The sequence below is a fragment of the Nicotiana sylvestris genome, chromosome 12 (assembly GCF_000393655.2).
Source record: "Nicotiana sylvestris chromosome 12, ASM39365v2, whole genome shotgun sequence".
NCBI classification, from domain to species: domain Eukaryota; kingdom Viridiplantae; phylum Streptophyta; class Magnoliopsida; order Solanales; family Solanaceae; genus Nicotiana; species Nicotiana sylvestris.
The window spans coordinates 165,088,481-165,160,569 of NC_091068.1; the positions used below are offsets into that span (position 1 = coordinate 165,088,481).

A 72,089-nucleotide genomic window follows, 5' to 3' on the forward strand; every position below is an offset into this window, starting at 1 on the left:
TAAGGTTGTTATGGGCCCTCGACTCTGTTCTCTTTAGAAATCCAATAGCTTGTGATGTGAGGTATTGATGTACAAGTCCAAGTTCCGTGTCAATAAGTCTACAACTTGCCCTGAATGTTTGTCTAGGCAAAATTCTAAGTGTAGCTCGACTTGAGAAATGATTATAGGCTCTTCTTGATCCAAATTGAAAACTTGAAAGCATTCATATCCCACCAAATATGATATCCTTAGTCAACCCCGTTGAGCCATAGCCCTTGTTCTTTCAATAATCATGATACATGCCTTTATCCGTTCTAAAATGACCCTCTCTTGGCACCCGATCTTTCCTTAGCACAATTGGCAAAATCATAAGTTTGGGGGGGGAGGGAAGAGGAATGCAAAAGTGATAAAAGGTACAAAATGAAGAAAAGGGAAGGCAAAATAAAAAGAAAAAGAAAGAAAAGACAAAAAGTCAAAAAGAAAGTGAACAATGTAGAAAAAAAAGGGATTCAATAAAAGCAATGATGAAAGGCTTGGATTGATTATAAAGGAGAAAAATGATTATCATGAACAAGAAAGAGTGACAGTGTGTCTATCTAGTCCCCTAAGGAAGAAGAAAATGTCTCAAAGAGTCAAGAAAGTGTGAGCCGAAATGAAAAAATGAAGTGCTTAAGGAATGATGAAATCTACATAGGCCGATATATCCTACCTTAAACCAAAATCCTTCATTACATTCCTGCAAAATCCCTATATAATTTCGAATTGAGTGAGCTTACATTAGTGGTGATTCATATGAGGGTCAAGCTTATGGTACTTAGAGCCAAACTTGTGACATTCCCTTGAGAGAGATGAGTGTATTTTTCCACAATCTTTGTTCTGAGTGCTATAATCTAAAGTGAGATTTGCTTATGGAGAGCAGAGGAGAAAGAGTTTGGGTTCCACGGAGACCTACGTAGTATAACGAGCTTCCTTGATGAGTTAAGTCAACTCTTAAAGCTCTTGTGTCGCACTAGAGCCATGGTGATAAAAAGTTTGTATGTTATTGATAATACATTGGTATTAAGGGTAATTGTTAGTCCCAATTGATGCTTGCTGAAGTCACCTTAGAACAGCTGAAATTCTTCTTTCTTTTACCTTGTGGAGGTGAGAATTACTTTATTTGCTTGAGTACAAGCAAAAGCTTAAGTTTGGGGGAGTTGATAACTATGAATTCTAGCCTATCTTATGCTCTCTTTTGCTTAGGTTTTGGATAAAAATGTGTAAAAGTATTCCCGAAAACTGACTTAGTGTGCTTGTTTGAAGGGTTTGGTCAAAATGAAGCAAGAAAGTCATAACCAACTCATAAAGGATTTAAACCTGCATAAGTTCAAAGCTGAGACAAAAGCGCTGACAGCGAAGGAAAAGAGCGACAATGGAAGGTGTATCGCTGAGGCGGCCATAAATACGCTGACAACGAAATTGAGATTCAGATAAGGCAATTTTGGGCACAACAGATACCACTGACCCCAGTGAAATAGTGCGGCAGCAGAATACTTGATGCGGCCACGGTGTTAAATCTGTTGAGGTCAAATTAAAGATTTAGAGGCTTGAAAATTTGAGCTTAAATAAAAAGCGCGATCTGCAGACATTTTACGCGGCCGTGATCGAAGACAACATTGAGACGGTCTGTTTTACGGGCCTAGCAAAATCAAGCCCAACCCCAGTTTAAAATGGAAGAAACGCGGTCCGCGCTTGCTTTTGTGCAGCTGTGAAAGTTCAAGCGCTGTGGCGCTCAGTATTGTGCTGACAGCGGAATCTCCGTAGGGGTAATTTTGTCCAGTAATTTCAGTTGTATATAAATAGAACTTTTTTAGATTTTTAGTTATCTTTTGTACCGAGGAGCTCGTGAACAGCCATATTTTACTACTTTGAGTAATTTTAGAGTAACTTTAGCTTATATTCTTAGATTTTAATGTTGCAATCAACTTTTATGGCTTATATTTCATCTTCATCTTTGATTTCTACCTTTATTATGAGTAGCTAAATCCATTAGATAGGGTTGTGACCCAACCCTAGTGTGGGTATATAATGGGTCTTCTATTTTAGGGTTTAATTATTTATGGATTAGTGATATTTAGCTTGATTCATGCTTTAATTGTAGTATTGGTGGTTGCAAACATTGATTCATGCCTTTATGACTTAGACTCTTCTTGAGAAAGAGGGACTAAGTCTAGAAAATTAGGCTAATAAGGAATTAGGGTGCACTCAAGAGATTGATAGCCCCAATTAAAGGGTTAAACCTAGAGATAGTAATACCCGACTTGAGCTAATTTTGCTTGTATTGTTTGAACAACCAATTGGGCTTAAGAAAGCCAATTAGGGCAAAGTCACTCAAAATACCGAGAGGTATAGAGTGAGTAATTATGTGTAAAGGTTATATCACGACCCCAAATATAACAAGCTTGTCCTAAATTTTAGATCCCATTAGATACTCGCCTAGGTATAAGTCACTTCCCTAGTGCTTTTTTATCACTTGAGAAAACTTTACAAAAATATTGTACTTAGTTTATTTTCAACAATCAATAGTATTGAAAGTAGAAGAGTAACAAATCCAAACATGTTTAGAAGTACAATTAAGAGAAACACATATAGCTAGATTAGATAGAAATCCAACTCCAAACCAATATTAACTCCCTATGAAAATCGATCCCGACCCTTCAGGTAAAAGCTGCATCGACCACTCCTCACCATTATATAGTGGTGTAGTGTTGGAGCCGATCAAGCACCTGTTGCCTCACCAGGAGGCTTTTTGTGCGGTTGCTTGTCATTATCTCTTTCTTGTTTCTTGGAAGTTTTGCTCGTTGCCGTCATTATGACACCTATGTTCCTGGTTGCATTGGAGTTGAGGCAGTGGTGGTGCGATGGGGGAGTTGCGGTGAGGGTGGTGTTTAAGTTGAGAGGGAAAGGAAAGAATGGGGAAATTGGGGCATTTCAAGTATTTAAAACACTTACCTATTCACACTGATGGGGACGCGACGCGTCCCAATTGGTTTTCCTCACTTTAGACGGATGCGCTGGTTGGCGCTTTAGGTAGACTTCACTGTCTCAAACACTTTCGCCCTTAAATTCTGGCACTGAGGGGAATGTGACGCATCCACTCTATTTTCCCATGCCTGGAGTCTTTTTTTTGGAATAATTACAACAAAAATTACTCCTACAAGATAAAACATATTAAGGAACTCCTAAAAAATCAAAAATATAAAAACGAAAGGGAAAATTTAGTAAATTATGAAAGCAAAATAAAAATCTTGGGTTGCCTCCCAAGAAGTGATTGATTTACCATTGTGGCACGACGATACCACTCCTCAAGCATCCTTCAGTGCAATTGAGGACTTGTGACGATCCACGTCACCACCCCAATAATGCTTGATTCTTTGCCCATTGATCGAGAACGTCCTCTCAGAATTTGGCACTCTTAACTTTATAGCCTTGTATGGTGTCACACATACTATTTTAAAAGGTCCAGACCATCTTGACTTTAATTTTCCAGGAAAAAACTTCAACCTGGATGCGTATAACAATACCAACTGGTCCAACACGAAATGGAGATGCTTGATGTGCTTGTTATGCCACCATTTGGTCTTTTCTTTGTATAGCTTGGAGTTCTCATATACATTCATCCTGAATTCATCTAGATCATTGAGTTGGAGCAATATCTTCTCACCCGCCAACTCCATATCCATATTGAGCATTTTGACGGCCCAAAATGCCTTATGTTCTAGCTCAACTGGAAGGTGACATGCTTTGCCATAGATCAACTTGTAAGGCGAGGTACCAATAGGTATCTTATATGTAGTCCTATACGCCTATAGAGCGTCATCCAACCTTGCAGCCCAATTTTTCCTACTTGCACTGACCGTTTTCTCCAATTTGCTTTATTTCTCTGTTCAATACCTCCGCTTGCCCACTTGTCTGAGGGTGATATGCGGTGGCAACTTTGTGCTTGACCCCGTATTTAGCTAGAAGGTTGTTCAAAAGTCTATAGCAAAAATGTGTACCTTCATCACTTATCAGAGCTCAAGGAGTTCCGAAACGTGTAAAAATGTTCTTCTTGACAAAATTAGCCACCACCTTCGCATCATTAGTAGGTAAAACAATGGCCTCCACCCACTTAGACGGCTAGTCCATTGCTAACAAGATGTATTTGTTCCCTCTAGACAATGGGAATGGTCCCATCAAATCGATCCCTCAAACATCAAAACTCTCCACCTTAATAATGTTCGTAAGCGGCATCTTATTTTTCTAGTGATTGTTCCAGTTTTCTGACATCGATCACACTTCTTCACAAATGAATGGACATCTTTAAACATAGTTGCCAATAGAATCATGCCTGTAGAACTTTTGCAGCTGCTCTATCACCACAATAATGTCCCTCATAAGGTGATGAGTGACAATCATACAAAACATGTTCCATCTCCTTCTCTGGAATGCATATCCTCATCAGGTATTCAGCACATTGCCGATACAAGAATGACTCATCCCAGAAATAATAATTTATGTCATGTAGGAATCGCTTCCTCCCTTCAGGTGGCATTTCTGGAGGAAGTAATCTGCTTACTATGAAATTTACATAATTCGCATACCATGGTGGCGGATCATATGTGACTGCAAAGAGTTTCTCATCTGGGAATGTCTCCTTAATCACCCTTCCTTTTTCCATATGCTCATGATTTTCTAGCCTTGACAAGTCGTTAGCCACCTGATTCTCTATGCCCTTATGATCACGATTTCCAAGTCAAATTCCTGCAAAAGAAGTGCCCATCTAATCAGTCTCTACTTAGCATCTTTTTTTAGATTAAATACCTGATCGCCACATGATTCGTGTACACGATCACATACGTTCCTACGATCAAAACTTGTCAAAAGCATAGACAACTGCCAACAATTCTTTTCCATCGTGGTGTAATTGAGTTGTGCATCAGTTAGGGTCTTGCTAGCATAGTAAATTGAATGAAACAATTTGTTCTTCCTCTATCCAAGCACAACCCCAATTGCTACATTACTCGCATTACACATCAACTCAAAGGGCAGACTCCAGTCAGGTGCGATAATGATTGGCACATAAACCAACTTCAATATCAGATCCCAAATGCCTTTACACAGGTATCACCAAACTTGAATGAGGAATCCTTATTCAAGGAATCCTTTTCTAGCAACATGCATAAGGGATTAGCAATTTTTAAAAAATCTTTAATGAAACGTTTATAAAAACCTGCATGTCCCAAGAAGTTGCGGATGCCCTTAATAGAGATGGGTAGTGGTAGTTTTTCCACTGCCTCCACCTTGGCCTTGTTGACTTCAATTCTTTGCTTGGACACTCGATGTCCCAATACAATACCTTCTTGAACCATAAAATGACACTTCTCCCAATTAAGCATCAGGTTAGTTTCCTCACATCGTACTAGCACCAACTCCAAGTTCTTCAGACAATTATCATAGGACGATCTGAAGACTGAAAAATCATCCATGAACATCTCCATGAATTTCTCCACCGTGTTGGTAAAGATGGCCATCATACACCTTTGAAAAGCCTTCGGTGCATTGCATAACCCGAATGACATCCTTTTAAAGGCGAAGGTGCCATAGGGGCAAGTAAATATAGTCTTTTCCTGATCTTCTGGTACTATCACTATCTGGTTGTAACCAGAGTAACCATCAGAGAAAGCAATAATATTCATGCGCGGCTAGCATGTCCAACATCTGATCAATGAAAAGGAGAGGGGAATGGTCCTTTCGCGTAGCCTTGTTGAGTTTGCTATAATCAATGCATCCCCTCCAGCCCGTCACCGTTCTGGTAGGTATCAACTCATTTTGCTCATTTGCCACAATTGTCATGCCTCCCCTTTTTTGGCACGCACTGCACAAAACTCACCCAATTGATGTCACAAATAGGCAATATGATCCTAGCATCCAACTATTTGATAATCTCCTTTTTTACTACCTCCTTCATAATAAGATTCAATCGTCTCTGCTACTCCACAGTAAGTCTGTATCCATCCTCCAGGAATATTTTATGCATGCAAAATGACGGACTAATTCCATTGATATTGGCAATAGTCCAACCAATAGCCCCTTTCTGTTTAATCAGAACCCGCAACAACTTGTCCTCTTGCAAATGTGATAATGAAGATGCGATGATCACATGTAAGGATTCTGAAACACCTAAGTAAGCGTATCATAAATGAGAAGGTAAGGCTTGAGCTCCAATTTTGGAGTCTCCTCAATAGATGGCTTAGGTGGTGTTAATGTCAATGGCATGTCCATTTCCTCAAATCTCTTCAACCCGTTAACATACTGACATGTCATGTTCAAAACTTGTACAATTTCTTCCACCAGCTCATCATCCTTTTCTTCTCATCAGTTAAAGCTCTTCCTAGAGGATCTTTAGATACCAAGTATGGTGTTGTGCCTGCCAATTCATCATCCACAATTGTGATCATTGCCAAATCTTCATAGTGTGCTGGCAATTTAAGTGCTCGGTATACAATGAATACCTCCACCTTTTCACCCACTCTCATGGTCATTTGTACTTCATATACATTAATAATTGCGCGTCCCGTGGCTAGAAATTATCATCCCAAAATAAATGGGACTTCCTGATCAGGCTCGTAATCCAAGATGACAAAATAAACTGGGAATATAAATGTGCCCGCTTGGACCAGCACAACTTGAATGACGCCCTCGGGGCTGGCTAATGATCTATCTGCCAATTGCAATACCATCGTAATTGGTTAAGGAACTCCCAACCCTATCTGTCGAAACACAAACAACGATATCAGATTTATGCTCGCCCCAAGATTACACAATACTCGCCCAACCACATGTTTCTTAATTGAAATTTGAATTGTGAAGCTTCCTGGGTCCTTCAATTTAGGAGGCAACTTATTCTGAATTCTGGAACTACACTCCTTAGTGAGTGCTACAGGTTTGAACTCATTTATCTTGTGCTTGTTTGCCATAATTTCTTTGATGTACTTTGCATACTTTGGCACTTCTTGCAAAATGTCCACCAACAGGATGTTAATCTGCACCTGTTTCAAAATATCAAGGAACTTCTTGTATGCAACATTATCCTTCACTTTTTGCAATCTCTGAGGAAATGGAGGTGGTGTCTTCGCAAAAATTGGTTGTGGTTGCTTTGCCATGACCTCTTCAATTGGCTTCTCTAGTTCCTTTGCATTTTCTGATTTGACTTTTGTGGTGGGCTATTTTTCACTAAACGTCACTTAATTTCTCTTCGTCGAGGGAACTTCTTCTAATTCTGTCCTATTCTTAAATAATATAACATTAATAGGAGCCTTAGGATTAGCCTCAGTGTCGCTTGGTAATGCTCTAGCTAGTTTGGTGTTTTGGGTACTAGCAAGTTGCCCCATCTGTCGCTCTAAATTTCAAATAACAGTAGCTTGATTTTGATTATCAACCAAAATCTTATTGAGAATCTCCTCAATATTACCCATCGGATTCGCGGACTGATTTGCTTGTGGTGGAAGAAACCGTTGATATTGACCTTGTGGTTTGAACTGATTCTGAGCATCCTGATTTCCACCCCAGGAGAAATTTGGGTGGTTTCTCCTATTTGGATTATAAATATTACCATATTGAGTTTGATTAGCTTGGCCTCTATTAGCATTACCCACAAAGTAAACTGACTCTAGATTTGCTGGACATGCCTCGCTAGTATGGCCCTCGCTGCATACTTTGCAGAACATCTACACTTGTTGTACTGGTTGAACCTGTTGCATTGGTGGGAACTGTTGTTGGTTCTGAACCACATTCATCTTGCTAATTTGATTTGATAAAGATGCTACATGCGCAAATAGTGTTGATACAACATCCAATTCAAGTACCCCAATAACTTTATGGCTTGTGTGTCTGCCTGCTTCCCCTTTCCAATCTGGGTTGCTTTTGAAAAACTTGTTCAACATCTGTAGGTCTCATCAAAGCTCTTTTCCAATACTTGACCACCAGCTACTGCATCTACCACTATTTTTATTTCAGGGTGTAGACCTTCAATAAAAGTATGAGCTAGTACCTCATTGGTTTAGTTATGGTGTGGACAGTCACTTAGTAGCCCCTTGAATCGCTCCCAGACTATATAAAGTGATTCACCTTCTCTCTGTTTGAAAGAAAATATCTTCCTTCTTATCTTTGCAGTTTTACCATAAGAAAAGAACCTAGCCAAGAATTTGCGAACCAGATCCACGATGCAATAGAGTCAGCTGGCTCAGACTTATTGGCCTCTTCCAACAAAGAAAAAAGGGAACAATGTGAGCATGACATAATCATATGTCACCCCATTAGTGATTTAGGTATCACTAATCTCCAGAAAATTCAGAATATGTTGTTAGGGTTCCTCGTGTGGTAGTCCCATGAACTGTCCACTTGCATGAAGTAGCTGGATCATGATCTGTTTAAGATCGAAAGGCCTAGTGATCCTAGGCTTAACGATACTTAAGGTGACATTAGCAATGATGGGCATAACTGCCTCTTATACCGCCAATGGATGTTCACCCGCCATTTTAACAGGAAGTGGAATGAGTGCGTGTAGATTATTTACTTCCTGAGCTTCTCTCAACCTTCTGCGAAATGCTCTATCAGGTTCTGGGTCAAAATTCTGTAGTCTATCCTGGCTTCTAACCCGTCACATTCAAGCAAAGTACCTGAGATAACAAACCAAGCCAAAAAGAATATTAAAAACTTAACTCGATGAGTAATAAAAGCATAATCTAGTAAACAATTAATTTCTAAGTCCCCCAAAACGACACTAGAAACTTGTTGCCCTAAAATCACACACGCAAGTATACGCAGTCAATCAAGTAATAAAGAGTGAGTAGAGTATCGTTCCCACGAGTATTTGTAATCAATTATCAACTAAATCAAGCGAATTCTAATTTATTAAGTCAAGAACAATTTCAAAGGATTTTTGTTTGATTAATTGTACTAACTACAATTGCGATTAAAAGGAAAACTAATTAATTACCACACTTGGCACGAAGATTTTAATTCAATGAAAAATAAGATTCCAGGGTCATGGTTAAGTAACAATCATGTTCAATTCTTCAATCAAATCGACTTATTAATTTAGCTAGGTTATTAACCTACAAGGACAATAATACTTGTAGAAATTTGACATCTTCTACTCGCCTATTCAATTTATTCTAAACCGTATATTTCTATGAGATTAGAGATAAAAGAACGCATTCATGATTTCTTGCACAATTGGCTAAGCATGGAAAATAGGTATATTTCTATCCGTATTCGCAAATCAATTCCCCAATGACTAGGTTCAAGATCGCGCTCTATTCAATCTTATTGCAATCAAGAATTACCTCTTTCAAGTTCAACTCAAGATTCATATATAGTATTTCACTGTTAGCTAAGCAGTAAAATAATTGAACTCAGGATATGAATAAACAACCCAATATGATAAATTAACTCGTCAAATCAATATTCGAATATCAACATTCATGTAAAATCATAACCCCAGAATAAACGAGTTTAGCCACTCATAATCATGGTAGTAATCTCAATTAACTCCCAAGAATACATAAAAATCTATAAAAGAAGGGAAAAGTAAGAACTCAAGACGAATTCTGTGGTTTCCATACTCTATGATGACTTTGCTTCCCAATGTGTTGGATGATCTAAAAGAGGCGTTTTTGACTTATATATTGCATACAAAAGTCGTGGGCCAAAGTTTTCCTTTTCCTTTTCCAACTCAACTTCAGGGATTGATGTTGAGTTGGAAGCTTCAAGTCTGCCTCAGCTTGAACTTTTCAGCATAAGATACTGGGGTGTATGCTTCGCGTCCACCCTTTGTTCCCTCATCCTTGCTGCGCCCAGGTGTGGATGCTAAGGTGGATGCCTTCTCCCAACTTCACTGCTAAGGATGAACAAAATGGCCTTTTTTTAGCATCCAACCTCTTCTCCTATACATAGGCGGACCCAGGATTTGAGCATGACGGGGGCACCACTGTATATGCTAATCACCAGCGATAAAATTTGGCGTGCAACTCTTTGAAAATTAATGATTATGATGACTTATCATCCAAGTATTAACAAAAAGAAGTTCTAAAGAAAAAGAAAGCACTAAACGGGGGAGAGAGAGTGTTCTTCGGAAAGGGCGTTCAAACTTAAAATTATCAAAGACTTACTAGAGAAATTAAGATTAAGAGTATGTTTATACTAAAAGAATTGAAAAAGAGTCTCAAACTCTTAGTTTCTCTTGCCCATTCAAAGTGATTGTTAAAGAAGATTGTGGCAGAAGATTTGTTAAAGCAATTTGAGGCTTTCAATTTTAAGGAAGGAATTTGCAAAAAAGAAAAAAATTAATTAAGTTGACTATTTTGTATTAGTACTAAACTATAATTGAATTTTAAAAAAAGAAGCAGATAAAAGAACAAAATAAAGCAATTTGTTATTAAATAAAACTTACATTGTATTTAACAACAATAACAAACCCAGTATAATTTCATGATAAGTGGAGTCTGGGGAGGGTACGATGTACGCAGACCTTACCTCTACCTTCAAGAAAACAGAGAGGTTATTTCCGGAAGACCCCCGACTTAGGAAAAATAAAAATACTTCAAGAATTAGAAGCCAAAATTAGAGGTGTACGACAACAATGTCTAATTAATAACAACTTAACTGATGAACCACAACTAAGTTCAAGAAATAAGTTCCAACTAGGCAATCAAATGATTACTAAACGGTTATATTGAGCAGCATATATGATAGTTCAATTTTTGTACAAAGAGCAAACAAAGAGCAAGATTTCAGATGGATAACTTTGGCTTATCACTAAGAACAAAATAACCTCAGTCTACAATCTAATGTGCAATGAAACTTTGCTGAAGTAGAATCAACGGGAATATATTAGAAAATGCAGTTCCAGCCAGGATGATCACATAACCCTTATACTTTGTTCTCAATTTGTATGTGGTTTACTTGCACCTGGAACAGACCACATTAAGGACAAAGAGTGCGACCAAATATCAGAACTATCATAGTAACAGGCAGAGAATAACAAAAGGATACATGAGATTTATTGCCAAAGCAACAAAATGGTAAGTGCAAAGGGATGAAGGGTGGAGGAAGAGCAATATACAGAAACACAAGCATATGAAATTAGAAATACCACTCGGAATAAATGAACTTACAATGAAGCACGTAATTGAAAATTTTGTTGCTTAAAAGCATCATAAGTCTCAATTCCATCCGCCCATAATTTTTTCAAATCATCAACCAAAGGTTGGAGATACACATCTATATCCATACCAGGGCTTTTTGGGCCAGGAATAAGCAAGGATAATAAAATATTAGACTGTTTCATGCATAGCCATGGGAGAAGATTATACGGAATCAAGAATACTGGCCACATACTGTAGGCATTACTCATGGAACCAAAAGGATTAAAACCATCTGAAGCAAGTCCAAGTCTTACATTACGTGGATCTGATGCAAAATCCAAATGGTTCTCATCAAAAGTTTTCCATGTCAGTGAGTCAGCTGGATGCCTTAATACTCCATCATCAACTCGCTTATCTTTATGCCATCTCATATCTTCTGCGGTTCGTTTAGTCATAAACAATCGTTGTAATCTTGGGATCAAAGGAAAGTATCTAAGAATTTTCCTAGGAATTCCTTTCTTTCTCTTATTCAATTTACTTGAAGCAACCTCATTGTCATCTTCTCCTCCTTTCCGTACTATCCATCTTTTCTCACCACATTTAGGACATTGCTCAAGATCCGCATATTCCTTTCTATATAAGATGCAATTATTAACACAAGCATCTATTTTCACATAATCCAGACCCAAATCTTTAATAATCTTTTGAACTTCATAAATAGAACTAGGGAGCACATGTCCTTTGGGAAAGGCATCACTTAATAGTTTTAACAAAGAGTCTAATGAAGTATTACTCCAACCATGCAAGCACTTCATTTGAAAAAGACGCATTACAAAAGAGAGCTTCGAGAACTTTTCACAATCTGGATGTAACTTCTGCTCTGCATCCTTTAACAACCGATAAAAACTCTTAGCTTCTGCATTAGGTTCTTCATATCTAGACTCAGCCGACTCATCAGACGGATCATGAGTTATATTATCTATAGGAACACCGTGATACATGTCATGCAACATCTCGAAAGTGGCATCATCATCATTTCCTAAATCTGAATTTGCACTAGAATTTATTTCATCATCTGAAGATGAATCTGACTCACCATGATGAATCCACCTATTATATGTTGGATCTATACCCCACCTAAGTAAATCTATTTTCACTTCTTCTCGTGTTTTCCTACGCACATGGTTACAGTTAGTGCACGAACATTGAATTCTTAAACCAATATTAGGATTTGAAAATGCAAAGTTTAAAAATTGTTCCACGCCATTCAAGTATTCTGGTAATGCCCTATTCCTAAGAAGTATCCAACTTTTATCCATCATATAATAACCTACAAATTATAAAATATTAACTGTCCCTCAATTTTTTGCTGTCAATTTAGCAAAAAAATAAATAAGGAAAAGGTCAGAGAAGGACTGTATACTAAAATACAGTAAAAATAACAGCATATAAATTGAACGAACAGTGATACAAGCGAAGGAACACACTATAGATAAATAGTAATCAGCAAGACTCACCAGACTTTGTAGACGAGAAATAACGAAGCAAAGAATAGACCAGAACCAATTGCTCAGAGATGTAGAATAATAAAGGAGAAAACCTTGCTAGAATGGTAACTGAAATAGGCTAAGGATTAAGGAAAAGATAATTAAAAGGAAGAAACTGGTTTGCCGCTTTTCTTTGGGCGGAAAGTTGAAAAATACTAAGCTAAATCTTAGGCCACTAATCAAACATGTTGAGAAAATTAAGGCGTGAACAGAACTTGTTGAGACAATTAAGGGTTCTACCAAATATAAATTATTGCTAATTTATTATATTTTAAAACAACTATGTTTTCAAATAAAATATGGCAGCAACAAAAAACTTACCCAAAGCAACTAAAATAGTGGGCTAAAAATCCGGAAAAAGTGATTAACAAGAGAAAATTTTGGCGCGTTTGATTTTGGCGGAAAACTGGAAAATAATTAGCTAAGTTTTAGGCCACAACCCACCTATTTTGTAGGCAAAAATAAAGTGTATTGCCAACAATACAAATTTACTGTTGCCAATATCAAAGCAAAATCTCATTAATTTATTTTAAGTCATATTTACATCTGCAACTTATGAGGAAATCAGAGAACTAAATTTCAGCTGCTATTCCAGAAAAATTGATGAAAAACGTACCTTTTTGCAGCGAGCGGGGTCAATGTTTATATCGAAGCTCCTTTTCTTTCAATTTTTGCCAAAATCTTCCTCTAGTTCTCTTCAAAAATTTCAAATTCATGGCTGATGAATTAGCTGGATTCGTCTTTGACAAAAAAGAATTTTGAAAGAGTAATGGTGTCATCGAATTGGAGAATGTTGGGGACTAGTCTTTGAAGCAGAGAGCAATTGACATTACAATTACAAAAAGAAACAGAGAGCAATTTGAGAACGGTGTCAAAGATAGAATTCTTGGTAGCTCCGTCAGTGTAGGTGGCCAAAATGAAAGGGCAATGCTATTACACGTAGCAAATTAAAATGTGAAGGAATTGGATAAAGCCAAGTACACAGTACAATTAGCATTGCTTTTGGTACAACTCTTCAATGCAGTGGTTGGTAACAATGAACCAGACGTTGCTAAAAGTTATACGATAAATAGCAACAATTTTTTAAAGTTGTTGTCACTTATTACATTAAGCCAACAACACTGTGATTTTTGCAAAAAATTGCTCCCTGTTATAAATATATTATATTATGGATGTTCATTTAGTACTCTGTTGTAAATAATCTTCCTGAAGAAGTTTATCCATATGGGACTCCACCGTAAATATGTTTATCTATTTAGTACTATATTGGAAATAAGCTTCCTGAAGAAGCTTATCACTTCGGTACCCGGTTATGGATAAACATTACCCTAGGTAGAAGATTATCCATACTGGGTATAATAAGTTTATCCATTCAGTACTCCGTTATGGATAAATATTGCTCTCAGTAGAAGATTATCCACAGCAGCTTGCGTAGCAGCTTACACAACAGCTTGCGTAGCAACTTGTAGTAGCAGCTTACACAGCAGCTTGTAGTAGCAGCTTACACAGCAGCTTGTAGTAGCAGCTTACACAGCAGCTTGCATAGCAGCTTCCTTTCTTCTATAAATAGAAGAGATTTCAGTTCATTATGTACATCAGTTTGAGTTCGAATAATATATCAGTTTCTCTCTATACTTGTCTTTACTTTACAGTTTTTATTTTATAACACGTTATCAGCACGAGACTCTGACATCTCGAGTAAATACTTTGAAAGTATTAGAGGTAAGAACTTTCTTTTCCTAAATAATGTCAAATCTTTCTAAACTTGAATTTGTAGCCCTGGATATATCGGGCAAAAGCTACATGTCTTGGGTGCTTGATGCTGAAATTCATCTTGATGCGATGGGTCTGGCAGACACCATCAAGGATAAAAATCAGGCATCAAACCAAGACCGTGCCAAAGCAATGATATTCCTACGCCATCACCTTGATGAGGGCCTGAAAATGGAATATCTCACTATTAAAGATCCAGTCATACTGTGGAATAATTTGAAAGATAGATATGACCACCTGAAGATGGTCGTTCTTCCACAGGCACGTTATGATTGGACTCATCTAAGGCTACAAGATTTTAAATCTATCAGTGAGTATAATTCTGCTATGTTCAGAATTATTTCCCAATTAAAATTATGTGGTGATAATATTACTGATCATGATATGTTGGAGAAAACTTTCACCACTTTTCATGCCTCGAATATGCTCCTGCAGCAGCAATATCGAGAGATGGGATTTAAAAAGTATTCTGAACTTATCTCACATCTTCTTATAGCAGAGCAACATAATGGGCTATTAATGAAAAATCATGAAAGCCGGCCTATTGGTTCTTGTCCATTCCCTGAAGTGAATGAGACGAACTTCCACCAAGCTAAACGTGGAAGAGGTCGTGGCCCCAGTCGTGGTCATGGTCATGGTCGGGGAAGAAACCCCAATCATGGTAATAATAATGCACCAAAAAAGCCTCCTCACCACCAGCAGTGGAAAAGGAAGGAACAAAAGCATGAAGCGGTGCAAGCGCCAAATGCAGAAAATGCATGCTATAGATGTGGAGGAAAAGGGCACTGGTCACGTACTTGTCGTACGCCAAAGCACCTGGTTGAGCTTTATCAAGCCTCCCTGAAGAAGACAGAGAAAAATGCTGAAGCAAATTTTATTTCTGAAGATAATTTAGACTTCATGCATTTGGATGTAGCTGATTACTTTGCACTCCCAGAAGGAGAAATAAGTCATGTAATCGGTAGTGAATCTGTAGAAATGTAAATATTTTAATTTTTGTTGTTTGTAATAGATAGTATGGTTATGTAATTGTTGTACATAAATAAAAGGTTATGCTTTGATAATGATGTTTACTATAATATATTTTATTTATGTTATTTTGAAGAATATGGATAACCCTCAAATTATGTTTGGATCAAAGACAAATCATGAAGATATGTGTGTTATTGATAGTGGAACAACTCATGCCATATTCAACGATCAGAAATACTTTTCTTATTTGCATAAGGAAAAAACAAATGTTTCAACAATTTCTGGTAATATAAGTTTGATTGAAGGCTCCGGAAGAGCCATAATATTTCTGTCTAAGGGAACAAAACTTATTATAGACAATGCATTGTTCTCCTCCAAGTCCCGAAGAAACTTGTTGAGTTTTATAGATATCCGCCGAAATGGGTATCATGTAGAGACAATAGATGAAATGAACAGGGAATATCTTTGTATTACAAAGAATATTTCTGGCCAGAAATGCATTGTAGAAAAGTTACCAACTTTATCTTCTGGCTTATACTATTCAAAAATTAGTACAATTGAAGCACACTCTATCGTAAACCAGAAGTTTACGGATTCAAATACTTTTGTGCTTTGGCATGACCTTTTGGGCCATCCCGGATCAATAATGATGAGATGAATTACTAAAAATTCGAGTGGGCATCCATTAAAGAACTTGAAGTTTCTTACAAATGACGAATTTTCTTGTAATGCTTGTTATCAAGGAAAAATGATCACTAGACCATCACCAATGAAGGTTGGTATTGAATCCCCTGCCTTTTTAGAGCGTATACATGGGGATATATGTGGACCTATTCACCCACCAAGTGGGTTGTTTAGATATTTTATGGTCCTAATAGATGCATCTTCAAGATGGTCTCATGTGTGCCTACTATCATCTCGCAACCTGGCGTTTGCAAAGCTATTAGCCCAAATAATTCGATTAAGGGCACAATTCCCAGATTATCCTATAAAGGCTATTCGCCTTGATAATGCTGGAGAATTCTCATCTCAAGCTTTTGATGATTATTGTTTATCCGTTGGGATAAAAGTTGAACATCCTGTAGCTTATGTTCATACTCAAAATGGCCTTGCAGAGTCATTTATTAAACGCTTGCAATTGATAGCAAGACCACTACTTATGAAAACAAAATTGCCCACTACTGTTTGGGGCCATGCTATCTTGCATGCAGCATCACTTATCCGTCTTAGACCGACATTATAATAAATATTCTCCGTCACAATTAGTTTTTGGTCATGAACCAAATATTGCCCATCTACGAATTTTCGGATGTGCTGTATATGTGCCAGTAGCACCACCACAACGTAGTAAGATGGGACCACAGAGAAGGATAGGAATATATGTTGGGTTTGAATCACCCTCTATTATTCGCTATCTTGAACCATTGACAGGAGATTTATTTACTGCTCGATTTGCAGATTGTCGGTTTGATGAAACAAATTTTCCACAATTAGGGGGAGAGAAAAAGGAAATCAAAAGAGAAATTGTGTGGAAAATTTCATCATTATCTCACTTTGATCCCCGTACCCCTATATGTAATCAGGAGGTCCAGAAGATCATCCATTTACAGAATATAGCAAATCAAATGCCAGACGCATTTACTGATTTGAAAAGGATAACTAAGTCACATATCCCAGCAGAGAATGTGCCTATCCGAATTGATGTCCCAGTAGGACCATCTACTAGCATGAGAGCTAGTGAACCTAAAGCACGCCTGAAGCGTGGTAGGCCTTTGGGTTCTAAGGATCGAAATCCTCGAAAAAGAAAATCGACAAATGATCAAAACGATACTATGAAGGGATCCCCTGAAGAGACCCAAAATCTGATTAGTTCTGAGATTCCTGAAGAAATCAATGAACCTGAAGCTCATGTGAGTGAGGAACTTTTAATAAGTTCGAACGGTGATGGGATTAATTTAAATCGATTTGAAATAGTGGTGGATAATATTTTTGCATATAATGTTGCACTTAATATTATGCAAGATAGTGAGGATCTTGAACCTCGATCTGTCGAAGAATGTCGACAAAGATCTGATTGGCCAAAATGGCAAGAGGCAATTCAATCGGAATTGAAGTCACTTGCTAAAAGAGAGGTCTTTGGACCAGTAGTCCAAACACCTGCTGGTATAAAACCAGTTGGTCATAAATGGGTTTTTGTGCGAAAAAGGAATGATAAAAATGAAGTTGAAAGATACAAAGCTCGCCTTGTTGCACAAGGATTCTCACAACGACCTGGAGTCGATTTTGATGAAACATATTCACCTGTTATGGATGCCATAACATTTCGATATCTCATCAGTTTAGCACTACATGAAAAGCTTGAAATACATCTAATGGATGTAGTTACAGCTTATCTGTACGGTTCACTTGATAATGAAATTTATATGAAAATTCCTGAAGGATTTAAAATGCCTGAAGCAAAATCTCAGGAAATGTATTCAATCAGATTACAAAGATCTTTGTACGGTTTAAAGCAATCTGGGCGCATGTGGTATAATCGCCTTAGTGAATATTTGCTGAAAGAAGGTTACATAAATGATGTTATTTGTCCATGTATTTTTATAAAGAAAATGGCATCAGAATTTGTTATACTTGCTGTTTATGTTGATGACATAAATCTTGTTGGAACTCCAGAAGAGCTTCAAAAGGCAATTGAATATCTTAAGAAAGAATTTGAGATGAAAGATCTTGGAAAGACAAAACTTTGTCTTGGTCTGCAAATTGAATATTTAGCAGATGGGATCTTTATCCATCAATCTGCCTATACAGAAAGGGTCTTAAAACGCTTTTACATGGACAAAGCGCACCCATTGAGTACACCAATGGTTGTTCGATCACTTGAAGTGAATAAGAATTTGTTCCGACCTCCAGAAGAGGACGAGGAACTCCTTGGTCCCGAAATACTCTATCTCAGTGCAATTGGTGCACTAATGTATGTTGCTAATGCTACAAGGCCTGACATAGCATTTTCTGTTAATTTACTAGCAAGATATAGTTCTTCTCCTACACGGAGACATTGGAACGGGATTAAGCATATATTGCGATATTTAAAGGGAACTCTTGATATGGGTTTGTTTTATGCTAACAAAGATAGTGCAGACCTTGTTGGTTATGCAGATGCAGGTTATTTATCTGATCCCCATAAAGCTCGATCTCAAACCGGCTACGTATTTACATATGGAGGTACTATCATATCATGGCGCTCCACAAAGCAATCTATTGTTGCTACTTCTTCAAATCACGCTGAGATAATAGCTATTCATGAAGCAAGTAGGGAATGCGTATGGTTGAGATCAATAATTCATTTTATTCGAGAAAAATGTGGTTTGGAATGTGAGAAAAGACCCACAATTTTATACGAAGACAATGCTGCATGCATAGCCCAATTGAAGGGAGGATTTATAAAAGGAGATAGAACGAAGCACATTTCACCAAAATTATTCTACACACACGATCTTCAGAAAAGTGGTGACATTGATGTGCAACAAATCCGTTCAAGTAATAATCCAGCAGATTTATTCACTAAATCTTTGCCAACTTCAACTTTTGAGAAGATGGTATACAAGATTGGAATGCGGAGACTCAAATATTTGAAACAAGGTTTTCATCAGGGGGAGTAAAATACGCGATGCACTCTTTTTCCCTTACTAAGGTTTTTTCCCATGGGGTTTTCCTTATAAGGTTTTTAATGAGGCACCTAGCAATGCGTCTTACTAAATATGTGTACTCTTTTTCCTTCACTGGGATTTTTTCCCACGTGGTTTTTCCTAGTAAGGTTTTAATGAGGCACATTATCTTTTAATGAACATCCAAGGGGGAGTGTTATAAATATATTATATTATGGATGTTCATTTAGTACTCCGTTGTAAATAAGCTTCCTGAAGAAGCTTATCCATATGGGACTCCACCGTAAATATGTTTATCTATTTAGTACTATATTGGAAATAAGCTTCCTGAAGAAGCTTATCACTTCGGTACCCAGTTATGGATAAACATTACCCTAGGTAGAAGATTATCCATACCGGGTATAATAAGCTTATCCATTCAGTACTCCGTTATGGATAAATATTGCTCTCAGTAGAAGATTATCCATATCTGGTACTGTAGCAACTTACACAGCAGCTTGCGTAGCAGCTTACACAGCAGCTTGTAGTAGCAGCTTACACAGCAGATTGTAGTAGCAGCTTACACAGCAACTTGTAGTAGCAGCTTACACATCAGCTTCCTTTCTTCTATAAATAGAAGAGATTTCAGTTCATTATGTACATCAGTTTGAGTTCGAATAATATATCAGTTTCTCTCTATACTTGTCTTTACTTTACAGTCTTTATTTTATAACATTGCCATTTTTTTAAATTTAAAATTAATTATCTAAATAATAGAATATAGCAACAATATCATAATATTTGCTAACAAGAAAAATTTTGTTGTTAAAAATAATATGATTTAGCAACAACTTTATGAGGCTGTTGCTATTTGTTTATTTTTGCCAACAATACTATAGGTGTTACTAAAAAATTGTTGCAAATTCCATACTTTCTTGTAGTGATAAGAATAACATGCAACCAAAAATAAATCTATGCTTTAAGCCTCTTACGAGATTGAGGTACACTCCAGATAATCTTCGCCATTGCGATTTATGCACAATTCGTAACTACTGTTTCTGCACAAATTGATAACTACTGCTCTAAACATTCTTAAATACTATTACCATTATTATTTGCCTAATGAATAACGAACGAAGTTATTTATCTGAAGACTGCTATTATCTTTTTTGGTGACGAAGTTCGACAACATCTCTCAATGAAGGTTATAGTTTACTCATATAGTTTTTCCATCTTCTCTACACTTTTGTGTGTTCTGTTTGAAGTGACGTAGGCACTTAACATTGCTACAATATTGTAATGATCAGGAAAAAAATACAACGGCATAATTATGATGGCCATGAACTGAATTTACCAATTTTATTGTACTATTGTCTTCTCGCCATTATCCAAGTCCTCCTCTCCCCCTCCAAAAGACATGTTTACCTGGAGCTAGGGGCGAAGGCACACTCGGGTTAGAGTGGTCAACTGACCACCTTTGTTGGAAAATTACATTGTTTATATTGGTAAAATATTAGATTTTAGAGGTACATAACATGTATTGAACACTCTTTGTCGGATTATTGTTTTACTTATTTCAAGTATGAACACCCTTAAGAAAATTTCTGGCTTCGCCACTGCCTGGAGCAAGTCAGTTTTATTATAATCTGTAATGTATATAGAGAGAGAGGAACATACACTCGGTTACATGGCATTTCCAATTAGCAGAAAATGCATTTTCTACCCCTCTATAGTTTTTTGCCTTTTATTTTACTGACGAACTCTATTTTAAAAGGCGGAATTGGGACCCGCCCGGGGCTCGCTCTAGAGTGGAGCACTCGTAAAACGCCCCTGGGCTTATGTGTGGGGCTTAGTTCCGTGAGACTTACGCCTCGGCCATCGAGGCTTACGCCCCGGACATGCCCAATGCCCAGCGTACTGGATTCGCCTAATAGAACTTTATGCAATTGTATGTAACTAACCTTGTAAATCCTCAAATTTTCTTAATAAATCATTTGACTATTCAAAATTACTTGTTTCTTAATCATAAATCATTAAGTTGAGAGTATTTTATGTCATAATTAAAATAAAAATTATTCCACGCTATCTACTAAAACTGCTATGATAGTTAAATATAAATAAATCTTTCATTTAAAAAGCATTTATTTATTAGCTTTCATCAGACAAGAGGGGTTGTTCTGATGGTAAGCAACCTCCACTTCCAACCAAGAGGTTGTGAGTTCGAGTCTACCCAAGAGCAAGGTGGGAAGTTCTTGGAGGGAATAGATGCCGATGGTCTATTTGGAAACAGCCTCTCTACCCTAGGGTAGGGGTAAGGTCTGCGTACACACTATCCTCCCCAGACCCCACTAAGTGAGATTATACTGGGTTGTTGTTGTTATGTCTTTACTATATAATAGTCTATAAATTTTTTTATAATTATTTTTCTAAATATTATTTTTTCCCGTTTACGAGATACAATGCTTATTAATTTAATAACTCAGCATTAGCTAGTAACTATTTACAAATAATTAATTATCATGGTATTGTATGGTGAATTATGTCACTTTATTAACTTGTTGAGACTTAAAAATAAATGATGCTAGAGAATCAAGTTTAAATTGTGATATTTTTATATAAATTCTCTTTCAAATAGAAAGCATATTAAATAAAAAGGAGTATTTTAAGAAAAATATCAAATTATAATATCGAAATTCTTTCAAGATTCATTACTCCTTAAGAGATACATATAAGATTTCGTATCGAATACACTATTTTTGATATTTGAGTTGTAACGACGTTATAACTAATTTGCATAATATGATATATGTCATACTTTTCGTATTATTCATAGTTGAATTTTAATTTATAAATATTTTAAATAGATTATTTGTTATAATTTTGTGATTTTGACGTAATATCTATAATTATCTTTACTTCATACTATTTTAAAATTCTTGAAATTAGTAAAATTTAAAGATCAATGGGACTTACGCCTCATGTCTCAAGGCTTATGCCTCGCCTCATCAGAGGTAAAACGCCTCGCCTTTTAAAACATTGCTGACGAACAACATATCTTTCTACATAATACTAACAAACCGATTCAGATACCCAGCCGTCTCTTCCCACACTGATTCTTTACTCCCTATTTTCATGCACATACACATCAGTTTATTCCCATAATGATTCTTTAATCTCTTTCCATATCCTTCCAAATACTTCATACTCTTTCATCTCTCTTTTTACACTATTTCTCTCTACTTTTGCCGAATTTCTCTATACTCCACCCTCTCTACCTTCTTTTTCCTGTTCTTTTTCCCCCAAAGTTTAAATTTCGTTCACTCCCTGCTAATCTATATATTCTTTTATACATTTGTGTGCTATTGTGTATCACATTGTAGATTACTAATCCCAGTCTTCAATGCAAAAACAAAATTATTGAACGACATATCTATATGTGCAATATACTTTACTACTCATTTGATTGAAATGTTTATCAAAAAGCCGACTGCATACTTTTACCAACAACTGATTGCAGATTTTAATTTTTTTGGCCTTTTGTTAATTGCAGAAAAATAAATATTGGCATAAGAAACAAGGGCGCATTCCTTTTCAGGCAAGTTTCTATTACTATATACATTCTTCCTTACTTTTAAGATTTGAATTTTCTAAATATCTTTTAGCCTTCATATCTTTACATTCTTTCTACTATTTCACCAATTGAGAAAGGACGAGTGAGAGTGAAAAACAGAAGAAGACATGTTGATATCTTTTTCTCTTTGTCTTGCTAAAGTTCTTTTCTCTAAATCTTTTAAGACCTTAAAGGTAATCACTTCTATAAAGAGAGATTGTAATTGTTTCACAATATATGACTTTATTACCAACTTGATCTTCTTTAGAGAAAGAAAAAAAAGGGGAATTGTAAGATGAAAGATTGCCCATTGTGTTGCAATTTTTTTGTTTTCTTGCTGATGCTTATTTTTTTTCTTCTCCATATGTTTTCTACTTTCAGGGATTTTAAAATGAACTCAAAAGTGGAGAATATGAATTACTAAAGACAAGAGAAATGGATATTTGGTGCTTTTCATTTGAGAAATTCACCGGAAGATATGACTTTTCAGATTAATGGTAGATTCTAGAGTAGCATTCCTTGAATTGGAGTTTTTACCTTCGTCCTTTTGAAAATAAATAAATAAAAGAACTTTTCAATAGCCTTTTTAACGGCTAAGATTGAGAAGGATGATAATGTTATTGATGGTTGTTACCACAAACGTTTGTAGTTGTAGCAAAGACTTACCTTACTGTCAGAGGCGGATCCAGAATTGAAACTCTATGGGTTCAAGTGTTAAGGTATTTAGCATTAAATCTATTATATTTGTTAAGTTATGAGTTAATGTCTACTATCTATTGCAATTTTAGTGACGTTATACACATAAATTTATAATTCTCTTCGAAAGTTATGGGTCCAATTGAATCCATAACTAAAGTGGTACATCCTCCCCAGCTTACTGTCAAAACGATTGATGGCGATGATTTACTTGGTTGTTCGAATGACTTAATTCTAGATGTGGTATTTTGTTCCAACATATCGTGATTCTCAATATATTGATATGATTTCCTTAATCAAGATTCCAGCAGCCATAAGTCAAGTTGTTATTAACTTTAATATCTTATTTGTTCTGTGTCTCTTCTAGGCACATGATGTCTAAGTAGGGGTTGAATCCGTTGTTCCCAATGGAGGATATTGAAGTAATGGGCATTTGAAATGGCAGTCTACAGAAGTTATTTTCTCTTTCAAGCCTCATGACTTTAAAGGATTCTCCTTTCGTTTCTTAAAGCATTTGCAGGGTGATGATATGCAACTTTTATGAGTTTGAAATAGATTTTTACTTTTTCCTTGTGCAGGGAGAAAATAAGGTATAGAAACAAAGGGAAATCTTTTTTGCTGCAAGATGCTGGTTAGCTCTCTGCCTAGCAACAACATTTGTTGATCATCGTGCCCTTGAAGATATATTGGAATTTCAATCATCACCTTTCATTTTTCATTCTTAACTGCTCCTCTTTTTAATCAATATTATTGCAGTATCAAATCATAGTCACTCTATTTTTTCTTTGTACCAGTGAGTCGATGTGGATTAATATAGAAAGTTGTCCTCAACTTTTAGTTAGAGGATGAAGATGAACTTCCTAAGGTGGACATTCAATTGAGCCTCTTTACAAGTTAAATCTTTAGTGACACAATCTTGCGGGAAGACATCCTCTTCAAGAAATGGTTCTGTTCTTAAAAATTTTCATGAAAATATCTTTTTGTCTGGGAATAGAAAGAGTAGGAGATGAGTAAGAGGACTAAGAAATTTGGAAACTCCTTAAGAATAGTCAGATTTGACATAGATGATGAAGACTTCAGTAAGAGCCGGAGATACCTCAAAGTGAAATGTTTAACTCTTCAGTGATCACATAATAATAGTTTCACATTCTTTGAAATAGTTAAAAATAATTCTTTGAAATAGTTAAAAAAAATTAACTTTAGATTCTTGATGCTCCTTTCTTCTTTTTATGTGACTACAAAAGCTGAGTTCTTTGTGTGAACTTTAAATTCTTGATGTTTGAAGGGTAACACAACTAAATGTGCAATTCATTGGTATCAAAGAAAAAGAGAGAATTTACGTATATAATGCAATTTACTCGGAGCTCTATTTTATAAAAAATATTGATTTTGTAATATACCACATATAATTAATTTTTATGCATATATACTTAAAAATTATCTATTCTATCTCAACTAAATCTATAAAAAAATTATTTTTAAATATACATTGCTGCTATTTATAACGGCGCTGTATTGGAAAAAAACAGAGTTTATATTAAAGATGGTGGGGCATGACACGTGGATTAATTAAATGGTCAAAGCGCAACAATTGACTAGGAGGCACGGATGGAGACAGCCACGGGAAGAAGAATTTAAATAGGCACGAGACGACGTATAGATACGAGTCTCGTACCAATTTAAATTATTTACAGCCAACGGATTAGAAGGCATTGAAGACAAAGATCTGATGACAGAAAGGAGTCCAAATTCATTATTAAATACTTGATACGTTACAAAATTGGTATTTAATAGGAATGATTGTATAACGGCTTATTTAATGTCATTTATTACTCATAATTATATCATTAAAGCTGAGGCTTCATTCCTTTACCTAGAATTATCTATAAAAGGAAGAAGTATCATCATTTGTAAGGACACGGAATACTATTGAGAATTCATTGAAATACACTACTATTTGCTTTTTTACCATCATTCTCAAAAGTATTTTATTTTGTCTCCTGATTATCAGTAACCCGAATTTCTTTTTAGCTTTGATCAAAGATTCAGATTTTTGGTTAAACAAATTGGTTCCGTTACCGGAAATCTGATAATCTTTTCTTTTAAACTATATCTTATCTGTATTGTTTATCGTCACCATGTCAAACAACAACACCAACAACAACAGTAATAACACATTGGGAAACCATGAGAATCAAATACATCAAAATCAAGATGACGTGGTTCCCTCTCCTCTAAATTCACCACGTCAATCTCGTGAAGGCACTCCTGTTACTGAATCCCGTGCTGATCAACAAGAGCAATCTGAACATTTTGAAGGAGTTACAACTGAAGCTTTGCAAAAGCTAATTGATGCACAGGTCGGCAAAGCTCTTCAGGCACTTGTTAGTCGATTGCCTGCTGCGCCACCCACACCAACTCCTAATAATAATACATTGGAGAATCCTCGTTCTGGTCTTGATAATTCTGGAAACGGAGCAACCCCCAGTGAACCACAGGAAGGGGGACCAGGTAATTTAAATAATTCGTATTTGCAAAATTTAGTACTAACCTTGCAGAAACAGCTTAAGGAACAAAATGAGCGTATTGAACAAATCCCTGGAGTTCCGCCTATAATAAAAGGAGTAGACATGGACAAATACTCACAACAACCATGGAAGCCTAGTGCTGCTCCCCTTCCAGTTCCGAAAAAGTTCAAAATGCCTGACATCCCGAAATATGATGGTACTACAGACCCACGTGACCACGTGACTGCATTTACAACAGGCGTAAAAGGCAACGACTTGACCAAACAAGAAATTGAATCAGTATTGGTCAAGAAATTTGGAGAAACACTCACCAAGGGTGCATTAACCTGGTATTCTCTTTTATCTGAAAATTCTATTAATTCTTTTGCTTGAGCTTGCAGATTCTTTTATTAAAGCACATTCGGGAGCACAAAAGGTTGAGAAAAGAATGGAAGATATTTTCAAAATCAAACAAGGGGATTCGGAGCTGCTTAGAAACTTTGTTGATAGATTCCAGCGTGAAAGAATGAACTCTACCTCGTGTGCCTGACAATTGGGCTGCTATAGCCTTTGCAAGTAATTTAAATGACAAAAGTTCTGAAGCCACGAGACGACTCAAAGAAAGCCTTCGAGAATTTCCTGCAACCACATGGAATGATGTTTACAACAGGTATAGCACGAAGCTGCGAATTGAAGAAGATACCGTACCTAAACTTCATCATGAAGAAAGGGGCGGTACCCGAAGGTCAGAAACCGAAAAAAGATCAGGTAAAAATAGGTACGATCCATATATGGGACCTGCAGGAAAAGACCCATGGTCGAAACAAGATAGCCAGCAATATGATCAAAAATCGAGGAACCGAGATTCTGGCTCTTCTTCAAAATTCAGGAATGATCGGAACAGACAAGAATCACGAGATGATGACAGGAGTTTAAAGGCACGATTCGAAGGATATAATTTTAATGTCTCTACCTCCGAGCTCGTAACTGTTTTAAGAAGCATGGGAGATAAGGTACGGTGGCCAAAAGAGATGCGGTCAAATCCAAGTAGACGCAATCCTGATCATTGGTGCGAATTTCACAACGATCACGGGCACAAAACTCCAGAATGTAGATTCCTGTAGAGTGAAGTGGATCATTTATTGAAGCAAGGATACCTCACTGAGTTATTTAGTGAGAAAGGAAAACAAGCTTATATGAAAAACAGACAAGAGCCACCACAACCTCCTTCACCCAAGAGGACAGTGAATGTCATAAGCGGGGGAGAAGATATTCACGGTATAACCTACACAGCCTCCAACAAGGTTTCTAAGGTAATGATTACACACGGGAAACGGGTGCGGCAGGTCCTTGAAAATGAAAGTATTTCGTTCGATGACGCAGATACCGAAGGGGTGACAACTCCACATAATGACGCACTGGTAATATCTTTACTTATACATGATACTAATGTAAAACGAGTTTTGATTGATCCAGGGAGTTCTGTAAATATTATATTACTAAGGGTACTACGGAAAATGCAAGCTGAAGACAAAATGATACCCAAGGCGCACACCTTGTCAGGCTTCGACAATTCAAGTGTAGTAACAAAAGGTGAGGTATTTCTAACAACTTTTGTTATGGGTGTTGTGAAGGAAACTAAATTTCAGGTAGTTGATATGGAAATGGCCTACAATATGATCATGGGGAGACCATGGATACACGATATGGATGTTGTCCCATCAACTCTACATCAGGTTATTAAATTCCCATCACCATGGGGAATTTGCCAAATTCGTGGGGATCAACAGATGGCTAGAAGTGTCAATGCTGTAACAAGTACGAGCACCGCAAATAAAGAAAAATAGCAATTACAGGAAACAGTTAAAGGTAAAAAAGATCAAACTTTAACTGAACAGGAAAAGACGGATTTGGACTCAAGACCTGACACAATTCAAGAACCTGAAGAAAATGAAAACATCAAAAAGACAATTGAAGAGCTTGAGGCAGTGATGTTATTTGATCAATGGTCTGAATGGAAGGTTTATGTCGGGGCCAATTTAAGCACGAACATGCGAGGTATGATAATCGAATTTTTAAAAGCTAACTTAGACTGCTTTGCTTGGTCCCGCGCTGATATGACAGGGATACCACCAAATGTGATGACTCACAAACTCAATGAGGACCCTTCTTTCACACCAATAAAGCAAAAGAAACGGAAGCAAGGTGCCTTCAAGAACCAGGTGATTCAGGATGAAGTCCAAAAATTATTAAAAATCGGATCAATCCGTGAGGTAAAATATCCTACTTGGTTAGCTAACACGGTGGTTGTACCCAAGAAAAATGGTAAGTGGCGTGTTTGTGTAGATTATACCGATTTAAATAAAGCCTGTCCAAAAGATTCCTTTCCCTTACCGCATATAGACCAACTAATTGATGCAACCGCAGGTCATGAACTTTTAAGTTTTTTAGATGCATACTCGGGATATAATCAAATTAAAATGGATCCTGGTGATGAAGAAAAAACTTCTTTCATCACAGACAGGGGGACTTACTGTTATAAAGTAATGCCCTTTGGCCTCAAAAATGCTGGGGCAACCTATCAAAGGTTGGTCACCAAAATGTTCCAAGAACATTTAGGGAAAACAATGGAGGTATATATAGACGATATGCTCGTCAAAACCCAGCAATCTCATGATCATATTTCTCATCTATCTGTTACTTTTGAAATTTTGCGAAAATTTAATATGAAACTCAACCCAGAAAAATGTGCATTTGGAGTTGCATCAGGTAAGTTTTTGGGTTTTCTTGTTTCTAATCGTGGTATTGAAGTGAATCCTTCTCAGATCAAAGCAATAGAAGAAATCCCGGATATACTTACTAATAAAAAGGAAGTACAAAGATTAACGGGAAGAATTGCAGCTTTGGGGAGATTTATTTCCAAATCCTCAGAAAGGTGTTTTAAGTTTTTCTCTGCACTTAAAAAGCAAGATCATTTTGAATGGAATGAAGATTGTCAACAAGCCCTTAGAAATTTGAAAGCTTATTTGTCAAAACCACCGTTGTTGGCAAAACCGAAGGTGGGGGAAAAACTTCTCATTTATCTGGCCGTATCTGAAGTCGCAGTAAGTGCTGTTTTAGTCCGCGAGGACCAAGGTAAACAATCTCCTATTTATTATGTAAGTAAGTCCTTATTGGAAGTTGAGACACGATACCCACAGCTAGAAAAATTAGCATTAGCTTTGATCATGGCATCTAGAAAATTAAGACCTTATTTTCAATGTCATCCCATTGTTGTAGTTACTGCTTTTCCGCTTCAAAATATTTTACATAAATACGAACTTTCAGGAAGATTAGCAAAATGGGCTATAGAACTAAGTGAATATGAAGTTATTTATCAACCTAGGACCGCTATAAAGTCTCAAGTACTAGCTGATTTCGTGGCTGATTTTAGCCAGGGGATGCATTTAGAAGCAGAAAAAGAATTACTAGTTTTTAATGGTGCGAACCCGGGGACTTGGGTTTTATTCACTGACGGTTCATCTAATGTAAAAGGGGCAGGCCTAGGAATAGTCCTCGTACCACCTGCGGGTGAGACCATTAGACAGGCTATAAAATGTCATTCTATAACTAACAATGAAGCAGAGTATGAGGCTGTAATTGCAGGTTTAGAATTGGCACGAGAACTCGGCATAACACAGATTATAATCAAGAGTGATTCTCAACTCGTGGTTAATCAGATGCTGGGGACTTATACAGCCAGAGAGTCACGAATGCAAGAATACCTCGCAAAGGTACGGGAGTTAATAAAGCAATTCCAAACTTGGAAAGTAGTGCAGATCCCAAGAGATGAGAATGTAGAGGCAGATGCTTTAGCAAACCTTGCATCCGCAGCAGACGTGGCAAACAATACAGATGCTTCAGTCATACATCTATTTCATTCCGTTCTTGAATCTAATAAAAAAGAGGTAAATTTTAATCATCTAACATGGGATTGGAGAAACGAAATTGTTGCCTTTTTAAAGCACGGTACCGTGCCTAATGACAAAGGAAAGGCTCACGCGCTTCGCAAAAAAGCTGCACGATATTGTTTATATCAAGGAAATCTTTATCGAAAGATGTTCGGCGGACCACTAGCAAGGTGTCTCGGACCCTCTCAAACCGAATATGTCATGAGAGAAGTACATGAAGGACATTGTGGGAATCACGCAGGAGGACGGTCACTGGTAAGAACGTTAATTCGCACAGGATATTATTGGCCTAAGATGGAAGAAGAGGCAACCAGTTTCGTGTCCAAATGTGATAAATGTCAAAGGTACGGCAATAATATGCACAGACCAGCTGAGTTACTACATCCTGTTTTAGCCCCTTGGCCCTTTATGAAATGGGGAATGGATATCGTAGGTCCACTTCCACAAGCAAAAGGTCAGGTAAAATTTCTACTTGTACTTACAGATTATTTCACTAAATGGGTAGAAGCAGGGGCATTTAAACAGGTACGAGAAAAAGAAGTTAAAGACTTCATATGGCGAAATATAATATGCCGCTTTGGAGTACCAAAGGAGATCGTGTGTGACAATGGACCACAATTCATTGGAGCTCAAATCACAGAATTTCTTCGAAGTTGGCAGATCAAAAGAATAACGTCTACGCCATATCATCCAGTAGGGAATGGACAAGCAGAATCTACTAACAAAGTCATTATCAATAACTTGAAAAAGAGGTTACAAGATTCAAAAGGTAATTGGCCTGAGGTGTTACCTGGAGTATTATGGGCTTATCGTACAACGACCAAAACAGGCACTGGAGAAACACCATTTTCAATGGTTTATGGTACGGAAGCCTTAATTCCAGTTGAAATAGGTGAGCCAAGCACACGATACGATCAGGAAACGGAGGAATCTAATAATGAAGAGATGCGGGTTAGCCTAGATTTACTTGTAGAGAGAAGAGAAGCTGCTTTGATAAGGATGGCAGCACAAAAGCAAGTAATAGAACGATATTACAATAGGAAAGCACGCCTCAGATTTTTCAAAATTGGGGACTTCGTGCTTAAGAAGGTGTTCCAATCTGCAAAGGCTGCTAACTCAGGAAAGTTAAGTCCAACATGGGAAGGACCGTACAAAGTCCGTGGCATTGCGGGAAAAGGAGCATACCATTTGGAGACAATGGATGGTAAAGTGTTACCCTCACATTGGAATGCTGTCCACTTAAAAAGATATTACTTTTGAGAAAGTACCTACGGTCAGGTATCATCATGTTAAAATTTCTCTCTTGGTTTATTAATATTTTACTAACGATTTTAGATGCTAGGCAAAATATCCTAACTCGTGCCAAATGATGAGTCACAACCTGCAAGGCAAAATGGAGTATTCTTAAATTCCTAGCCCAGGGTTACAATTAATCTGATGGAAATACACACGAGTTAGGCGGTCTTCATCTACAATCGCACCTTCGGGTCCCGCATATGTTTCTGTTTCAGGAAAAAGGGCCAAAGTAAAAGAAATAAACAAGTGCTCGAGGCTTCATACTTTACCGCTCAAACACTTGGGGGACTACAATACTGTACACAGATACGTGTAGAAATGCAAATACGAATATCGAACGATAGAAGTCAAGTGTTGAGAAAAAATTATGAAGTCTTCAGCATTCATGAGAACAACAGAGTCATCTCTCAAACTCATAAACAAAGTCACCTCTCAAACCCTTCTTAATATGTAAAGATAGGGTCATGACTATGTACTGAAACAGGTTATGAAGAAAAACCTTGTTTATTTTATGTTATGTACAAATCTGTTACAAGAAAAACAGTTACGAGAAAGTTGTAGATGTATTGTAATACATGTAACAGTCAAACACTTGTTAAAAGTTTATGAATAAAAACTTGCCAAAGTTGTTTCATACAAAACGTGTGTTTTCCTATTTCTTTCATCGTATTATAACACCATTATGAAGTTGAGACGTCTTCTTCATTAAGTGTCGATAAAATAAAAGGGCCCTCTTTTATAAGCCTCATGTTGATATTCCATGAGAAGAATCGTAAAGCATTTTAAAAGGATAAAAATGCTAAGCTATTCCATGAGTCCTAGATAAATAGGCAAGAATAGAATATGCAGAAGTACCGATAAAACTTTTTTTTAAAAAAACTAAGTACAAACTTAGTCAACTAAGCATTTGTTTTTTTTTTTTTTACAAATGCCCCATTATGTTAACTGGAGACTTTATCAAAAGATCCTTTACAGCAATTTCATTTTTAGCTAGTCACTGAAGGGTTTGGAGCATCAGAAGTTTCACCCTCGGAAGGAGGAATTGTAATCCCAATTGTTGCAGTAGTCACTTCTTCATTTAAAAGTTCTTCTGTTCCAGGAACTTCAAGTGCAGAGGAAGGAGTATCAGTAGACTGTTGGCTTTTCTCGATGGTATCTACGACTTTGGCCAGTTCAGACTACAAGTCAAAACCTTCTTGAGCAGCTTCCGTCAAAGCATCACGACGAGATTTCAGGAAAGCCCAACTCACCTCTATGTTGAAGTTTTCCTCCAGCAGTCCATATTCCTTTTCCCACATAGCAAGATCGTTTTTTAAGATTTGGTGCTCAGCTAAATGGGAATCAAGGGAAGCTTCAAGAGAGGCATGAGAACTCTTCAAGGCATGAATCTCATCAGAAGAGGTCTGTAAGTCAGCCTGAGCTTGAGTCAAGCTTTGCACTAACTCTCCTGTATACTCTTCCTTCTTAGCCAAAAGTGCCTTCAGCTCCCTAATTTCTTCACTAGCCTTGGATAATTGTTCTGACAAAGAGCATTCCAAAAGCTCTTTGTCTCTTTTCAATTGGCTTGAAGAAGTTTTGGCAGTTGCCAGTTCAGAAGTTAAACCACGGTTTTGCTGCTCCAGGAAATTTTTATTTTCTTGCAACTCCTCTATGGTCCCTTGGGCATTCTCAAACTGTTCCTTCCAATTGGTTGCTTCAAGCTGGGCTCCCCTAGCTATTTCTTCGGCCTGGTGGACAGTCTTTTCAGACTCACGGGCTTTTCTTTCCAGAAGGGAAATTCTTCCCATTAATTCTGTGTCAATAAGGTTAGCCTACAGAGACAACTCATAGAAATAAGAGATTGAAGATAATTAAAAAAAACTTGTTGGTAAGAAGAGAAAATACCTTCAAAGTAGAATGAACTATGTCATTCATCAGAGTTAAGCAACTATGGCTCTCCATCTTCTTCTTCTCGATATCTCCAATTAGGGGCTCGAGCCAAACATCGGCTCTACCAGTCTTCCTCAAGAGGCTATGATTGGCAGGAACTTCCAGAGTAACACTTCTCATAGTCATACTTCCACTGCTAGAACCCGTCTCTGTACGATGAACAGAGGGAAGAGGAGCAATGGAAGGAATGGAAGGAGAAGATGAAGAAACAGGAATGGAAGGAGAAGATGTAGAAACCAACGCAGGAGCAGAAGCAGGTGCAGTAGAAACAGCCAAGGGAACGGACATAGGAGCGGTAGAAACTGGCTAAAGAACGGAAGTCGTCAAAGCTGGTAAAGAAATACTTACGGTTGGCAGAGGAATGGAGGAAATAGGAACAAATGAGGAAAGAGAAGCTTCATCAAAAACAGGGTCGAGCTCGCCACTCCCGAAACCACTGTCAAAAAGATGCTGAATTGACTCATTATTATCTTTTGGTTCGGTGTCCTCGTCAGAATGAATCAAAACAGGCTCGGTGGTGGAGGTTCGAGCAGGAGTGTTTTCAATTTCATCATCAATGATTATTCGCCTCCTGACCCTTGGCCTGGTAATTAGGGAGGTACCCTCCTCTTCTTCTTCAGAACTTTCCTTTATAGCTTTCCTTTTTGGCAGCAAGGCTCGAGCCTTATCCAAATCAAGAGCAGCATTCGCAGACATGCGAATGGCCATAGCTACTTCAGCCGTCATTCCTCTAATGCCAAATCCTGATTAAAGGATGGATATACATGATCAAAGTTGAGGAAAAAATGCTTAACATGTAAAAAAACATATAAAAAGGGGGATACCATGTGTTTTGACCTTCCAGTCATGTAAGGAAGAAATTGATTTCCAAGTTCTTTGCTCCCTAGAAGCAATCTTCAAAAGTGAGTCTACCCAACCACGGAAGTTGGGAATAGGTTCCACATCTCCCATGGTTGCTACAAAAAACCAAGAAGAGACAAGGTTAAAAACAAAATTTCTTTTGAAATTCTCAAAAGTAGGTATGGTAAATAAAAGAAACCTACGTTCAAAATTCTACTTCTCAGGGAAGGGAATATTTGTTTCGCCAATCAAGTCCACCGTACGAACAGCGACGTAACGGATATACCATCCACGATCTTTGTCATCTTCAGGATTTACCAAAACTTTTTGCTCCTTGCAGTTAAGGTAAAAACCCCATGGCGTATTAAGTTAGGATGGTACAGATGAATGAGGTGAGAAAAGGTGAAATTGACATTGGCTTTGGAGGATAAATATCTCAAACAAGCCACTGTTCTCCACACTAATGGACCGATTTGGGCCAAACAAATTGTAAAGAAACGACAAAAATCGAGAATAACTGGGTCAATCGGAGGATTAAAACCTAAAGTGAAGGGGTAAGTATAAACAGAAGAATACCCACTTCTAAAAGAGGAAATTCTTTGATTTGGGGAAGGAATTGACATTCGGAGACTATCCTTCCAGTTACAATCTTTTCTTATGGTGGGGATTGTAAGCTCGGTTACTATTGTGGGGTAAGTATCGGCTTTTTCTAAATTTGCAACTTGTTTTTGAAGAGACGTTTTATCACTTTCAAAAGACAAAATCGCTGGGAACTATTTCATCAACTGAGGGTTCTTGAGAAGAATCAAGAATTTCCCTACTTTTAGAAGAAGGGGCCTTTGGGATAGAACTCCTTGAAGAAGAACCAGAGGAGCCGCCTCGAGTAGATTCTAACCCTGTTCGAAGCCTACCTCCTCCGCCTCTTCTGTGTCTAACAGGGGCGTTGGGGAATTGATCTAGAATTGGAACTTTTTTACGGTTAGGGTTTGAAGAAGACATTGTTAAGAAGGAAGTGTGTGCTGAAGATTTGTGAAGAAGACAAAGGAAGAAAAAGTTATGTGTAAAATGGGAACCGTCAACCTTAGAAGTGTAATGATGGAAAGCCTATAATAAAGGCAGCTATCACTTCGTAAATAGTGAGAATGAAGAAGTCTCGAAAAAGGGTGTGAATAGCGGAATCAATTAGAAAATGACACATGGGCATAACATTAAATGGAAAAGACTACTGAGGCGTTAATACTGTCATGAGCATTAATTGTGGCAAAAATTCCTTTTTCATGAAGATCCACTTCCCAATTATTTAATTGATAAATAAATGGAAAGTGGAGGGACTATCTGTATTGGGAAAAAACTGAGTTTATATTAAAGATGATGTGGCATGACACGTGGATTAATTAAATGGTCAAAGCGCAACAATTGACTAGGAGGCACGGATGGAGACAGCCACGGGAAGAAGAATTTAAATAGGCACGAGACGACGTATAGATACGAGTCTCGTACCAATTTAAATTATTTACAGCCAACGGATTAGAAGGCATTGAAGACAAAGATCTGATGACAGAAAGGAGTCCAAATTCATTATTAAATACTTGATACGTTACAAAATTGGTATTTAATAGGAATGATTGTATAACGGCTTATTTAATGTCATTTATTACTCATAATTATATCATTAAAGCTGAGGCTTCATTCCTTTACCTAGAATTATCTATAAAAGGAAGAAGTATCATCATTTGTAAGGACACGGAATACTATTGAGAATTCATTGAAATACACTACTATTTGCTTTTTTACCATCATTATCAAAAGTATTTTATTTTGTCTCCTGATTATCAGTAACCCGAATTTCTTTTTAGCTTTAATCAAAGACTCAGATTTTTGGTTAAATAGGCGCGAAGCGCGGAAAATTCCCTAGTTCTTAACTATTTTAATACATTACTTCAATTTATCACGAACGAATTAACCGAATTGGGTAAAAAAAAAAAATCATTCACATAATTATGGAAAATGGTTTAGCGAGAAGCGCGGGAATGAGAGGAAGTCATTGTAACTGTTTTACCAGTTTTTCAAAAGTGAGAGAGAATTCTTTTGCTAAAAGAAAGATAACTCCCCAGAGACTGGGGACATACAAGGAAGAAAAACAAACAAAAAAAAACCAAAAAAAAAAAGGACAGAGAAGAAGGGGGGGCCTTTTGTCTCTCAAGAATTTATAAGTGAAAGGAATTTTAATTTTCTCTCTGTCTATCTCACGCTCAGCCGTTGCTGTTCGTCTCCCTGAATGCCTCACCAGTATTCAGGGTAATTATTTTCATTATTCATTTCATTTTTAAGGGAATTATTAGTTTTTGTTGTTTTTCTTTAGAATCTGTTAGAAATCTGCTTAGATTGTAAATCTTCTTGATTTTTATGCAAAGATTGAGATTTGTTGCTCTATCATTGTCGTATGTGGTGCAAGAGATGGGGCTGCTCTTCTCTTAACAAGAGATCTCGGGTTCGAGCCCTAGGTATGGAAAAATCCTTTGTAGGGAGCGCTTCCCCCGAATGGGACCCTACGCAGCGCGAATCCGGATATAGTCGGACTCCAATACGGATACTGCCGGGTGGGAAACTCAAAAAAAAAAAAAACACGTTTAATACTCCTCTCTTTCATAGAACAGATGCATGTTAAATGCAAGGGCTCTACTAGAAATTCGCGGAAATCCGTCCAAGAATACTGGTCCAAGTCGGTCGGTATATTAGTAAAACCGACCGATATTGTTCTGCTGGTATAAGCATGGTCGGTAATGCATACCGACCGAAATCTAGTAGTGGGGTGGACTAGATGGGTGTTTTTGTAGTGGTATATAATTGATATAGAAGAGGGAAAAAGATTACTACATTTTCATTGAGTATGATTTTCACATTTTTCCGTAGTTTTCTAAATATGTAAATTTTATTCCAAAACTTTTTGGGAAATTGATGTGGAATTCGCACCAAAAATTAGATATATTGACCCTCAAACTTCAAACCTGTGATTCTTGTTGGGATGGAAAGAGCAAATAGGATGAGGAAAATGGTAGAATTTAAGGGATTTTGATCAAAGTTGATGGTAACATTCTTCTAATAATTTTTTGTAGTCAATTGTGGCGACTATTAAGCGGAGGAGCGAGGGAACCAACAGGATGGTATGTGAAATTCTGTACATTTCAATTTCTCAACCATATCCTATTATTTGTATGTATAGTTGTTCATTCCCAGTATATAATTCATGGGAAATTTCACAGGGTTCAGATATAGCAATGTGGTTATTTGAGTTTTGCAGCCTCCTTTCGCAATTTTTAGGTAAGTCTTTATATTTTCCAAATCATTCCTTATCATTTTCTTTCAAGAATTCAATAGTTAAGTATTGCGAGATCACCTCTTGGTCAATTTCAGAAAGAAAGTTCTTTTGGGATGAAGAAACCTGAAAATGTTGCATTTGTTGGGTATAGGCGAGCCTTTTTCAAGGTTGGGGTCAAGTATAGTGGGATTTCTATTGTTATTGTTTCTGGATTTGCTTTATACGATGCATCAGCTAACCTAGAATATGACCCTTAATAGGAAGGTGTGGAGGTCGAGGATTAAGGTTGTAGGTTACTAGGTAGTTGTGCGGGTTTCCGGACGTTTCCAGTGTAATTAGTTGTCTTGTATTCTAATATTGTAGATTTCTATCTTCATGTTGTTCCTTTTGCCTTGTTTTCTTTTATTTTGTTCTCGTTTTTGCTTGTTGCCACTGCTCTTTTCTCATTTTTCCTCGTGCCGAGGGTCTACTGGAAACATCCTCTCCACATTCACTGTAGGGGTAAGGTCTGCATACTATCTCCCCTCCCCAGACCCTATTTATGGGACTATACTGGGTTTGTTGTTGTTGTTGTTGATGCATTTCTTTACTTTTCTTGCAAGATGTAAATGCATAGTGATTTTGTTCACCATTTTAAATTTTCAGACAATGTGAAGGATGTTCTCAACAAGGAAGACTAACTCTCTAGGATTCACTTATTAAAAGAAGCTCCCTTAGCATGCACTTCTATTGTTGTTTTTACTTGAATGAGATTCTCCAAGATGGCTGTAGCTATCAATCCCCAAAATCACGGGTTCAAGCAATTTGTTCGACCTCCAAGATGTAAGCTTCCATCGTTCTCTCAGCTCGATTACAACATTCTTGAATCAACCCAAACAAACCTTACACATTCACTACATCATGTTGCCTTTGAATTCCCCAATATCCACAAAAGCGTTTCCACACCGTGTTTATCCCTCTTCACGAGATCAGACGAAGATATTGACAATAATCCAAGAATTGAAATCATTGGTGGCCGACGAGCTCCTAAAGTGCATGCTTTAGTTGTTGAGGTTGCCATAGCTATGGCTTCTGGAATCAAACCTGAGTTATTATCAAGTGGCCTAGGTGGTGCTTACCTTTTTCGGGCGACAAATGGTAATGCAATAGCAGTGGCAAAACCAGCTGATGAGGAACCTCTAGCTTTGAATAATCCAAAAGGATTTGCAGGTCGGATGCTAGGCCAACCGGGCATGAAACGCTCCATCAAGATAGGTGAAACTGGTGTTCGTGAATCGGCTGCCTATCTTCTTGATCATGATGGATTTGCTGGTGTTCCTCCAACAACATTAGTCAAGATTTCTCATGTTACATTCAATATAAACGATTTGCAATCTGTTTCTGGTTCGACTTATAAAATTGCCTCGCTTCAACGGTTTATGGAACATGATTGTGATGCAGGAGACTTAGGTGCTTCTGGCTTTTCAGTCGCTTCAATTCATCGTATTGGAATTTTGGATATGCGACTTCTGAATCTTGACAGACATGCTGGAAATATTCTGGTGAAGCAAGGGAAAGAACGCTATGCAGTTGGTTCTGCTGAACTTGTACCTATAGATCATGGACTTTGCTTGCCAGAATCACTTGATGATCCATACTTTGAATGGCTACATTGGCCTCAAGCCTCCATACCATTTTCGGAGTCTGAAATGGAGTATATATGTGATCTTGATCCATTTAAGGATGCAGATTTACTAAGAAATGAACTTCCTTCTATTAGAGAATCATCCATTCGGGTTCTTGTGGTATGCACCATTCTCTTAAAACAAGCTGCAACTTCAGGGCTTTGTCTAGCTCAAATCGGAGAAATGATGACTCGGAAATGTTATGGAGGACAGGAAGAATGGAGTGCATTAGAAAAGATATGTTTCAATGCCAGGGTTAACATGGAGAGTAAAATAAAAGAGGATAATATAAGTGTCGGTGAAGAGAAAGAGAAAAATGGAGTTTTTCAATTTGATGATGAAGATGGTGATAGCTCAAATCAAGAAGATGAGGAAACTGATGGTGAAATCTTGCAGGGATCCGCTTTAAAAGTTAAGCCACCGAAAATTCTAAGGTTTTCATCTGTTAGGTCTATGGGTAGATTGGTTAATTCATCAATGTTTGATTATGAAGAAGAATGTGATTTCCTAAACAACACTTCTCACAATTCAGATACCTTAATAGAGGATGATGGTGTTAAGGAAGATGATATCGACGATGAGGAAGATCATAAAGCTGGTGTCCTGTTGAGGAGCATGAGCTTTGGTACAAAAAATTACAAGAATGATAATGGTGAAGGAATTTCTTTTGGTGAAATGAGTAGTGAACAATGGAGCTTATTCTTAGAGTTTTTTGAGAAGCTTTTGCCTGAGGCTTTTGAGGGCAAAAACTGCATGTGTTTGTCTAAGCAAAGATTGGGATCTTCTTGTGAATTCTGAAGAGAATTCTGGTTTATGAGAAGAGAACCACCTGTGTAATTTCAACCAAGTGTAAATTAGCAGTCAAAGTACTCAAAGGTAGAATTTTAGATAGATCTTAGCATGAATGGCAAAGAGATGGGCAAATTTGCCATCCTTTCCATATTAGTCTTCTTGTTTTTTTCTACTTTCTGCAGGAGTTGTTTTCTACTCCTCTGGAGGAGTTGTCCTCTCTTTTTACATTTTTATTGTTCAAAAAATGCAGCCTCCGAATAGTTTGGGAGTGAGGCGTAATTGTTGTTTGTATTCATTGTTTAAAATATAAAGACTCGAAGAAAAAGAAAGACTAGAGAATTCTATGTTTAACATTATGTTTTTTTTTTATACTGTAAATTGTATTGGATGATGAAAAGTTTCAAATAAATTTTATGCCAAATACAAGCAAGTATTTTTGGCTATGTTATATGGATTCAACTATGGGTATGAATCTAATACATAAGTGCAGATAAGTCACAGTATATTTTATGGTAATTTTTTTATTATTATCTTGATGTTGTTACTGCTTGTTTTCTTATTATTTTGCTGTTGATATTGCTGGTTATTACTGCTTTCCTTTTTTTTTTAATCGGAAACAGTCTCTCTACCCTCAACTACACACTACCCTCCCCAGGCCCCACTCATGGGATTGTTGTTGTTGTTGCATATTTTATGATTCGGAGGTTGGATCTATCACCCAATGCCACTGATGCATATAAATAAAGTGATAAACATATTTTTGTGCTGAACCATCATATACAACCAAAAAGTAGAGTCTGCAAATGACAAAGTAAGAACAAACTGTCATTCACTAGAATCAGTACTAAGGATCATAGATGATGGATTTGGAAGATATTATGAGCAAAAAGGATTATTATACATTTGTTGGTTGTGCTTTTCCCTCCTTATGTTTATGCAAGAGGGATGATACATAACAGTGGCAATGCGTAATCATAGGCCTGTCATCGCTATGACTTTGACCTGAAAATGCATCTTCGCGCTGAATCTTCATGGAAATATTTACAAGAATATAAGGACATATGTTCATCCAAGCATGAAGGATGCCCTTTTGGCATTGCTCTCTATGCAAACTCCTCAAGTTTGTCTCTTTGCCTGGGTGGAATGACGTGGAACTCGTTTTTAGAGGCAAATTTTGTTGTGACAATAAATAATTGTCCTCCTCCGGCTGCTATGGATGTAGTACAAGTAAAAACAGCAGGAGACTCCAGAATTTTGAAGAATGAATCCCTTTAGAAGCTGCAAATGTATAGTACATCAGTGCATCAATTTAACATTAAGGAAAATAATTATAACTAACACAGTGACGAAAACACAAGTATGATTTTGCTTTGTGAATAAAGGCACCAGCTGGTTAAAACTAATATGTTCAAAATCAAAACTGAATGAACATATCTATCATTAGAGAAGAAGAAATCCACTTGCTTTAATTCCCCCTCCTTTTCCAGGACTGGTACAAGGGTGGGAAAAAATTGAAGACTGATGAACTGACATGCAAGTTTATCGGCTTCCCTGTTTGAAAAGCAGACTAGATTATTAAGAAAGTACTCACATGAAGATGGCAAGGGTGAAGCTGAAGTAAATCTGTTAGGAGGCTCTGCAACAGAATTACTCTTTGGCAGAGGCTGAACATGAGCATATACTACATTGGGCAATGGACTTGATGCGGCGAGTCCATGTGGCATCGGAGTTGGAGCATGTATTTGCCGGTGTGGCGATGGAGTAATATGAGGTGCATGGACTGGTGCTCGAGCAGGAACCATATGCGGGCGACCCTTCGCCTTTCTTGGATATCTCCCAAAATGACAAGGAGGCTGGGCCTCAGGACTCTTGGGCTTTGCAGGTGTAGGAGCAGGTGCAAGTACTTTAACAGATGCTGGTGCAGGTACGGGTACAGGTGAAACTTTCCTGCTAATAGATCCACCTTTCTCAACTCTTGGAGCGGGTGATATTGCAGGAGCGAGATTTGAATCTCGATTGTGGTGGTGGTGATGGTGAGGTAGAGGAGCTGGAGAAGGTGACGGGCTACCACTATCACCACCTCGAGAGTGCGGTAGAAAAGAGGACAGGCTAACTTGTTTAACCCTTCCAAATACAGTGTTATTGAGGCCAAGGTTGTCGGAATGAGAACCGATGGTCTGGGACAACTGCTTCAACCTTGACCGGGTGGAATTTATCCCAACTGCATAAAGAACTTTGCACTGAACAATAGTGGGAGGATCTACTGTTGAACCTCTTGTATTTGTCAAGCTGATATACAAGTTCTGCATTGTAAAGAGAAAGAACAAAGAAAAATCAGCATGCTAACACAAAAGATGAGTGCTCTTTATCAAGTAATAAACCACCAAAGATGAATGTTTTTCAAGTAATAAACACGTAATAAAAATAAAAAAGCAGCCAACCAGCGCATAACGAAACCAAGAAATCCTCTACCTTGATCAAGGGGATATTGCATTTAGTGCATGTAGATATAAGATATGAAGAAAAAATATGTTTAAGTATGTCCGTGTTTGAAAGGGTCTTTGTTGGAGAGCAGCAGATTGCAAAATTGAGACATTGGAAAACTTTTGCCTTTTGGATAAAGCAATGCATATATATGGATTTACTGAGCCATATTGACGGTTATAACTAGAACTATAGTTTTAGTGACAACTATTTTCGGTGCTCATGAGATTCGCTGAATCAGTATCAAATTTCAAACGCAAACATAACCAAGGCCCCTCATGATCTTAGTCATGTAGACCTTTTTAGAAGAAATGGTAAACAATGATACTCCTTTCCACATAAGTTAGATAGTTTTGCAAGGACCTCTATTTTTCAAACAAGATCAAGTGAATGATTACCGAGGGACAGCACTATCAGATATATATACATCCTAAAACAACCTTCAGTACAGTCATGATCAGGTATAGTCATGGAAAACCATTAAACTTGAAGCAGAAATATGAAAACGAAGTATAGATAGAGGGGTTTCATAATTTAAACAATCTATAGTGCACCCTCTATATACCATTTTACTTTGATATAATTATTTCCCATTCAAATAACTTCCGGCATGAATTAGGAGATTATACCCATATAACAAATAGAAAATGTTAGATTAAGAAGAAAGGCAGAAGTCGTACTACAATAAATCAGTCATACAAGATAAGAAATACAAAGGCTAAATGTGTAAAGAAAGAAAAATAAGCCAGAGGAAAGTAGAGTTGGAAACAGGACCAGAGGTTACAAAGAACTTGCTTAATAACAAAAACAACTTTAAAAGCATGAATAATAATATCAGAGGAAAGAGAAGATATATAAGTCAATGCAGCTAACAGCAACCATAGTCACAGACCTCATATGATGAAAGATGTAACCCTGATTTGAGCTGGCTTGTTAGTTCATGAAAATTATCTTGAATTTCATCAATTGAGAAGTTCAAGGTGAAGTTGAAAAGAATCTGGACTTGCTGCATGAGGAATCCGCTCTGTTTAGGGCTCACAGTAATCCCTCCTCTGAACTTCAGCACATCAAAGGAAAACGGATCGCCAAACAAAGATGCTGTCAAGTGCAGAGCTGATTGGCCAGTAAGCACAGTTTCAAATTCCGACCTGACTAAACTCAGAGCAGTTAGAGAGACCCTTATATTTTTCACTGCAGAATCAACTGCAAAGACAACCTCCGTTATGTTCGGTCCAGCTATATTTTCTAATGATATTATCTCCACCTGTTAGAAGCAGCAAATCAGTTTGAGAGGGAAGAAATGGCAAAAGAAAATTAAGCTAAGGAAAGGAAGAATAATAGAGATAACCTAGAGAGGGATTATTGGACGTACTTTAGTATTGGAAACACTTATTTCATCAAAAATATCATCTGCAAGTTGCACAATATAATCCTTCACAAAGGGAACTGGCTCAAGCATGAAACTGGCAACTATATCATGACCTGGAAAACGCAGACACGAGCACATCGATGTGAAAAGCTGGAAATATATGCAATGAGCAAAAGATCAATTTCAATCATCTATGAAATAGGTATTTGTTATCAAATATAAGTAGGATAGTTAGATAACTAAGACATTTTACAAGAGAAACAAACCAAAAGTCTTAAAGGCTAAAGCAAATAAAACCAGGTTCACATATCTTAATGCTACACGCAGATGAAGTTTCATTTTTATTTTGATACCTGTTTGATAATTTAATTGTTCAATGGCTAAATGTCTATGTTCCCCAGCATACACTTGTTGCTGGATATCAATAAAATTACCTTGACCTGATCAAACGAAAATGTCCAATGGGTGAATACGCAATCCAGACATTGACTCAAGAAATGAAGATAATTACTGGAGAATTAAAATTGTGAAGATAACACCAATTAGAGAAATCAAATGGGCAGGAGATGTGAGGCATTAGGATGCTACTAAGAGTAAATCACGATTTAGAGCTCCAAGTATACTACTACAAAATTATCAATAGACCATCTTATCAAAGCAAAATTATCAATAGACCAAAAGCTCATCCAGTGACAAGAACATATGCAAACATTAAACAACTAGGCCAAACTTCAATTAAGACATGTCTTCTTCTAGAATTTCCAAAGATTTTGCTCGATGTCCAGCACACAAATGAGAAGGGCAAAACTAATTGTCTGCGACCAATGCATAATAATTTCAGAATACCATCAAAAGGAGCCATTTGAAAAGGGCACCTCTGAAGGTTCAGTTGGGTTGTTTAGCTCAAATAAAGGTAATCAGGCTACGGAAGCAAATGAAGCATCAATTTAGAGAAGAACAAGGCACGACAAATGCTAAGATTTTTTGCTCAACCACCATGAGTTCAATGCGTACACTGAAGCAGTTAAAAGTCAATTCATCGTCACATAATGTTCACCTGATAAAGCATGAGAACACCAAATTCCTCAGAATAGCTACACATCCATTATTTAATTTTTCGTTTCCAATTAAACTGTACATTCTTTTCTAACTGAGACACACTAGGTATCAATTCGGTTGTTATTGACCGTACTGATATATTGCCTCTTTTCGTCTTCTTGAGCCGAGGGTCTTTCGGAAACAGCCTCTCTATCCGTCAGGTAGGGATAAGGTCTGCGTACACACTACCCTCCCCATACCCCACTAGTGGGATTTCACTGGTCGTTGTTGTTGTTGTTGTTGTTGTTGTTCACAATAGGTATCTATTCTGATGCTACAGTCAATATGTCAATATAAGGACCAAAATGCGATCCCCATCTGAACTGTATATCAAGTTAGCAGCAAACAATTTTCCTCTTAATTCCACCTCACTAATTGAAAATTCACTTCATTCAAGTAAACTAGAAGAACCCCAAAAATTAAACATAACAAAAACATTTCCTGAACTAAACCAGAAGCTTATGCTAACCCCTCATAAAATGGTAATTCAGATTTCAAACAAGGTACAAAACCAGATTATAAACTCATAATAACAATCTAACAGAAAATTATACCTTAAAACTTTTTTAATAAGTAAGCGGAAAAGATTTAACCTTTATACTTGTTGTCAAGATCCAGATACCTCAGATCTCCATTCTTGAAAAGTGGCAATAAGAAAATAGCAGAAAGCAAAACTCCCATACCAAGCAGCAATACAAATACACATTTAAAACTCAACAACCCCTTTAACCTACTGCATCCCCTGCACCTATCCTCTGCATATTGGTATGTACTCTGTGCATCCAATGAAGTACCTACTGGTTGCTCTTCTTCTCCCTTCCCCATTGGGAACAGTAATAGCAATGTGAGTTTTCTCTCCTTTTCCTAATCTCCATTTCTAAACAAAGAATTCATGGCTTCTTTTTTTTCCCTGTTCTTGGAGAAAATAAAGAGAGAAAATTCCTTTGAAGAGTGGTAATATATGTGTGTGTGTGTGTGTTTCTTGGGTTAGGGTTAGGATGGAAGTAGGAAGTTGGAAGAGTAAAGTTCACTTACTGCAAAGCAACTGTTCTTAGATAGTGAGAAAAGCAGACAGCTTTTGTTGTTTTGCTAAAATGGCGTATTATCAACTCCACAGTTGTTTTTTGGATGTTGTAATAAACTCACGTAAAAACGGAAAAGATTGAAATACACGGAGTACGTATTTTTTTTAATGAGTTATAACAAGGTATAAGGGTGGTATAAATTTTAATATCATTTTAATACTCGGTTTGGTTAGCAAATCATGTATAAGTTATTCCGGTGTTAATTTTAATATCAGGATAACTTATACCTTATAGAATGTGGGGTAATTAGCACCGGTATAACTTATACCTTCTTCTTAGAAATTATGCAATTGTCATTCTTAATACAACATATCAAACAATGAATAAACAACAATCTCAGCATAACTAATCCCAACATAACTTATCCCAATATAACTTATACAGGCATAACTTATACCGGTATAAATCGTATTCCAACCAAACGACCCCTAAAATGAAGTAAAGTTATGAACACTAACACTGCAAAAAGATTTTACACCAATATTGTAGTTTAACATATAGGGTGAGGTGATTAGGCATGATATGACTCTGCTCCAGCTTATCGAGGACATGACTTTCGATAGAAAGGTGTGAATGTCGAAAATTAGGGTGCTGGGTTGATAGATAGTCTAGAGTTTTGCCTTGTCTTACTAGTAGTAGTAGTACTAGTCGGGTACCTTCCTATTACTAGTCCTTTGTTTCTATACGGTATGTATGTATTAGCAATAGGATTGACAATATTCTTGCAGTTTCATATCCCTGGATCTCTGTCATTATTCGTTGTATTATTTGCTTACACTATCTTATTACATTGCGACACTATCTTATTACATTGATGTTGCTATCTATTGCTCCATTTTTTTTATGTTCTTGAGCCGAGGGTATTTCGGGAACAACCTCTCTACCTTCATAAGTAGGGGTAATGACTGCGTACACACTATCCTCCCCTGTTGTGATTGTAGTTTAACATATGATAATAGGTTATTATTTTTTATTGTATAAATTAATATTTGTCATAAAATTTATCTAATTGTATGCATATTTTTACAATATCAATATGGGAAACTTAAACTTTTTCAAAAAAGGTAAAATTGAGTAACAACTAATCCACAATTTCAAATTTGTTGACCAATAGCAGAAAAAGCAAGTAAATGAACTTTTAGTTTAACCATTATTAACGAGGAGAGAGTTACAAGGGATAAGTGTTTTAAAGTAAATGCCAAGAAAAGCATTCACTTTGCTATACTTAAAATTGGCATTATTATTGGTCTCTAGTATTCAAACGTGGAGCTAGCGTATGGAAAGCATTTTCGGGAGTTTAAGTCTAAATTATACATTCATTTTAAGAAATTCATTTAATATGTATAAATTATTAATTTAAATTTACTAATGAAAAAAAATTAGAACTTGACGCGATCAACAAACTCATACAATGCTAGGACTTGTTACAAGCCAATACGAAAATGAAAGAAAATTACTGAAAGCTGAACTCATGAGCTTTAAATCTTGGCGTCGCCTTTATCAATACTCTCTGTGTTGCTAATATTATTATTAATTTTTTAATACATAATTTTTTATGCGACCATTAAATCACGGGTTCAAACCATGAAATCAACATCAGAACAACCCATTTGAATGTGTCCTTCACCAAATCTTGCATCTATGCAGAATGCTTCGAGCTACGATTTTTACTAACCAAAACACCACAAACATTTCTCACAAAAATAATTTATATACAACACAATTATATATAAAAATGAAAACAAAAATGGAAAAATGGGGGTGGTGGCAAGCGAGGAATGTAGTGACCAAAGGACATGGTTCCATGCCAATGGCACTACCTACAGAACCTGTCAGGGGATAATTGATAAACCGTCGTAAGTCGAAGGAAAACACCAGTGCCCGAGCACCAGCTTCGGACTTGCTCTATCGGCTTAGGGACGAGTCCGAGGGGGAAGAGCCTTTTGCAGCCCGCGAGCCGTCTGTGCTCGAGGAACCGGTGGCATCCGAGAGGGGGAACAATGGAGGCCAATCCCTCTCAAGTTCAGGAGGCCGACGCAGCAGTGTGGGTCGAGAACCCTCAAGACGCTGGTTCTACCCCGCCCGGTGTCATTGACATAATGGGATTGCCTTCGTTGATGAAATCAATGTTTGGTAAAGCTCAAGCAATGAAGGAGCGATCGAATGAGGGGGTCCATGGATCGAACGATCCCCTCCAAAGCTTTTTTGATGGTATGGATTCCACTGCCACGGAGGACACTACCAGATTATGTGACTTAGAAGTCCCGAGGAAAAGTCTATCCTCGGGGGGAGGTGGGTCTAAATCGAGCCCGAGACTGGTCAACCGGTTCCCTGCCCCGAGTGCAGATCCTGGTCGGAAGCAGTTAATTATCATCACTGTTCCGGAGGATGCCCACTTTTCGCACCTATTAGGGTAGCCAGTTACCTTCGGTGGTTGGTAATCGAAGAATAACAGGCAAAAATAAATGAAGTAGATACCCTATGACTGTTCAACGTAGCACAACAAGCGTTGAACCGAGTAAGGTGCTACCAAACCATTTTTATTTTTCAGCTTTGGTTATTGGTGATCTTAATATTTCTTCTCATATTTGCAGGCCTTGGTACTTCACCACGAGACCTTCCTCCGGTACCGAGATAAGCTGAGCCAACTCGAGGTCGAAGTCAAAGAGCTCACTAAGAAGAGAGACATGTACAAACTTCTCAGTGAGAAACATGAAGGAAAGGCTAAGAGACATCAAGTTGAGCTAGACGCTGCTCAGAAAGAACACGCCGACTTGGTGGAATAGGTAAAAGTCTTTGAATTTTGTGACGATGAGCTAGGCATGGTGACTAATAGTCAGAACTAGCAGGTCCAGTAGAAGATTGATCGAACGAGCAGCTCCGGGTCGAGATGAATGTAATCAAGGTTGAGGCAGAAGAGTGGAGAGGAAACTGCCCGGGCGCAATTGGCCTCGGCGAAGGCTCAACTTCAAGTGATGAAGGAAAAGGCTGAGGCATGGTCCTAGAAAATTGAGGAGCTCAAGTCTCAACTGGGCTCGGTTGTTGCCAATCGGGAGACCCTTGCCAAGGAGCTCAAAGCGGCCAAGTTGGCGGCTAAAATAACTAAGGCCGTTGTCGACGAGATGGTAGCCCAGTATAAAGCCAATGCTGAGGCAGCCCAGGACCACTTGAAAGACATTGTTGAGTGTGAGAAGCGGCAGTCGCGAAAAGAGGCCCTCGAAGAGGTTCATGCTCGGGGTTTTGATTTAACGGCCTAGATCGAAAATACTAAGGGGCTCAAGGCCGAGGCTAAGAGGTTGGCTTACCCCGAGGACGAAGAAGACTCTGATGGTCCTGGTGATGAGGCAGATTCCGGTGAGGATCAGGCTACTTAGATGCCTTGTAGATTTTTTTTGTTGAGGCCATTTGGCATTTGTAAAAATCTTTGTCGAGGCCGTTTGCCCTTTGTAAAATCTTGTAATATATATATGCAAGGCTTTTTACCTTCAACAATTTTCAAGCTTTTTTGCTTTTTCTTTTGTAAAGATATCGAATGTCTTAGTACATAATAATTAGGTCTTGTTCGGAGGTCCGAACATGCCTTGTTCCTAATACTATTTTGCTTAAGACTCGGGGGGGGGGGGGGGGCTCAGTACGACCGAAAGCTTTCCCCAAAGTACTTAGAATATTTTAGATTATAATTTACCGAGGGTAGCCTTTTGAACCTATTTAGAAGTTTTGAAGGCCTTATGTTTTGGTTATGGGTCTCGGATGTCTCCAAGCGGTTCTAAGACGACCGTAGCCTTTTGAGTTTGGGTGTTTCCCAATGGGCTTGATACCTCAAGTCATCGGGGCTTACCCAAGACAACTATTCTTGAACAGGGATGGTTGTAGCCTTTTAAGTTCGGGCATTGCCTGATAGGCTTTGTGCCCCCAGGACCCGATATCCTGGGCCGTCCGAGCCTACTTCGGACGACAGTCCCTGAGTGAAGTGGACTTCGGACTTGATGTCTTTAGGGGACCAAATGTAAGAAATAAAATAACAAAAAATTTTAAGGGACCAAATATTTATCCGTAAGGTAGAAACTTCCTTTCATTTGTATGCGTAGTATACAAGGTTATACTTATGTACAAGCCTTGTATCGGGGCTTAGGTGGTCTATGTGGGCACGGTTCTTTTGACCGTTTGTCCCTTATAGTAAATTCTATCGACCGAGCCTAGACTATTCAAGCACAAAGTTTCTTTCCTTGCTAAAATTATTATCCGATGGTGATACACCCCAGTATTAGAGAAGCCTCAGATATTGTTGATGCGATCCTTGGCACCGGTTCATGGTCGGTCTTCAACACTAAGTTAGCACGATCCAATGTTGCCTCGTTAAAAACCTTTCCAGAAAACTCATTTTCGACAAAATCGATCCAAAGGGAAAAGATTGCAACATGTGCTTTCAGGCCTAAAAGTTACATCATTTCTTGAATATCACCTGAAAATGTTCGTCTAACATGTAAATAAAAGAAATGAATGGGATCGTACCTTAGCAGTAGTATCGTTTTAAGTGAGTTATGTTCCAGTTGTTCGATAGTCGCTCACCATTCATTGCTCCGAGTTTGTATGATCCTTTTCTAGTGATCTCGATAATTTGATATGGACCTTTCCAGTTTGGTCCCAATTTCCCTTTGTCGGGTTTCGGGTGCTTAGTGTGACTTTACTTAACACCAAGTCCTCGACATTGAAGTGTCGAAGGTTGGCTCTTCAATTGTAATATCTTTTGATCCGGTTCTTTTAGGCAACCAACCAGATGAGGGCGGCCTAGCGCCTTTCATCTAATAGTCCCAGACTCGTATTTATGGCCTCGTCACTTGACTCTTTGGTCGCATATCGGAATCTGAGACTTGGTTCTCCTACTTCAACCGGTATTAGGGCCTTGGTGTCCTAAACTAACGAGAATGGGGTAGCCCCAGTATTCGACTTAGAGGTCGTCTGATTTGCCCATAGGACTTCGGAAAAGATTTCCTTCCATTTTCCTTTGGCATCGGTCAACCTCTTTTTGAGCTTTTGGAGTATGCTTTTGCTCGTGGACTCCACTTTCCCGTTTCCACTAGGGTGATAGGGCGTCGATAGGTTCCTTTTGATCTTATAATCCTCGAAAAACTTGCTCACTTTGTTGTCGATGAATTGCTTCCCATTGTCACACATGATCTCGGCCGGCATCCCGAACCGACATATTATGTGGTCCTAGATGAAATCAATGACCTCTTTCTGCCTTACTTTCTCAAATGTCTGGGCTTCCACCCATTTAGAAAAATAGTCAGTCATAAACAATATAAATTAAGCCTTACCGGGTGCCCAAGGAAGGGGCCGGCGATGTCCATCCCCCATTTCATGAACGGCCAGGGGGACAGGATTGAATGTAGCAGATCTTCAGGCTGATGAATCATCAGAGCGTGCCTTTGACATCCATCGCATTTTCATACGAACTCCTTCACGTCCTTTTCTATGTCGATCCAGCGGCTCTGATTACTTTTCAAACTAATGATTCGACACCTGAATGGTTTCAGCAAGTGCCTTCGTGCACCTCCCTCAGGACACACTCGGTATCTCCTGATCCTAGACATATTGCAAGTGGGCCATCGAACATTCTCTAGAACAGGGTACCATCCTCGGACAAGCTAAATCGGGCCGCCTTCGTACGTGGAGCCCTCGATTCCTTAGGATTCGAGGGCAGTTTCCCTGTCTTTAGATACTCTATATACTTATTTCTCCAGTCCCAAGTTAGGCTTTTTGAGTTTATCTCGGCATGACCTTCTTCCAATACCAATCTCATGAGCTGTACTACCGCCCTAAGTTGAACTCATCGTCATCGGTCGACGATCCCAAGTTAGCGAGAGCATCAACCTCAATGTTTTGATCCTGAGGCACATGTTGTAGGGTCCACTCCTTGAACCAATGCAATATTACCTGTAAGTTATCTAGATATCTCTGCATTCATTCCTCCCTGACTTCGAACGTCCCATTAACTTGGTTCACCACAAGGAGGGAGTCGTACTTAGCTTTGATCACCTTTGCCCCAAAGCTTTTGGCCAGTTCGAGACATGTAATCATGGCCTCATACTTGGCCTCATTGTTAGTTAATGTTACAATCCTAATAGATTGTCTAACTATATTACCCGATGGTGGCTTCAATACGATGCCAAGTCCAGACCCCTTTGCATTCGAGGCACCATCCATAAAGAGGGTCTAGATTCCCAAGGAAGTCCTCGAGTTCAACAATAATTCTCTTTCAACCTTGGGTATCAGGACCGACATAAAGTCGGCCATGAAGTCTGCCAAAAATTTGGATTTAATGGCGGTTCAGGGTCGATATTCAATATCATACCCGTTGATTTCCTCGACCCATTTAGCCAATCGTCCTAAGAGTTCGGGCTTATGCATTATGTTCCTCAATGGTTAAGTAGTTACAACACATATAGGGTGGCATTGGAAGTATAGTTTTAGCTTCCTAGATGAGCTTAGCAAAGTGAGCGCCAATTTTTCTAGGTGAGGATACCTAGTTTCGGCCTTGCCTAGAGTTCTGCTTATATAATAGATAGGAAATTGTATACCTTATTCCCGGACCAAGACTCCACTTACCCCCATCTCAGATACTGCCAAGTATAGGTACAACTGTTCGCCTGCCTTCGGAGTTTGAAGCAAAGGTGGGCTCGAGAGGTACTATTTAGGTTCCTCCAAGGCTTTTTGACACTTTGGAGTCCATGAGAAGTTATTCTTATTTTTTCAATAGTGAGAAGAATTTATAGCTCTTGTCAGAAGATCTATGAATCGACCCAAGGTGGCTATACGACCGGTTAACCTTTGAACGGCTTTGACGACGTCCACAACAGTTATGTCTTCAATAGCCTTAATCTTATTGGGGTTAATCTCGATCCCTCTGTTGGACACCATAAATCCAAGAAATTTCTCGAACTCGACTTCGAACGTGCATTTCTCCGGGTTCAGCTTCATATTGTATTTCTTCAATATGTTGAAGATTTCCTGCAAATGTTTTAATGATCATCTGCTTACAGGGACTTAACTAATATGTCGTCAATGTAAACGTCCATTTTTTTCCTATTTGTTATTCGAACATCCGATTTACTAGACGTTGGTAAGTGGCACCGACGTTTTTTAGTCTGAATGGCATTACGTTATAGCAGTAGGTACCATACGTAGTAATGAAGGACATTTTTTCCTAATCCCCTTGGGTCCATCCGAATTTGGTTGTACCCGGAATAGGCATCGAGAAAACTGAGGATCTCGTGGTTGGTCGTGGCATCGATCATGCGATCGATGTTGGGTAAAGGGAAGAGTCCTTGGGGCTTGCCTTATTCAAATCTTTATAGTCTACACACGTTCTTAATTTATTCCCTTTTTTAGGGACTACCACTATGTTTGCTAGCAAATTCGGGTATTTAACTTCCTGATTGACCCTATTTTAAAGAGTTTAGATACCTCATCTTTGATGAGTGCATGTTTGACTTCAAATTGAGGTCTCATTTTTTATTTGACTAGATGAAACTTCGAGTCCAAGCTTAGTTTATGAGTGGTTATTTCTAGGGGGATCCCTGTCATATCAAGGTGGGACCAAGCAAAATAATCCACGTTAGCCATAAGGAATTGTTGAGTTTTTTCCTGAGCTCAGGACTTAACCCCGTGCCCATGTATACCTTATGATTGGGCAAGTGCTCGATCAGTACGACTTGCTCCAGCTCCTCGACCGTTGACTTAATGGCATTGGAATAATCAGGGATTATGAATAACCTAGGGACTCCATGTAGACACCTGATTTTTGACCCTCCCCGAGAATTTTTACATTTTTAGCGTGAATATGTGAAATTGGGTCTAATATAGCTATTTTAACTATTTTACTTTATTTCGTCGCAAAAGGAAAAACTTACAAAAATATATATATAAATTTTAGTTTATAAACTTGAAAAAATACAAAAATTGTACTTTATTTTTGTATTTTATATAATTTCGAAAATTACCAAAAATAGTTCTGTTAATGTTTTGTAGTCATTTTAATTTTTAAAAAATACAAAAAATATCACTTTATATTTTATCTTTATATAAAAACGAAAATTACAAAAAAATAGTTTTATTAGTATTTTGTAGCTATTTTAATCTTGAAAAATATTTAAAAAAATAAAATAAATATAGTTTGTTTTAAATATTAGTCTTATTTTTTATAGTTATTTTGCTTACATAATTAGTTGAGCAACGTCGTGTTCTTATTTCTCGGGTCCGGGCAAAAGAATAATATTCGGGTTCAAACTACCCGTTTTTAGGCCTAATTTTCGGACCTAGCCCATAATAATCTGAGTCCACCACACGTGGGGAACACGGACGGAACACCACACACGGGGAACCCCACCACGCGTGGGGGACACAAGTCTTGAACCCCACCACGCGTGGGGCTCATTTTTCTTGGCATTGGGTATCAAATACACAGGCAAACACAGAAGGAAAGGGAACGGACAGACTTTGAAATTTTACGTGCACTGTTCATGCTTCTTATTCCTAAAGAAGAAGAAGAAAAAACCCTAGCAAGACCTACCCCAAAACCAGTCGAAACCCCTACTCCCTCACGTCCAAAACGCCACCACCAAGCGTCCGTCAACCACCAGCTCCCCCCCTCGTTGTCACTGTCCATCAACAACCCACCAGCCAGCGCGCTCCAGGCTCCACCAAAACAACCATCGTCTACCACCATGCTGCCCGCTACCAGCTGAACCAGCACGACCCAGCTTCTATCAAAAAGCAATTGCTGTTGCTTCGTCGCCTTCCCCATGCACAGCCCGATCAACCACCGGCAGTTCACCATTGCGGCTTCACTCTTCTCCAGTCGCGTCGTCACCCTTCCAAATGACCCTCCATAGCTGCTCCTTCCTCAATCCAAAAATCAGCTGCGCTCCACCATTAACACCAAGAAGCAAACTCCTTTCAGCGGGGCCCTCTAAATGTATATATTAAAACACTTAGAATTCGAGGACAGGCCGTTTAGCGAATTTTACGGCCTTCCCCAAATAACAATACGCTAGTTGCATTAGGCACGTCTTTAATAACTTATCTTCAGTAATTCGGGTGCACATTTATGTGACCCAAATCCAAATCTCAACCGAGTCGAGATATGTCAATAACCACGGGTGCATTGATGTAACGTGGTTCGAGATATGTTTTCACGACGTTGAAATTCTCGTAAAAAATAATGATAAAAGCGGTTAAAAGATAAAATTTGCACATAAGTTCATATTTGTATAAAATCAGATTAACCAAGCCGAATATAACAGTTGAGCGACCGTGCTAGAACCACGGAACTCGGGAATGCCTAACACCTTCTCCCGGATTAACAGAATTCCTTATCCGGATTTCTGGTGCGCAGACTGTAATATGGAGTCATTCTTTTCCTCGATTCGGGATTAAAATTGGTGACTTGGGACACCCTAAATCTCCCAAGTGGCGACTCTGAAATAAACAAACACATCCCGTTTCGATTGTCCTTTAATTGGAAAAAACTCCCTTGCACCCTCGCGGGTGCGAAAAAAGGAGGTGTGACAGCTCTGGCGACTCTGCTGGGGACAAACTCTAGAACCACTGGTTTAGGGTTAGAATTCGAGCTTAGAATAATTGTTATATTTGGCTTTATTATCTGATATATATTGCATGTTCTGACATAACATACTAAATGTTGTCTTTTACCGCTTTGATATTATCTGAACTGTATATAAACTGTGCCGAAACCCTTCTCTTCTTACCTCCGGGGAGAAGCTCGCTGGTCGAGGCTCCCTATTCTGTTAGTGTCAATACCTGAAATAAGAAAGAGGACGGATAAGTTACGAAGCCGGATGGCCTTTTGGTTCCCGGTAAGTTGCCCCCTCCTCGACTCGAGTTGTCCGCTCGGGTACACAGTCTAGAACATATACCCAGGTTATAAACCTAGTATAACGAAACCTCATGCCGGATCCCTAGTAGGAACGCTTATTTGCATCACGTTGCATTTGACTTAGGGGACTCAACACAGGGGTTGGGTCCGTCTAGGACAAGCAACCTGAAAATAATGGACCATCTTTTGGCATCCTATGTGCTACATGGTGTATTTGTTCAAGGGTGAATGGGTCATTCGGCGGACCAATGATAGTTGAGGACAAATGGCACTCCTTATCATGCTGATCACGTTAAATAAGAAAGTTGCACGATTTTTTAGATAAGCATGCTATTATGTTAATTAAGCACATGGGGAACATTGTGGAATTGAAGAAGCCTTGGTATTCCACATGTCCCCCACGCTTCATTTTTTGGGAAAAGCACATGGGGAACATTTGTGGAATCCAAGAAGTCTTGGAATCCTCTATGTCCCCCATGCTTCATTTTTGGGAAAAGCACATGGGGACCATTTGCGGAATCCAAGAAGTCTTGGAATTCCCTATGTCCCCCACGCTTCATTTTTGGGAAAAAGCACATGGGGAACATTTGTGGAATCCAAGAAGTCTTGGAATTCCCTATGTCCCCCATGCCACATTTTTGAAAAATAATAATAAATATAAAAAATAAATATATATATATATAAAAAAAACATGAAAATTCAAAAGATTTTGTATGTTGTCATCATTTTCCACAAATTAAAAAAAAATCGTGAAAAGAGGAGAAAATAACAGTGTAGAGATATAGCTACTTATTTTTAGAAAAAAAAAACAATGTCCAAGTAGTATCGAAACTCTGCCGAAATTCTGAAAAAAAAGGAATGTTTTATGTTTTACGTTAGTTAGTTTGTTTGTTATGAACGAAAAATAATAGTTTATTTGTTTGTTGTGAAAAAAAATAGAAAATGGAAAAGGGTCTTCTCAAAAATAGTTTATTTGCCCGAACTACGCGGGTTTGATTCTCACCGGATGTGAGATACGTAGGCAACCCTCATCGGGTCCAACCCCACCTTTTTTGCTAAAATAGCCAATAAATAAATAAATAAATAAAAAATGTCAAAATTTTAATTTTGTCATGAATAAGTCGGGTGATGTTGTTTTGTCAAAAATAGCCGAATGTTCCCCAAAGGGACGCCGGAGGGCTGACTTTGCATAAACAACCACTTTTCGGGTCATGTTTAAGATTTGGTCTAGTGGACCCCCACAGCCTTAAAAATCTTCGTCCCCGAGGCGTTGAAAGGACGTGTTTGCAATGTTGGGTTTTCTATTTTTGAAAAATGATAAAAAGAGTCATAAATAAGTCGGGTGATATTGTTTTTGTCAAAAATAGCTGAATGTTCCCGAAAGGGGCTAACTTTGTATAAACAGCCACCTTGGGTCATTTTTTTTAGGGATTGTGGTCCAGTTGACCCACACAGCCTTAAAATCCTTCGTCCCCGAGGTGTTGAAGGGCTGTGTTTGCAACACCAGGTTTTTATTGTAATTTGAAAAGAAAAAAAAACACAAAGAGTCAGCGGTCAGGTGAATACCGTTTGAATTTTTTGTCATAATAAGTCGAGCCAGCTTCGGCCGCGTCTTAAACTATTCTTGCCGAAATAGCCTTAGAGTATCTTTCAGTTGTCGAAAGGTTATTTTCGTAAAAGAACGGACAGGTTTGTAAAGTGTCATAAAATAATCCTCCTCGGCCTCAAAATTCATGTGAAAGATGGAAGGGGCCACGTTTGCAAAAACAACCATTTGGTTAAAATTAGCAAACGGAGGAAGGAAGTTGGCCATTTGTTTTGGCGTTTGTAAATCTTTTGATTAAAATATGTGGGTTGTTTGATTTTCGAGTTTGTAAGTCATCTTCAAACCCTTGAAACCCGGTCTATTTTAATATGAAAATTGAAAAAAAAATGTTTATTATTGTTTATCTCTTATTGGTCCGAACTACGCAAGGTCTGATTCATGTGGGGTCATGATACGTAGGCAATCTCCATAAGATTCGACCGCCATTAATAAAGAAAAAGAAAATACAAAATAGAATAAAATACAGGGGTTCCCAAAGTACTTCAAAGGGGCAAATAAGCAAGCCGGGATGACGCATGTTGTTTGAAGCAAAGCATGTTAGAAATGGTTAACTGCCTAGGGGCATTGCATCTTCAATGTGTTGTTATCAAATCTGTTAAACTCTAAAAGCTAACAAGTTTGTTGTTTTCCGAATCTCAAACAGTTAGTTGTTAAAGAGTTCTGGCAACACACCCTTACCAAACTAGATCCAAAGGACCGATAACAACAAGCATGACTACTTCAGAGAATAGTACGGAGGAAGAAAGGCCGATGAGCCAGTTGTTAAAGGAAGCGATGAAAAAGATAGAAAGGATGAGACTAGAGATGAATGCAATGCAGCTAGCTCTAGCCAAAGCAAAAAAGAGCCCTGAACCACTGGGGCATATGCCGGAATACCCTCACTCTGGCCCCTCAACTAGCCTCCCGAATCACCGTTGTCTTCAGGATAGAAGCTCCCATGATTCCCAAGCTCCACCACCCCATCAACCTCTCCCAACACCAAATATTCCCACTTCTGTGGGACCCACATCAGCCGCCCTGCAAAGAACGACCAGCGAGCCATTGTTTCAGGCTCCTGATACGCAATACTATCCCTCTGAGCCCACATTTCATGCACCAGAACCCCATACCTACAACCCGCACTTAGAGGTACCGGCAGAGATTGAAAAGCCGGTTAAAATCCCCGAACAAGATGAGGTGACGAGGAAGTTCAAGAGCCTGGAGCAGTCCTTCAGGAACCTGCACGGATTGGGCAACCAGGTCAGCATGGCCTACAAGGATCTATGCCCTTTCCCGGACGTCCAACTCCCGGCTGGGTTCAAGATGCCTAAGTTTGATTTATATGAAGGGCACGGTGATCCCATGGTGCATTTGCGGGGATTCTGTAGCAAAATGAGAGGGGAAGGTGGCAAAGATGAGCTGCTGATAGCTTATTTCGGCCAAAGTCTAAGTGGATCGGCACTAGAATGGTATACCAGGCAGGATTCCAGCAGATGGTACACTTGGGATGATCTGGCGCAGGCTTTCGCAAGTCATTTTCAATACAATCTCAAGATAGTCCCTAACCGTCTCACATTGCTGAGGACTGGAAAGAAGCCTGGGGAAAGTTTTCGTGAGTTTGGTTTCCGCTGGAGAGAACAAGCGGCCAGAGTTGATCCTCCCATGAAAGAGGGAGAAATGGTGGACTACTTCTTGCAAACACTGGATCCAACTTACTTTGGTCACTTGGTGACAACGGTTGGGAAATCCTTCAATGAAGTGGTAAAGATAGGGGTCATGATAGAGGAGGGTCTAAGGTCTGACAAAATCCTAAATTACTCAGCGCTCAAGGCAATGACCCAGGCTATTCAGAGCGGCGCGGGAGGTGCGCTCGAGGTCGCATCAGTCGAAGCAGGTACTGGGTCCAAATTCAGAGGTCCTTCCCCTCACTACTAGCCCAGGCCCAGTCATCCAAATTATCCACACACTCCATACAACCTTCCACAACCCTACTACCCACCATCAGAGCCACTCTTTTCAGCCCATCATGCCCAAGCCTGCCCCCGAGCTCCATATAATCCGCCTCAGTATTATCCTCTGAACAAGGCCCGGTCGCAGGGTCAACCATCAGGTCACCCCCAATGGTGAGAGCCAGCACCACATAATGCATTCTTGCCTTCACAACGCTTTCAAGCACCCAACGACCCTAGAAAACAGGGGCATGGGGGGAAACAAAGGCAAGGAAACAATTTCACGCCAATTGGGGAGTTCTACACAAGTTTGTTTGAAAAGCTAAAGATTTCAGGACTGATTGAGCCGCTCCTTGGCTATACTCCAGATCCATATGCAAAAGGGTTCAATCCTGCTGTACGATGCATGTACCACTCTAATGTCCAAGGACATAGCATTGAAGACTGTCGTTCTTTGAAAAAGGAAATCGAAAGAATGATTCAGGAAGGGGCAATTGTGATCGACGACAGTGACAGGGAGCAGGCGAATCATCTTGAGAACTTGTTGACTGATGTTGATAATACTGAAGTTGGGGATGGTCTTGGCAATGTTGATATAGAGCTCAATGGCTAAAATGCCATGCTTTGCAGTTGGAAGATACTCCATTTTGGGTCAGCCGGAGATGTCGTGCTTGGATAGTTGGAAAGACACTCCATTTTGGGTCAACCGGAGAGGATCTTTGATGGTCTATTTTGTTGTCATTTCCGTTGTTCGGATTATTAGGATTGTAATTCGGATTTGTTTTGTGTCAATATCTTTCCGCTTATCTTTCCGTTTTGTCATAGCGGTTTGTTTAAGTTTTGTCCAAGTTGTTTAGGATTTTATTCCGGTTTGCTTTGTTTTTAAAACCATTTGTTCAGTCCAATGCAAAAAATTCAGTCTTTGATTATTCCCAGTCATCTTTCTGTTTAGTCATTTTATCATTTTTTATTCAACGCCGATTCTAGTGACATGACATGCGCGCACAGTTTGGGCTTAGCATTTAAAGTTAATCATAAAACCTCGAAAAGGTGATCAGACCATTTAAAGGAAATAAGAACGGTTTGAGATTATTCAGAGCCCGAGTCATGTGGAACTGGGGCAAGTGAAACACAAAGAAAAACCGTTAAAAGCAAGATTCGCCAAATTGGCATGAGGGCCGTTCAAGATAATGAGGGTGAGAGTGTCACCCAACGGTGCTTTTGAAATGACAAGGAAAAATAAAATGTTTAACATAATTGTCAAGTCCGGCACCATCGGAAGAGACTATAAATCTATGTTCAAATTGTGTTGTTTGCACTTGGCATGTTTTGAAGACTGGAATGACGAAGGCATTTCGTTCTGCTACCTAAACACTTTATCCTTCGTTAACCCCTTTTGAGCCTTATTGTTTTCTTTCGTACCCCTCGTTCGGAATCAGTAAAAACGACTAGAAAATGCAAGCACATGGCATAAAAAACGAAAAAAAAGAAAAATGAAAGAAGAAAAAAGAAAAAGAAAACAAAAAAAAAACAAAAGAAAGTCGGAATGAAAAGAGGAATTGGGAACTACGTTTGACCTGATTCCTCAAAGAGGATACGTAGGCGCTTCACGGCTCGGTCATAGTTTTGAAAAATGAAAAAAAATCAATTAAAATATCCCCAAGCAAGAAACTGGGGCAAAGGTTGCGGTTGTTGTAAATAAATCTAGTTCCGAAGGTTGTAATTTTTAACCCATAATTTATTTTGAATTTTTGAGCCTTTTATACCCTTTCTTTCTAACCCTATCCAAAACCCACATTACGGTCCAAAGAAAGACCTTCTGATCAGTCTTCAAAAGATGCCAAGTCAGACAAATGAAGAGTCTTACCGGCGAACCTAACATTCTGTTCCACAGCAGAAAGGACTCTAATCTCCAACAGAAAGAGTCATACCGGCAACACTCCAAATCCCCAGCTGGAAAGTGATACAAATGAGAGAGTCTTATTAGTGAAAACCTTCACAGGCACCATAAGGCGATGAAAGCTGAGAGAAAAACCAAAATGAGAGAAGCTTGATAGTGAAAACCTTTCGGGCACTACAAGTCGAATAAGATTGGGAATCAGATGGGGAATCGTCAAGGGAAGGTCTTTAAAGACGATTGACGGCAGAGGATAGGCCACATGTGCATGTCATGATTATTAGAGTCAGTGTCGGCGTTTGATAGGCTTTTATTTATAGTTTATTTTGTTAAAGAGTCATCTTTTTCCTTTGTCTTTTATTCGGTTCCCCTTTTGTTTATCTTTCTCCTTTCATAGAAACATTCCCCAGTAGAGTCTGTTTGATCAGAACCAGTGGGAAATGACTTCAAAATAGGTCATCAGCTTTCCAATTATGCAAGACGAGATCTGACTAGTACACCCAAGTGGTACAAGTCAGGAAGGAACATGCGCAAAACCCATGTCAAGAAGGGTATCCCCATCAAGATGAGATTGATAAAAGGGATGGGCCAGTGTCAGCAATTAATTTCATCCCCAGCAAGTTGTGATAGCATAATGGAACACAAAGCTGGGAAAGGAGAAAGAGGAAACCATCCCCCAACAAGAGTGGCATGACCGCTTACCATGTTTTTAAACTAACAAAATTTTCTTTGATTTAGAAACAGGGAAAATGAACGTTATTGATGGCGGAAAGACAGGCCATAAAGAAAATCATCAAACCGGGGCAGAAAATTTTCTCATTGTGAAAATTTTCTTGAAGGCAGGTACCCATTTGGGGAAAGAGAAAGGTAACACCAGTCTCAAGGGAGCTGTTCTTTGAACCAGTGTTATCCCCAAGCTTTAATAAAGGAAGCTGAATCCCCAGCGGACCGAACAAAAGATTGAAACTTGTGTTTGGAAAGGCAAAGGGCCAGTGTCGCTCCCAGCAGGCTTCAGAAGAGTGGAGCACCAATTTTGAAGGAATGAAATTCCTCAGCAGTGTTATCCCCAACATGTTTTGAGGTAAGACATTTCCAAGTTTTGAGGATATGTCGGGTTCATCCGCCCTCGAATAGGATATGTTGGGTTCATCCGCCCTCAAATAGGATAGTTTGGGTTCATCCTCCCTCAAATAGGATAGTTTGGGTTCATCCGCCCTCGAATAGGATATGACGGGTTCATCCTCCCTCGAATAGGATGTGTTGGGTTCATCCACCCTCAAATAAGATAGTTTGGGTTCATCCGCCCTCGAATAGGATATGTCGGGTTCATCCGCCCTCAAATAGGATAGTTTGGGTTCATCCGCCCTCAAATAGGATGTTATTTTCAAAGTTATTGATGAAGACAGGCGCCCACCTGAATAACGAGAGGAATACATTTCTGTCTTTTCATTTCTGTTCTAGGTCACCCACCAGTATAATGCGGGCATATCATTTTTCATGTCTTTACTATTAGGCTCCCACCTGCATAACAAGGGAATACATTTCATGTCTTTACCAACAGGCGCCCACCTGAATAACGAGAGGAATACTTTTATGTCTTAGTTTAGACAGGCGCCCACCTGAATAACGAGAGGAATACTTTTTGTCTGTGCATTTCATATTTTAGGCGCCCACCTGTATAACAAGGGAATACATTTTGTGTCTTTACCATTAGGCGCCCACCTGTATAACAAGGGAATACATTCCACGTCTTTACCCATAGGAGATGCATTTCCTCCTAAGTTTGTTTTAGTTTCACCCATAGGAGATGCATTTCCTCCTAAGTTTGTCTTTACCCATAGGAGATGTATTTCCTCCTAAAGTTTATTTTTACCAATAGGAGACGCACTTCCTAAGTAAGTTTCACCAACAGGAGACGCACATCCTAAGTAAGTTTCACCAAGAGGAGACGCACATCCTAAGTTAGTTTCACCAACAGGAGACACACATCCTAAGTAAGTTTCACTAAGAGGAGACGCACATCCTAAGTTAGTTTCACCAACAGGAGACGCACATCCTAAGTAAGTTTCACCAACAGGAGACGCACATCCTAAGTAAGTTTCACCAAGAGGAGACGCACATCCTAAGTAAGTTTCACCAACAAGAGACGCACATCCTAAGTAAGTTTCACCAACATGAGACGCACATCCTAAGTAAGTTTCACCAAGAGGAGACACACATCCTAAGTAAGTTTCACCAACAGGAGACGTACATCCTAAGTAAGTTTCACCAACAGAAGACGCACATCCTAAGTTAAGTTTCACCAACAGGAAACGCACATCCTAAGTTAGTTTCACCAACAGGAGACGCACATCCTAAGTAAGTTTCACCAAGAGGAGACGCACATCCTAAGTTAAGTTTCACCAACAGGAGACGCACATCCTAAGTTAGTTTCACCAACAGGAGACGCACTTCCTAAGAATAGTTTCACCAATAGGAGACGTACTTCCTAAGATAAGTTTCACCAAGAGGAGACGCACTTCCTAAGAATAGTTTCACCAATAGGAGCCGCACTTCCTAAGTTAAGTTTCACCAATAGGAGACGCACGTCCTAAGGAGCGCACTTCCTAAGATAAGTTTCACCAAGAGGAGATGCACTTCCTAAGAATAGTTTCACCAAGAGGAGACGCACTTCCTAAGTTAAGTTTCACCAATAGGAGACGCACATCCTAAAGAGACGCACTTCCTAAGAATAGTTTCACCAAGAGGAGACGCACTTCCTAAGAATAGTTTCACCAAGAGTACACGCACTTCCTAAGTTAAGTTTCACCAATAGGAGATGCACATCCTAAGGAGACGCACTTCCTAAGAATAGTTTCACCAAGAGGAGACGCACTTCCTAAGATAAGTTTCACCAAGAGGAGACGCACTTCCTAAGAATAGTTTCACCAATAGGAGACGCACTTCCTAAGTTAAGTTTCGCCAACAGGAGACGCACGTCCTAAGGAGATGCACTTCCTAAGTTAAGTTTCACCAATAGGAGACGCACTTCCTAAGATAGTTTTACCAATAGGAGACGCACTTCCTAAGTTTAGTTTTTTCCAATAGGAGACGCACTTCCTAAGTTTATTGTACCCAATAGGAGACGCACTTCCTTAAGTTTAGTTTTGCCCATAGGAGACGCACTTCCTAAGTTTACTTTTACCCCATAGGAGACGCACTTCCTAAGTCTACTTTTACCCCATAGGTGACGCACTTCCTAAATTAAGATTTCACGCATAGGAGACGCACTTCCTAAATTATTTTCATTCATAGGAGACGCACTTCCTAGTTCAAAATCATTAAGGTTTCACCCATATGAGACGCACTTCCTAAGTTTAATTTCATGCATAGGAAACGCACTTCCTGAATTAAGTTTTTATTATTAGGAGACGCACTTCCTAGTCTGGTTCGCTCAGGTTATACTTTTGCTTTAGGAGACACACTTCCTAGTTCTAGTCACTGAAGTTTTCACCCTTAGGAGACGCACTTCCTAGTTTAGTTCATTCCGATTCGACCATAGGAGACGCACTTCCTAGTTTTAGTCATTGAGATTTTATTTTAGCAGACACATTTGCTAGCAAGAGTTTTTGGTTTTACTCGTAGGATATGCACATCCTAGCCTAGTCTTTAGTTTACTCTCATCATTGCATCAGTAGTGTAAATGAGTTACAATTTTGCTAACGACTCACAAACCTTCCCAGTGCAAACTGGGTTATGAAATTTCAGTTGTGTTGTTTGTTTTGGTTGTCAGGAGCCTGCCTGTAGAGCAGAGGTTGTTGTATGTCGAAGATCGAAGAAGTCAGGAGTCCGCCTGTAGAACAGAGGAACAGTTTTCGAGACCAAGCAGTGACCCACTGGACAGTAGAAGGCTACAGCTAAAATCCCCAGCATTCAACCAAGTTATAAATAGCAGAAGCTCGCCTCAAGAATGCGAGTCAACAGTCTGAGATGGTCAACAAAAGCTAGTCACAAAAACAAAAACAAAAAAAAAATGAATGAATCCGAACCACGGAAGTGGAGAACAGATGTGATCTGCTCAAAAACTAGCGCCTACAACTAGCAAGTATCAAGGTTCAAATCCAAAGTCTGTATGAAGCACCATTCAAAACTCAAGACCAAGTTTCAGAAGACTTAAAGATAGGAATCCTTGTAACTAGTAGCTGATAGGCTTAGTTAGTCTTTTTCAGTTTTCATCTTTGATGTAATGACAGGACCGCGGACCGGAACCTCAACGGAACGGCACCTCGATCGGCTCTTCACCTCGGTACACTCTACCATCTCTCTCATATCTGAACTACACGTGACCTGATTCCTGTATAACCAAGGATATGTAGGCAGCTCAGATACCAGGGCTCGGTCACATCACCTTCCTTTCCGTAGTGTAGTCCCTCCAAGTAATGGTCGTGTCAAAAACATGTCTAGTCGTTCTTTGTTGGAAAACTCTTCGTGTTTCCAGTCAAAGAGGGGCAGCTGTAGACACCTAATTTTTGACCCTCCCCGAGAATTTTCACATTTTTAGCGTGAATATGTTAAATTGGGTCTAATATAGCTATTTTAACTATTTTACTTTATTTCGTCGCAAAAGGAAAAACTTACAAAAATATATATATAAATTTTAGTTTATAAACTTGAAAAAATACAAAAATTGTACTTTATTTTTGTATTTTATATAATTTCGAAAATTACCAAAAATAGTTCTGTTAATGTTTTGTAGTCATTTTAATTTTGAAAAAATACAAAAAATATTACTTTATATTTTATCTTTATATAAAAACGAAAATTACAAAAAAATAGTTTTATTAATATTTTGTAGCTATTTTAATCTTGAAAAATATTAAAAAAAATAAAATAAATATAGTTTGTTTTAAATATTAGTCTTATTTTTGATAGTTATTTTGCTTACATAATCAGCTGAGCAACGTCGTGTTCTTATTTTTCGGATCCGGGCAAAAGAATAATATTCGGGTTCAAACTACCCATTTTTAGGCCTAATTTTCGGACCTAGCCCATAATAATCCTAGTCCACCACACGTGGGGAACACGGACGGAACACCACACACGGGGAACCCCACCACGCGTGGGGGACACAAGTCTTGAACCCCACCACGCGTGGGGCTCATTTTTCTTGGCATTGGGTATCAAATACACGGGCAAACACAGAAGGAAAGGGAACGGACAGACTTTGAAATTTTACATGCACTGTTCATGCTTCTTCTTCCTAAAGAAGAAGAAGAAAAAACCCTAGCAAGACCTACCCCAAAACCAGTCGAAACCCCTACTCCCTCACGTCCAAAACGCCACCACCAAGCGTCTGTCAACCACCAGCTCCCCCCCTCGTCGTCACTGTCCATCAACAACCCACCAGCCAGCGCGCTCCATGCTCCACCAAAACAACCATCGTCTACCACCATGCTGCCCGCTACCAGCTGAACCAGCACGACCCAGCTTCTATCAAACAGCAACTATTGTTGCTTCGTCGCCTTCCCCACGCACAGCCCGAACAACCACCGGCAGTCCACCATTGCGGCTTAACTCTTCTAAAGTCGCGTCGTCACCCTTCCAAACGACCCTCCATAGCTGCTCCTTCCTCAATCCAAAAATCAGCTGCGCTCCACCATTAACACCAAGAAGCAAACTCCTTTCTTACTACCCTTATAGGCTAAGAGTTCAGAGAGCTCGAAGTTTCAGCTCTTCATAATAGTTTTCGAATGCCATTTCTGGTCAGGAAGAGGTCCGTTTGAGATCGTCGTTGCTTGTTTCCGATTTGAGATCTGTCCGGCATCTTTGGTTCAAGCGTCAGTTGTTTTGAGTTTTGGGTTGTAGTGTTTGCTCGATTTCTGCCCATGTACCATTGCTTTGACACATTAACAGGTACCGTTCTTTCCTTCTTTTACGTTGTTAATTTGGAAGCTCTATTCCATCACGAATCGGGTATCTATTGTTCTCTTTTGGCAGAGTAATACATGTGCTTAAAATTGTGTAACAGTAGATGTTCTTGAAAGTTCTGCAGTAATGATAGTGCCTGAAATTTGTGTTAATTCTCAGCTTTGGTTGTTTCATTTAATTGGATTGATGAGGGCGTCATTTATTTTTTGAATAGGAGTTAATTGAAATCCTGGTTTGGGCCAAGTTTATGTATTGAATAAAGAATTTATTAAGCTTACTCATGTTTAATCTTCGAATATTGTAAAACTTATTGTCTTTATCAATGTAATTTAATCAAGTCGGTTAGTTCACATCACTGGCATGCTCTTAGGTGCATTTTCAATCTATTACTGTAATTATGTACACGCTCGCATGATACGAGTACGGTTCAAAAAATGAATATCCGTAATTCACTTAGTTGAATGCCTTTCCTTTAATAAAATGGAGGTGTGTCGCGCCAAATAAAATCTCAAAATGCATGACCCTCACTTAATTAGAATTTTAATCCTTAGAATTCGAGGCGTGTCATTTAGCAAATTCTATGGCCCTCGCAAAGTTGTAAACGCGCAATTGCTCTAGGCGCGTTAGTTAAAAATTTACCTTCCTAAATTCGGGTGCGCATTTATGTGACCCAAATCCAAGTCTCAACGGAGTCGAAATGTGTCTCTAATCACGGGTACATTGATTGTGACGTGGTCTGAGATGCATTTCCATGACGTTGCAAATTCCTTTTAAAAAATAATGAATGAGACGAGCCTCGACAAACAAAAAATGCACAAGCTGCGGGGCCCTCTAAATGTATATATTAAAACACTTAGAATTCGAGGACAGGCCGTTTAGCGAATTTTACGGCCTTCCCCAAATAACAATACGCTAGTTGCATTAGGCACGTCTTTAATAACTTATCTTCAGTAATTCGGGTGCACATTTATGTGACCCAAATCCAAATCTCAACCGAGTCGAGATATGTCAATAACCACGGGTGCATTGATGTAACGTGGTTCGAGATATGTTTTCACGACGTTGCAATTCTCGTAAAAAATAATGCTAAAAGCGGTTAAAAGATAAAATTTGCACATAAGTTCATATTTGTATAAAATCAGATAATCAAGCCGAATATAACAGTTGAGCGACCGTGCTAGAACCACGGAACTCGGGAATGCCTAACACCTTCTCCCGGGTTAACAGAATTCCTTATCCGGATTTCTGGTGCGCAGACTGTAATATGGAGTCATTCTTTTCCTCGATTCGGGATTAAAATTGGTGACTTGGGACACCCTAAATCTCCCAAGTGGCGACTCTGAAATAAACAAACTCATCCCGTTTCGATTGTCCTTTAATTGGAAAAAACTCTCTTGCACCCTCGCGGATGCGGAAAAAGGAGGTATGACACCCCATAGTCGTCGTCTTCATCGGCCTCCTACTTCACTGATTGGGTCGGGACCGGTGTTAGTAATTGCTATTTGGCTTATTCCTTGGTGACCGAACCCAGACTTTTTGTCATTGTAAGTGCGGATATCGGGATCACCTCTTTGACCTCGAACATTTCTTTCGTAGCTGATTGTTCCCCGTAGATTATTTTAATCCCTCCCGACATTGGGAATTTTAACACATGGTGCAGGGTCGAAGGTATTGCTCTCATGTTGTGGATCTATGGCCTCCTGAACAGAGCGTTGTACCTCATATTTCCTTCGATTACATAAAACTTGGCTTCCTAGATGGTCCTGGCAAAGTTCACCGGTAATGTTATCTCCCATTTGGTGGTTTCACATGCCATATTGAATCCGTTTAAAACTCGAACTGCATGCACGATTTGATTTTGTAGATCGAGCTATTCCACGACCCTCAATCTGATGATATTGACCGAGCTACCTGGATCAATTAACACATACTTAACTCGCGATTTATTTATGAGTACAAATATTACTAGTGCATCGTTGTTTTCACGCCCCCTTTTTTCCCTCTGCAGAGAGAAGTCCGGGTTTCGACATTCATGGGGGGTAATAACTCATTTCCTTTTGGGAATTTGGGTTTTTGAAGAGTCTCCACCTAACAGATTATGGTGCGTTAGGGCACCCAGAGCGATTAACTCTTGGATTGGTTTGCATTACCAGAGATTTAGGGTAAGGGCTCAAAATAACCTTGAGGGGAAGGTGTTAGACACCCGTCTTGGTCCACAACGGTGGGTCCCAGCCGAACTTATACTTATGAACTAGTCCATTAACAAATAAATAGTTTTAAACACATAATTACAAATAAGAGCAGGTTTGGACATTACATGACTCAAATAATGAGACAAAGGAAAAACTTAAACAAAATGTATACATATAGGAAAAGTTTAAGCAGGGGAATTTTGGGGAATGAGGGGTCCTAGGTTTGTTAGCCTACAGGATCATCCCACGCAATGTCCGGTAAACAATCCTCAATGAGGGGCTACACGTGACATTAGCGCGTAGTCATCATTTCCATATCTACCCTTCCCACCCCTTAGCGGTTATTAAAGCAAGTGTTGTTTAACGATCTTTATTGTGTGCTATTACCCGTCCTTCTTAATGGTCCTGGAGGAAATCAGGACCTCTACCTATAGGCAGTTCTAGACAGACCCTTAAGGTTTAAAAGGAGAAAATGCTAGGCGACAAGGAAGAACAAATAGGACTTTAGCAAATAAGGCAGAAAAGAAGCAATTAGAGGCTCAGGTTTACCTCCACAAATAATGCACATAAGCAACACGACTCAAATACTAATAAGGGCAGTATTATTAAACAGGATCCTAAGGCATGATGTCTAAGTGAATATCGAAACGTAGAAGATAAGTAGTTTATTTTATAAACTCAGAAGTAGTGGCCCTATCAGTTTGCCTACTGATTTTAAGCATGTTAACCATTAAACAGTAAACACATAAAGAGGGGCAGTTTCCAGTTTTAAAAAAATTTGATTACCTAGGGCTTGCCTAGGCGTGGGATCATGCACAAGATTTACCATAGTTATTAAAAATAGTTTAGAAGTTATTATACTTAAAGTATGGTGTTCTAAGCGTTGTAAATCTGAGAATACAAGGAGTTATTACCAGTCTATTTAAAACAGTAGAATCAGAGGTGATACCATCTTATGTCCTTTTTCATGCATCAGTAGTTTAACTAGGTGTGACTGAGCGAGTATGAACGAGATCCTAAAATAGGGTGTCTAATATGCACATATAAAATGCAGAATGGTTTATATGCAAAATTCTTGAAGCATGATTTCTAAATGCATAGAGAGTTACAACATTGTTAAGCATGATTTCCAGATGAATAGGAGTAATAGTTTTGTGTTAATGTTGTTATTTAGCCTAGAAGCAGGATTTCTAAGTGATAAATAAGGTCAAATCAGATGCTGAAGCAGTAAACATGATATTTAATGCATGATATGCTTTGAATGTGTTGGTCCTAGACATGGATTCTAATGTGCATATAGGAAATGTAAACCTAAGGCATGGTTTCTACCCATTAATATTGATAACATATATAACTACCCTCGCCTTTTCACTAGCCAACCTATTATTCGTTTACAATAATTATTACAAACCAATATTGAAATGAATTACATAAATAAAGAAAAATAAGAAGTTACACTATAGGGAGCCTGAAAACATGCCCAAATTTCTAGAACCTCAAATGCCCAGATTGTTTCATAGCCTTTCTTATATTCGGGTGTGTCAGAGTTTCCTAAGGACCTCAAGGGATCCGGGGCAAGGCTCACACCCAGATTTCATAACCATAAATGAGTAAGTGCAGTATGGAAGAGCCAGTTCCAATGCATCAGAGTTCAGAGGGATCTCATAGGGATCCCTAAGCAGTCACACATTTGAGGGGCCAAAACTTAAGGACCTAAGAGTAGTGTGAGAGTGCTTGGACATAGTTTTGAAAAAAAAACAGTGTTGAAAGAGACTCAGTTGAAATAGTTTTATATAATAAAGAGAGTTGCTCAGTAAAATAGTTTTTTGACAAGAGTTGTGGAATCAAATAAACAATAGACCCAACACAGAACCAAAATAGGTTCTGCAACATTCAAAGAATAGCTTTCACACAGGGGTAATGGGAATTGGGGACATATAAAGCATATGCAGTGAACACATAATAGACAGAAGTGCACATAACTACAGAATCAGAAGTATTCTAGGGGGGTTCATGGGATTAGGGTACAACATGAACTTTAGAATTAACACAGAACCAAGTAACTTAAGGTACAAATTATTTTGCCAAGAAAAGGTTCATACTAAAACCAGTTAAACATAAAATGGAACAGAGTCACATTGAGACATACTACAAAATGGAGGGATAACATTTCATAAGCATGCTGATCCTAATGGGGGTAGTACATAAAACATCTCAACTACATGTTGCACAACAAAACCATAGATAGAAACATACTAGAAACAGGATAAACTGAAGTAGTAAAAGAAACATATTGTTTTTGAAAGTTGAATTGAAATCAGAACATACCGGTAAAGAAGATAGTAAACACAAAGTGGAGGATAGGATAGCACAATAATTAGCCTTGGCTCACTGCTGGCTAATTCAAGACAGTAGCAAGTAGCAAAAAAAGAAAGCAGAAAGCTTTGAGTGTGAGAGATAGTTTTTTGAACCAATGTGTTCGTGTGTTTTTGTTAAGGAGAGAGCATATGTATATATAGTTTAAAACTAGGTAGAATAATAAGGTAAGAATCAAAGTCATGCAATAATTATGGAACTAGGTATCAATTAGTATAAAATCAGTATAACTACTCCCTTAATTAAGGGAGTTAACTTCAAACGGTAAAGACAAATAAGGAAGGAGATCACATAAGACTGGAATATAATACATAAGGAAATAATTTCAGCATAGTGCAAGTATAGAATATGTAATTAAGGCTAAGTACATAATATTCCACTTGAGGAAATAACATAAGAATCAGTTGACAACATAGTCGACCATAAAATAAGGCAAAAAAATAACTTAGAGGTTGAAAATCAGTAGAGAATATCGCAAGAGATTAGTGAAGGATATCAATCATAGGGAATCAAGGATTCCAATGGACAATAGTACTGATTTAGGGGAAATTACCTCAAGTCTC

The 72,089-nt window shown here is 38.5% G+C and overlaps 3 protein-coding genes and 1 non-coding gene across 7 annotated transcripts; 2 read left to right on the top strand and 2 right to left on the bottom strand.

Moving 5' to 3' along the window:
- The first annotated feature begins 8,060 nt into the window (after positions 1-8,060).
- On the top strand, positions 8,061-8,167 carry LOC138884418 (small nucleolar RNA R71). The gene has a single exon (XR_011404612.1). It is a non-coding gene; the product is annotated as a small nucleolar RNA R71 (small nucleolar RNA).
- A 2,549-nt stretch (positions 8,168-10,716) lies between these two features.
- On the bottom strand, positions 10,717-13,693 carry LOC104243039 (uncharacterized). Of its 3 annotated transcripts, XM_009798174.2 has the most exons (3): positions 13,311-13,627; positions 11,178-12,320; positions 10,717-10,971 (listed from the first exon to the last, which is right to left on the bottom strand). In XM_009798174.2, the coding sequence occupies exons 2-3, from the start codon at positions 12,158-12,160 to the stop codon at positions 10,962-10,964; spliced, it is 993 nt and encodes a 330-aa protein (XP_009796476.1). In that variant the 5' UTR covers positions 12,161-12,320; positions 13,311-13,627; the 3' UTR covers positions 10,717-10,961. The 3 variants fall into 3 exon arrangements, 2 of the variants coding, with proteins under 2 accessions (XP_009796476.1, XP_009796469.1); XR_715126.2 differs by lacking the exon at positions 11,178-12,320 and having other exon boundaries at positions 13,311-13,693; XM_009798167.2 differs by having other exon boundaries at positions 11,178-13,627.
- Positions 13,694-36,012: 22,319 nt separating this feature from the next.
- On the top strand, positions 36,013-40,145 carry LOC104245196 (phosphatidylinositol 4-kinase gamma 8-like). Its single transcript, XM_009800765.2, has 4 exons — positions 36,013-36,209; positions 37,028-37,075; positions 37,175-37,232; positions 37,876-40,145. Exon 4 carries the CDS (start codon positions 37,977-37,979, stop codon positions 39,690-39,692), a length of 1,716 nt encoding a protein of 571 aa, XP_009799067.1. The 5' UTR covers positions 36,013-36,209; positions 37,028-37,075; positions 37,175-37,232; positions 37,876-37,976; the 3' UTR covers positions 39,693-40,145.
- Positions 40,146-40,490: 345 nt separating this feature from the next.
- On the bottom strand, positions 40,491-45,735 carry LOC104245195 (uncharacterized). Of its 2 annotated transcripts, XM_009800763.2 has the most exons (6): positions 45,231-45,735; positions 43,893-43,979; positions 43,543-43,652; positions 43,063-43,434; positions 41,278-41,989; positions 40,491-40,964 (listed from the first exon to the last, which is right to left on the bottom strand). In XM_009800763.2, the coding sequence occupies exons 1-6, from the start codon at positions 45,460-45,462 to the stop codon at positions 40,897-40,899; spliced, it is 1,581 nt and encodes a 526-aa protein (XP_009799065.1). In that variant the 5' UTR covers positions 45,463-45,735; the 3' UTR covers positions 40,491-40,896. The 2 variants fall into 2 exon arrangements, with proteins under 2 accessions (XP_009799065.1, XP_009799066.1); XM_009800764.2 differs by lacking the exon at positions 43,893-43,979 and having other exon boundaries at positions 45,231-45,734.
- Between the last annotated feature and the right edge of the window lie 26,354 nt (positions 45,736-72,089).

What these genes read in the sequence shown, in the direction of transcription:
- LOC104245196 (XM_009800765.2), top strand. Translation starts at nt 37,977, where the DNA reads ATGAGATTCTCCAAGATGGCTGTAGCTATCAATCCCCAAAATCACGGG.
- LOC104245195 (XM_009800763.2), bottom strand. Translation starts at nt 45,462, where the DNA reads ATGGGGAAGGGAGAAGAAGAGCAACCAGTAGGTACTTCATTGGATGCA. An exon ending in TCTTGACAACAAGTATAAAG is followed by an intron (nt 43,980 to 45,230) that starts GTTAAATCTTTT and finishes TCGTTTGATCAG; the next exon opens with GTCAAGGTAATTTTATTGAT. An exon ending in TAAGTGTTTCCAATACTAAA is followed by an intron (nt 43,435 to 43,542) that starts GTACGTCCAATA and finishes TGCTTCTAACAG; the next exon opens with GTGGAGATAATATCATTAGA.
- LOC104243039 (XM_009798167.2), bottom strand. Translation starts at nt 12,469, where the DNA reads ATGATGGATAAAAGTTGGATACTTCTTAGGAATAGGGCATTACCAGAA.